General features: G+C 38.9%; 3 protein-coding genes across 3 annotated transcripts in view; all 3 read right to left on the bottom strand.

Moving 5' to 3' along the window:
• The window catches only part of LOC135604748 (probable polygalacturonase), a 7,368-nt gene extending 306 nt beyond the window's left edge, over positions 1–7,062 (bottom strand). Inside the window, exons 1-6 of the mRNA XM_065094401.1 lie at positions 6,988–7,062; positions 6,805–6,894; positions 1,297–1,795; positions 659–833; positions 488–558; positions 1–398 (exon numbers count right to left, since the gene is read on the bottom strand). The exon at positions 1–398 is cut by the window's left edge and continues 306 nt beyond it. Of these exons, the coding sequence (XP_064950473.1) occupies positions 1–398; positions 488–558; positions 659–833; positions 1,297–1,795; positions 6,805–6,894; positions 6,988–7,062 (1,308 nt within the window). The remainder of the gene's footprint in view (positions 399–487; positions 559–658; positions 834–1,296; positions 1,796–6,804; positions 6,895–6,987) is intronic.
• Positions 7,063–22,406: 15,344 nt separating this feature from the next.
• On the bottom strand, positions 22,407–45,200 carry LOC135604747 (probable polygalacturonase). Its single transcript, XM_065094400.1, has 9 exons — positions 45,174–45,200; positions 44,718–45,080; positions 30,349–30,711; positions 29,107–29,227; positions 28,786–28,816; positions 23,371–23,514; positions 23,200–23,270; positions 23,008–23,110; positions 22,407–22,863 (listed from the first exon to the last, which is right to left on the bottom strand). Exons 1-9 carry the CDS (start codon positions 45,198–45,200, stop codon positions 22,407–22,409), a joined length of 1,680 nt encoding a protein of 559 aa, XP_064950472.1.
• A 21,079-nt stretch (positions 45,201–66,279) lies between these two features.
• Positions 66,280–70,423, bottom strand: LOC135604746 (probable polygalacturonase). The gene is made up of 5 exons (XM_065094399.1): positions 70,184–70,423; positions 69,303–69,423; positions 67,244–67,418; positions 67,073–67,143; positions 66,280–66,983 (listed from the first exon to the last, which is right to left on the bottom strand). Exons 1-5 carry the CDS (start codon positions 70,283–70,285, stop codon positions 66,280–66,282), a joined length of 1,173 nt encoding a protein of 390 aa, XP_064950471.1. The 5' UTR covers positions 70,286–70,423.
• Between the last annotated feature and the right edge of the window lie 1,666 nt (positions 70,424–72,089).

Raw genomic sequence — 72,089 nt, 5'->3', positions numbered from 1 at the left:
CACCACCGGAATGGCTTTCGGATCAAATTTGTCGTCCGGGTGCTGCCCGTAGGTGCCCGTCATCCAGAAGACCCACTTCATTGTGTGCAGATTCATTCTTCTCACGAATATGTCCTTCACGTAAGCTCCCCTTCCGATGGTCGTCTTGATCCTGACGCCGGATTCGGAGTGGATGGCCGTGATGTCTTCGGCCCGGACATCTTGGATTCCTCCCGACATCTCGCTTCCCAGGGCGATGACAGCGCTCGTGGGGGAGATGCAGGTGAGCCGTCTGATCACTATGTGTTTGCTTGACATGTTGAATGCAATCCCGTACTCATCCCAACCGCTTTTAATGGCGATGCAGTCATCGCCTGAGACTATGTAGCAGTCCTCAATGCGGACATTGGAGGATGAGTCTGCGAAGAAGAGAGAAACCACCAAAAAGAATCAATCGAAACAGCAACATAGAATCTACAACCCAAGTAAATGTAGGTACGATATCCACCTGGATCGATCCCATCAGTGTTGGGAGAGTTGACCGGTGCAAGAATTGTGATGCCTGAGACGATTACGTGGCTGCACAGTGCATTCATTCACGTTAACATCAGATTGTAACAATAGAATGGAAAGCAAAAGAAGCCTTCAAGTGTTCTGAAAGTAGATTATTAATATAAACCTGCTGTACACTGGATGGACATTCCACGATGGAGAGTTAACCAATGTAATGTTGGAAATCAGCACTTGTTTGCAGTACATCAATTCAATGAGGTATCCACGAGTGTAATTGAGTTCTTTATTACGGAACATTTTCCACCAGGTTTCACCTTGTCCATCGATAGTTCCATTATTCCCTAAAAATAACAATAAAACTTGCAATTCATAAGCAATGTTATCCAAGTTGCAGTGTGAGAAGCCATAAAATGGGATTGCAGAATAGAAATTTATGTTATATAAGCTGCATTAATAGAGTTTAACAAGTTTGTAGCATTAATAGAGTTTTGCTGCCTTCACGAAACCCAATTAGCTACACAGATCTACAAGGTTTAGTCAAAAAGAAAACACTGAGAGATTGGATGACAGTACTCTTTCCTACAAAATATCAAAGAGAGAGTTTGTGTTTTGAGAGTCTAAATAGCAGTTTTGTGTTAGAAAGTCATCCGCCTAACTTTTAGACTGATGGTGGAGCCTAAAATTAATGTAAGGGTACTGATGGTGGGGTCACTAGTGACGAATCTATTCTTCATCGTCACCGTTCATCTGGCGAGAGCTGTCAGATGAACGGAGTTGATGGGAAGGGCTACTAGCCATAATCACCACCGAGGATGAAGGCAACGCAGATGATAGAGGCGATGGTAATGGCAAACAAGCCATGAACGATTATGAACATGCACTCTACAACGAAATAGATGGAGGAGAAGGTGGGGGAAGGGGGCGGAGGAGGGAGGCGGACCTGAGTGGCGAGGATGACGGCGTCGTGGTCGAGGAAGAGGGTGAAGTGGTCGGCGAGGTTGAAGGGCCCGGTGAGCCACCGGCCGGCCGGCACCACCAGCATCGCGCCGCCATCGTACGCCACCTTACTGAGGTTGGTCACGGCCGCCGCAAAGGCCGCCGTGTTGGAGGTCACCCCGTCGCCCACCCCGTCGAAGTCCGTCAGGCTGGCCACGTGGGCCCGGCATCCTCTTGCCCCTGCCGCCGCATAGTGGAAGGCTTCTAGCTCCGTCGCACCACCTGCCCGCCGGTGGTGGCGATGGCCCTCAGCGATCCCTATGAACGCCGCTGTTACCAACGTCCACAGCACTAAAATCATCAACACCTGCACGTAACCGAGAAAAGTTGGAGTTTGAAGGATTAAAGCTTTGAGATAGGATTACTGGGAAAAAGAAAAGAAAAGAAAAGGAGAAGAGGTGTTACACGGAATATTGGTGGCGAGTGCTCCATTGTCAGAGAGATGTGTCGGAAACAGAATGCTTCCACGACTCAGCTCTTGTTCTATATATAGAGAGAGATGAAGAGAGAGAGAGAGAGAGAGAGAGAGAGTAAGGCTAATTATAAATTATGTTATGTAATTAGTTAATTTCAGTATGTTGATTCGAGCTAATTATAGATTATTTATACTATGCATAACTTTAGATAGTTATATTGTCCTTGGTTGAAAATAACATGTTTGTTGAGCTGGTCTCTCCTTTAAAATGTGATTTGTCCTACTCCAATGATATATTTTAGTTGACATATTATTGAGCAACACATAAGTCTTTTGTTACCACAATAATAAAATCGTAAAGTCTTAACCATTTGTACTTGACAAAAGCTATCATGAATTAATGTCTCTTTGCTCTAATAAACTTAAATGGATTGATTATCATCATATTAAGATTAATTTATTTCAAGTTGGCCCTTATAGGCTTGTACAATGGTTGCTACATTCTTACTCATGACACCAGACATATTTGTTATCATTATAATATTTTCAGCCCTATTTGTTATCATTATAATGTTTTGGCTTGACCCTTTGGCATATTTTTTTTCTGAAATTATTATTACTCTAACAATACGTTGAACCATATCGTAGGAATTTGTTTTTTAATTGGTTCTTACATTATTTGATATAGTAGTCTTGTAACTAGTATCACATCCAACTAGGGTAAATTGTAAGATTATACCTTTTTAATACTTATTTTGTTTTATTGAACTTCCGAATCTAAGTCGTCATATGAAAAAAAAATATAAAGAGTGAAAAAAGAGAATCTAGTTCTCTTTTTAGATTGATATATAGTGGGTTTTAGATCCGAAGATGGTATCCCTGTAGATTTCATAAACTTCTTTCCAGATGACATCGAAAGATATGCAATGTAGATCCGATATATTATTATTTAATTTTAATTCTTAATTAATTTTTTTTCATATTACATATAGCATATTACAGATTTTATGTATAAAATTGATATCCGAAACTAAGTTCATGAGATTAAATACCTTAGATCTTTTATTTTCTAATTTATGATGCATAAATTATTCATGTATATTATCGATTTAAATTCTTATCTAAATGTGAAACAAAAAATTTCATTGGTGCTCACATCATCTGATACAGTAGCCTTGTATAATATAGCGTCTTTCCATAACTCGCAGGTCTTACATCAGATTGCACCCTTTTAACACTTTCATTTTTTGTTGGACTTCTATAATGTTTTATGTAGGATATATTTTAATGGCGAGACTGTCTTGCATGTTGATCCTTTTACTTAGCTTGTGATTAGATTGGATCTCTCAAGTTCTTATTCCATGATAGGCATTCTTTTCTTCTTTCTTTTTGGCAATATCACTTTCGTTGAGAAGTTATGACATGGTTCATTTTTATGTTTTAGTTTAAATTTATTTTTATTTCTTACCTATGTCATGATTCTTACCTGGCTTTCTTGACTAACATTATTTGCCCCTACAGTACTTCTTATATCATGACATTATAGTTTATAACATTAAGGCATAAACTATAATGTGATGATATAATGATTAGTGGCAAATGCTAGTCATATTACGAGCCATTTGTAGAAGTGGTATATAATTAAGTTTTGTACGTGATGTAACAAATGATTTCAAGAAAAATAAATGATTCAATGATATAATTAAATAATAGTATTAGTATAGTATGATTCGAGAGGAAGTAGCAGGATCCACTATTAACTACACTAGAAAATAATCCACCCACTACTGACTTGCTCATCGAAGGGGCCAAAGTCGAAGATCACCCGACTAAAGAGCTGCTAATCCACCCACTACCTAACTAAAAAGCTGCTAATCAAAAAGACTATTGTAGCTATTGGATGATGAAATAGATTTTAAAATTTATTAATATTCTTAAAAAAAAGTGCTGTTAATAATCTCATTGGTATTGAAACCATTAAAAGAACACCTAATAACTTATTGGGCATTGTATGGAGTATTTATAATACGGGAACGAAGTACCATTTGGGTAATATTTTCAAAGCCTACATTACTAATGATGGTTCTAGAATTACCAAACCTACATTACATGCAATAGTACCTAGAATTACTACTGAATAAAATATAAAATATCATTGGGCCATGCGGGTTCTCCATAATAATTATGCCCCATCTCTTTAGCTATTTTAGCTCTTAATATAGTATTATTTGATACGACGTATTTTGGGCCCAAGACACGTCATAGCTGATGCCACACGTCAAGTCAGAAGCGTACCAAGAAGCTATTCCACATGTCCCATCTCGAGAGCACGGGGCGGTGCCGTCTGACACTGCTCCGTATGCCACCCAAGACGACGATCGATCAAAAGTGTCGTCCCATCCCTCAAGAATCAACGGCCACGCTAAACCGATGTGCTATCGACCCTCGTACTATAGTATAAAGCCTCTGGCCAGCATCTGACAAGAGGGGAGAGGAGGGAAGAAAAATAGAAAACAATCCACCCACTATTGACTTGCTCATCGAATGGGCCAAAGTCGAGGATCACCCGACTAAAGAGTTGCTAATCCACCCACTACCTAACTAAAGAGCTGCTAATCAAAAAGACTATTTTAGCTATTGGATGATGAAATAGATTTTAAAATTTATTAATATTCTTTAAAAAATGTGCTGTCAATAATCTCATTGGTATGGAAACCATTAAAAGAACACCTAATAACTTATTAGGCATTGTATGGAGTATTTATAATACGGGAATGAAGTACCATTTGGGTAATATTTTCAAAGCCTACATTACTAATGATGGTTCTAGAATTACCAAAACTACATTACATGCAATAGTACCTAGAATTACTACTGAAAAAATATAAAATATCATTGCCATGCGAGTTCTCCATAATAATTATGCCCCATCTCTTTAGTTATTTTAGCTCTTAATATAGTATTATTTGATACGACGTATTTTGGGCCCAAGACATGTCATAGCTGATGCCACACATCAAGTTAGAAGCGTACTAAGAAGCTGTTCCACATGTCCCATCCCGAGAGCTCAGGGCGGTGCCGTTTGACATTGCTTCGCATGCCACCCGAGACGACGACCGATCAAAAGTGTCATCCCATCCCTTAAGAATCAGCGGCCACACCAACCCGACGTGCTATCGACCCTCGTACAATAGTATAAATGCTAGCCATAGGTGCCCAACAAGCCAATCACGTGAGTGATGGCACGTGCAATTTGATACAGAATCTTTTTGCTTATTATATTTTAGCATATATCACTTTATATATATATATATATATATATATATATATATATATATATATATATATATTGTGATGTCCTTGGATTTGTGCAATGGGAATCGGATCGTGATGAGATCACGATAATGAGATCGATTCACCTTTAAACACATATCCTAAATAATCCCGGTCATAGGTTACTCGAGAGGGACATCGTAATAATCGGACAGACTGGTGTGCTGTATACCCGTCCATATGATGGATGCAGCTGGTCTCATAGCTGCTCATGTAGGGACATTAGGGATACAGTACAGGTGCTCATTGGAGAATGAGTTCACTGTTGATCCGCTTACGGAATGCTAGATGGCTGATGATGCCTTATTGTCAGACAGAAATTCCATAGTCCTAGTGGTGTATCTGGTCCTTAGACTTGAGTCACCAAGGATGTCCTGTATGAGTGCTCCACTCTTTGATACCAGACTTATAGGTTTGGCTGTCCCAGATCTAGTACAACTGGTCATTGGGAGTGGTAGTCTACCTTACGAGGGCTATTAAGTGTCAATAGAGGATCATCCATTCTCGGTGTCATGAGAAGAATATCCCATGTGTTCTTGCTCAAACAAATCCCTGGCCAAGGTCATTCTGGTTGAGAGAGAAAGAGTTCTCCGGGAGAATCCGATTAGAGTGAGACTCGAGTAGAAATCGTATGGGTCTGACAACACCATGCTCGATATACGGTCTCTAGGATATTAGATGGATGAGGGACTATAGATACATGGTAACTGAGGATAGACAGGTCCAATGGATTGGATTCCCCTGTATCATTTGGGGACTACGGCGTAGTGGCCTAGTACATCCGTAGTCGATGAGTTAAGTGAATTATTACAAAGATAATAATTCACTGAGTTAGAAGGAGTTCTGACAAGTATGACTCACAGCCAGTTCGATATTGGGCCGAGAGAGTCACACACATATGGTAGGCATTGCGATGAGTAGAGATTCGGATATAAGATATCTGACAGAGCCCTTGTCTTATTGGTTATCCAATAAGCCCTTGAATTATTGGATCCCATCGACGAGATCCAATAAGAGCCCTTGAAAGATTATTGGATAGAGATCCACTAATCTAAAAGGCTTAGGTTATTGGATGCAGATCCAATACCCACTAAGGGAGAATCCATTAGGGTTTGACAGGGGACCTCTATAAATAGGAGGGATTCAAAGTCTCATAGGCTAGAGTCTTTGCTTGCCTCTCCTATTCTCCTCCCCCTCTTCACCTCAGAGTAGGCCTGGAGTTTTGAGGAGCGTCGTCACAGCCCTACTGTGTGGATCACCACTAGAGAGGAGGACGCCTGACCTCCTTCACCCTCTCCTAAAGATCTATAAGGAAACAGGGATATACGATCTCCCTAGGTAACACAATATACTCTATACGTAGTTTTAAGTTTCACGGATTTTGCGCACCAATCTTCGCACGACGACGAACATCTCTTTGGGAATCAGGGATTTTGTTTTTTCTTGTTCTTCCACTACGCATGTGATGTCGCCCCATCAAGATTTCCCAACAATAAAGCCCCTGGCCAGCATCCGGCAAAATGGGAGAGGAGGGAAGAAAAATATAAAATAATCCACCCACTACTGACTTGCTCATCGAAGGGGCCAAAGTCGAGGATCACCCGACGAGGGCCATTTCTGTAGGCGAATGACCACTCGCGAGTCGCGAGCGTCTCAACCTAGGGGTTGCCATCCAATGCGCAAGGACGAGTCGTCAATCGGCCGGAGCCCAACCAATGCCAACAAGCATCCCTTCCCGAGGGCACGACCACCTTGTCATCTAGCTCACTCGACAGAAGGCTCCCGACATTGACCCGTGGACCAAACTGTGCTAACTCATCAGCCATGGTATACTTATTCACTAATATTTTGGCGCTAGAAGGAGGGTCATGTCGCAGAAGCATGTCGTAGAAGCTCTCCCCGAGGGAGAACCACTGACCGGTCTCCCCTCCGTCGAGCCCGAAAATCAGTCCCTCCCAACCCTCGGAGATGGGGGGATCCCGGCCTCGACGCTAGATCACTACTGGCACCTTTTCAATGACCCGGGGTTGTCACCCCTCGAACTAACCATGGGACCCTCGGTTGTGACACCCGAGGCATTCCTCAGCCTAACCAAACAAGTGCAAGCCATGGTGGGTATGATGCAGACACTCACTCCATTCATTCCTCAGATCGTGTGGCTAGCGGCTCCCCCAACTGACCCGACCCGATAGAGGCCGAGTGGGTAGCAAGTCGGGATGGGGGAAGCCCAAGAGCAAGCGACAAACCCGAGAGGTCCGCCCGAGTAGAGCATACCTGCACCCTGCTAAGTCACACTACCCCACTTCTGTTAGGATCGGAGCGGCACTAAGAGGGGGGGGTGAATTAGTGCAGCAGATTAAAATTTTGGTTTCGACAAATCTTTTGATACGATAAAAACCGAACTTGAAAAGCTTAACTTGAATGCATGTTCGTAAAGGTGTGCAGCAAAGATAATGAGGAAATAAATGTTAGAACCCTTACAGATTCTAAACTTGGGGTTGATCTCTTTAGGGGATTGGCCTCCTTGGAACTCTATAGGGGTTCCTCCCTCCAAGTTGCTGCTCAAAGGCTGCAGAAAAGATTCATCTATTGCCTAAGAAAAGAGAAGGAATATATGGCTATTTATAGGGCTTCTAAACCCTAACTCCTAATAGGACTCCTACTTAAGACTCTTACTTCTAACCAACTCCTAATAGGACTCCTACTCAAGACTCCTATTCCCTTACAACTCCTAATTCTTCTCTAAGAAAAAACCTCCTACATGAATGCCCCTCACAATTAGGACTCTCCTAGCTAGAGTCCTAACAGAATGTCCCTCTCAATTAGGACTCTCCAAGCTAGAGTCCTAACAGACCCGCCCTCTTCAAATCAGCCTTGTCCTCGAGGCTGATGATTCATGAATTCTGGGAATTTGATCTTCAAGTCGTCATAGTTCTCCCAAGTGGCATCTTCTTTTGGTAGGTTCGCCCACTGTATTAGCACTTTATTAGTGGGTCGTCGTCGTCGAGTCACGATCCGTCGATCAATAATGGCACTTGGCTGGGTCTGAAGTTCTCTTTAGGTAGTCTTATTTGGTGGGTGGCTTTGGGCTGTCTCCAAGCACTTGTTTAAAACTTCCGGTTGGCTGTTGGTTTGTGGGTGATATGTCGTACTCCTTTTCAATTTAGTACCCTGCATATAGAATAATTTTGTCCAAAATCTGCTATTGAAGATGCAAGTAGAATTTGTCACAAGCACAATGCGTCCCTTATAGTGTAATTCTTTTGAGTCCCAATTGTAATGAGCCATGGGGCTTGGTGCTTCCTCCAATTTTTTTATAATCTTACTAGTATCTGAATCTTCCTGCCATTCCATCTTAATATCCTCAAGGAAGTCGCTGGTCGGAAGTGAAACGGTCGAAACTTCAACTTGCTCGGGTAGCTGCGAAAGCGCATCTGCAAGAACATTCTCTTTCCCCTTTTTGTAAGTTATTTCAAAATCAAATCCAAGAAGTTTTGTTACCCATTTTTGCTGCTCGGGGGAATATATCTTCTGCTCCAAGAGATATTTTAGGCTTTTATGGTCGGTCTTGATTTGAAAGTATCGCCTGATCAAGTACAATCTCCACCTCGTTGCTGCGCGCACAATGGCGAGCATCTCCTTATCATATGTTGACATATTTTGATCGGAGGGAGATAATGCCTTGCTAGTGTATGCGAGTGGTCAACCATCTTGCATGAGAATGGCTCCAATTCTGACTCCAGATGTGTCGGCCTCAATAATGAAGGGTCGGTTGAAATCTGGTAGTGTTAGCACCGGCGTCGTCGTCATGGCTGCCTTAAGTTTGTCGAAGGCAGCGGAGGCTCTGTCCAACCATTGGAAGACATCTTTTTCTAGTAAGGAAGTAAGTGGTACACTAATCTTTCCATAGTTTTTCACGAACTTGCGGTAGTAGCCTGTTAAACCCAGAAAGCCATGTAGCAATTTTATGTTTCTCGAGGTCGGCCAGTTTTGCATGAAGGGGTCCACTACCACACCTTCCTCTGATATGATATGCCCAAGATATTCCACCTTTTGTTGAAGAAAGCAAAAATTCGTGGTTGTTGTGTGTTCAAAAGGTGGTTTTCCGTATGTCTTCTTCGCATGCTCGTATTTGATGATACCCGGATCAAAGGTCCAGCTTTGTAAAGATTTGTGCTCCCTTTCATCTAGCAATTCATCTACTATTGGAATAAAGTATTTGTCCTTGATGATTATGCCATTGAGAGCTCGGTAATCAACACATATTCGCCTTGTTCCGTCCTTCTTGCGTACAAGTAGCACCGGCGAAGAGTAGAGGTTGCAACTTGGCCAAATAACTCCTGTTTCGAGCATCTCTTTTATAATCCTTTCTATTTCATCCTTCTGGAGATGTGGATACTGATATGGCTGAGCATTTGCTGAAGATTTGCTTGGAAGAATCATTATACAATGATCATGCCGACAGGTAAGAGGTAGGTTGCACGGTTCGTCAAATATATTTGAAAATTCAGCAAGCAAAGGAAGTAGATTTGGATCTTCAAATTCTATTAGCTCTCCCTTAGTTTGCTGCTCAAGTTGTACCAAAAAGCCGCTGCATGCTTTATGCAAAACATTCTCCATTTGTTGTGTGCAAATCGTTGTTATGTCGCCCCCACGTTTCCCGTGCAATGTCACCAGTTTCTCCTTACTGTAAAATTTCATAATTAGTTTCATAAAATTCCAAGAAATATCACCTAATGTCGTCAACCATTTAATTCTGAGCATGGCCTCATGATTGTTAAGAGGGAGAAGGAAGAAATCTGCAATTATCTCTTGGTCCTGCAGCAATAGTTTCTCCTGCAAGCGCCTATGATCACAATTCAAAATCCGTCCGTCGGTGACCTTAACATCAAACCTGCAGCGATTCTCGATAGGTAATGATATCCGAACAGCAAGCTTACTAGTTAGGAAGTTAGTAGTACTGCCCGTGTCGATGAGAACAGTGATTGGTTGTTGTTTGAGAAGGCCTCCAATTTTCATCGTTTGCGGGTTTGAGTAGCTAGCTAGTGTATGTACCGTAACTTCGGTCGATTGTGGCTCTTCTTCTGCATCTTCTTCTTCATATTCAAGGCTCTCTTTTGGATGTTCAATGACCTCTTCTTCTATCGGTTCAATCATAAGAAGTCCCCCTTTACTACAGCGATGCTCACGGCTCCACGACTCGTCACAATGCCAACATAACCCCTTCGCATATCGCTCCCGAAGCTCTTCTCTTGTTAACCTCTTTAGTGTAGGGACTTGGTCGACAGTAGGGGGGGCTAAGGGCTTTAATATTACTGGTTGAGGAGAGACCCTAGTCCTCCGAGCTTCATGGTTCAATTGCTCCTCTTGATGTCGTGCGAAAGAGATGGCTGCCATAAGCGTATACGGTTGTCGCGCTTTAACTTCTCCTCGGATCTCCGGCTTCAAGCCCTCAATGAAGGTCCACAATAGCTGTTTTTGAGACCAATCATGAGTTTGATTAGATAACCTTTCAAACCTGGTTTGGTACTCCTGAATGGTGGAGGTTTGTTGGATCTTTGCTAGTTGTTCGTCAATATTCTCGTAATCGGTTGGTCTGAAGCGAATCAGCAGTCCTTCTTTGAATTGTCGCCATGAAAGGACTCCATAAGTATGTTCAAACCAGTCAAACCACTGTATATCATCCCCTTCAAGATGTATAGCTGCAATTTTCACCATAGATACATCCGCGGTTTTGTGGTACCGAAAATATCGCTCCGCGCGCGAGATCCAACCAATCGAGTCTCCTTCTTCCCATCTAGGGAAGTCCACTCTCATGCATGGATAGTTGGGGTTGGTCATAGAGCTTCGCCTCTCTTGGAAGTCATATCTTTGGGGTTGGTGTGATTGGGCAAAGCTCTCTCCTTGATGTGATTTCTTCGGGCTTAGTGGTCGGCCCAATCTGAGTTCAGTAAAGAGCATCCGAATCTTATCCTCCATTCGCGCCTCCAAGGCTTCGAATTTAGCATTGATTACCTCCTTAGATGCCATGATATATGCCTCCAAATCTATGATGTTAAGATCTCTCTTTTGTTGTTAGGTTAAAAGCATGTATAGGTTGAGAGAAGTGATGGTCAAAAGGGTTGGTGGATTGGTGGATGTAGGCTACGATTTAGGCTTGTTTTGTGGCAGTTTTGGGTGCAGTTTGAGGGTATGGTTTAGTAGAGTTTTAGGGCTGTGGTTGAAAGTTTTGGATCTGTGGTAGATGGTAGCAAAGGTTTGACAGAAATCCGTGGAAGTTGCAGCAAGTATGTGCTGTCTTGTAAGAGTAGAATTGTCGTCGAAGAAACAACGGTTTCTCGACGTAATTTCCACCAAAAACTTGAGAGAATTGAGGAGGGAATTGATAGAAAAATCATAGTTTATATGATAGCAAGGATATCTAATTTAATCAAGAAAATTTCAGCAGTATAACAGCAAGGAAATTGGTGCAAGTTGCAATTGCAGAATTATCATCGAAAAATTTCAACGGGTTACGATGAAAATTTGCAGCAACATAAAATCGTTTTTAGAGATGAATTTCTTAATAGATCAATCTTAGATGGAAGCCAAGATGATCTATGAAGTGTATAAGAAATTTCATTCAAAAAAGATTGCAAATAGATGGGTTAAGGCAACGATATGCAGCTGAAATTTTCTGCAGCATAGATTTTCAAGTGCAGCAGATTGGACATAAAAGATCAGTAGTTTATATTGAGAATTTTTCGATGAAACCAAAGGGAAATCTACTGTTAGGAAGTGTTAAAGATGTCATAAAAATTTCGTAAAAATTTGGATAGAAAAAGCACAGTAGCAAGATCAAACAGATGGTGCTATGCGGCTTGAATTCTGCAATTCAAGTGCAGCAGATTGGACATAAAAGATCAGTAGTTTATATTGAGAATTTTTTGATGAAACCAAAGGAAAATCCACTGTTAAGAAGCGTCAAAGATGTCATAAAAATTTCGTAGAAATTTGGATAGAAAAAGCACAGTAGCAAGATCAAACAGATGGTGCTATGCGGTTGGAATTCTGCAATGTATCTTTCGTCGTAGAGATGAAAACTTTGTGACGAAAAGTTTATGCAGCAATATAGGAACAATTTTTTTTTTTTTTTGGATTTTCGAATAAGGATAACTAAATTGCAGCAGCAGTAAGGTAGGAAACCAGAACCTGTTGCAATTCACGGGGAGATCAAAGGATGATCCGTGGTGGTGGAGATGATGGCGGAATTCGGTGACGATCTTTTAAGCAATTGTGGGAATTGCTTTGGGCGGTTGTGGAGGGTTGATGGATGGCTGTGGAAGGGCAGCGAGATGCCAAGAACGCTGCTCTGATACCAGGTGTTAGAACCCTTACAGATTCTAAACTTGGGGTTGATCTCTTTAGGGGATCGGCCTCCTTGGAACTCTATAGGGGTTCCTCCCTCCAAGTTGCTGCTCAAAGGCTACAGAAAAGATTCATCTATTGCTTAAGAAAAGAGAAGGAATACATGGCTATTTATAGGGCTTCTAAACCCTAACTCCTAATAGGACTCCTACTTAAGACTCTTACTTCTAACCAACTCCTAATAGGACTCCTACTCAAGACTCCTATTCCCTTACAACTCCTAATTCTTCTCTAAGAAAAAACCTCCTACATGAATGCCCCTCACAATTAGGACTCTCCTAGCTAGAGTCCTAACAGAATGTCCCTCTCAATTAGGACTCTCCAAGCTAGAGTCCTAACAATAAAGCACGTAAGAAGGTTTGCAGTAATGTAAATAGCAATAAGAAAATGCAAACCAGAGATCATGCCAATTTTAAAGTGGTTCGGTCAAATGACCTACATCCACTTGCGAGGCCCTCTTCGATGAGGCTCCCACCTTCCACTAGCAAATCTCTTGAAGGGGAAGGGCAAATACCCCTCTTACAACCTTTTACAAGTGGTTCACACTCTTACAAATTTTCAGCAAGAAAGAAGGAGGTGAACACTCTAGCAAATTGAAAGCAAGACTTACTAAGACTTTTCTAAGTCCTTTCTCTCAATCAATTGCTTCTCAAAAAGTTGTATTCTCGGTTGAGAATTGAGGGGTATTTATGGGCCTCAAGAGGATTCAAATTTGGGCTCCAAAATTTGAATTCTCTTTGGTTCCCGATGTTGGAGATGCCACCGCCTGTCAGTGTCTGACACTGACAGTGTACTGGCAGTGCCACCACCCAGCCAAGTGGTGCCACCGTCTGGCTCTCGGGTGCTGGGCAGTGCCACCACCTGGCTCTCGGGTGCTGGGCGGTGCCACCGCTAGACCCTTCGGTTCACTGGTTGGGCTTTAAATTTAGCCCAAACCAAGTCTAATTTTGGCCCAATTGGCCCCTAATGAGGATATAGGATTATCTTTTAATCCTAATCCTAATTACATGTGAACTACATAACTAAAAGCATCCCAAGCAAGTTTTCAACCGTGAACGTCGAGTCTTGTTCCTGCGAGAATTCCGACGAACTTCCGGCGGACTTTTGATATGCCCTCGGATTTCTTCCGACGGACTCCAGCAGGCTCCCGATCTTATGACGACTTCAACGAGTAGCCGAGCCTTCTCGGTGATCTCCATGAACCTCCGATGATCTCTTCGGTGAACTTCCAAAAATTCCGACAAGTTCCTGATTTCTTCTCGATTGGTTTCGGCAGCATCTCCGACGATTCTTCGGACTCTTAAACATCCATCGAACTTGACTCCGGTATTCTTGCTTTATGTTTTCTGGTTATCGTAGTTAATTCTGCACAGTTAACTCAATAATATGGATTAGATCAATTAACCCATCAATTGATTTTATCATCAAAATCCGAGATTCAACAACTTCGAGCTTGACACCGTATTGTTTAACTTGGCGGACGACTCGCTCAGGGCCAAGTTGTCCCGGGTCAACCAATGCCTGGACGAGTTCTAGCGCGAGTTCCAAAAATCACCGAGCGAGTCTACCGAAGGCGGCTCAGGCAGGTCCCCTTTCATATAGGAAGTACAGGACAAGTCGGTACCCCTCAACTTTAGGCTGTTGGCATTGGAGACATATGACGACGGCTCCGATGCTGCGAAGTATGTCTTCGCATTTCGGGCTCAGATGGCCCTCTATGGCACCTCCGATGCGTTGATGTGCCGGGCATTTCCGACCACCCTGAGGGACCGGTACGAGCGTGGTTCAACCGACTTCGCCAATCTTCGGTCTTGTCCTTTGACCAGCTCACCAGGGAGTTTGAGCAGAACTTCCTCACCAGCATACGACCTAGGCCTTCCATGGCCACCCTGCAAACTTCCTCTTAATATAGTATCGTTCTAGTCAAGTTTTTTTGTTATTGGGATAGGTGAATTCTTATGGATCCACCCCTTAAAGGAACCAAATATGATAATTTTTCATCATTTGACTCGAGCAAGAATGAAATGAATGGTAAAAATAGATCCGTATAAAATCTACTTTTCATACATATCTCCACGTATCATATATAATGACTCTATGTAAGAAAAGATTTTCTAAATTCTATTTTCCAAGGTTGCAACTAATTTAGTTCTTATAGGTAAATGCTCGATATCCAAGTCGGATTTACTAAATTCTATTTTCCAGGGTTGCAACTAATTTAGTTCTTATAGGTAAATGCTCGATATCCAAGTCGGCTTATAAATTTGATCATAATCAAGTGTTTTCTGGATTGTCTCATATTTTTTGATTGGTGTTTATCCCCCTAATATCTTGATTTTTTTACGTACAAAATATTTACTTATTACTAATAAAGTTCAACCTATGTTCTTCTTGTTGGGAAAAAACATGTTAAAGCGGAATATTCTTTTCCCTCTTTGTGTATTAAAATGGGTTCCTCATCAAAATACCAACTTGATATCCAAATGAAAATATCAACCAGCATAGCATAAACAATAGAGCAAATAATTAATCACACAATGAGACCAAATCTTTTAACGTGGAAAACCCAGTGTGGGAAAAACCACGGGACCGTAGTCCATTTTAAACTTCCACTATCAATAATAATGATAACAGGTTTACAATAGGTCTTCTCTGGAATAATTAGAGGATCACAATAACATCAAGACCATAGATCTTGGCTCTAGCATATCGGATGGATCTCCTCAAAAGAGAATTCTAGGTCTTACAAACTAGATATAGCAGGAAAGTAGAAAACTCAGAAACCTAATATTTCTCTCTTCTTCTCTCTCCTCTTTTCTCTCTCTGTGCCGTCGCTCGCTGCACGCTCATCTGCACACACGCACACTACACGCTCTCATTTTTTTTGCTACCCTCACCTTTTGCCCTTTCTTTCAATTAGTGATTTATGCTCAATAGGCCTAATTGTCCAAGCCCACATATGGGCTGGACCCAACAATTCTCCCCCTCCAACTCATATGATGGGCTGTACCAAGCCCGCTCTTTGCTTACATGCTTTAAGCTTCTCTTTAGGTAAAGACTTTGTCAACATATCTGAACCATTCTCATTGGTATGCACTTTTTCCAACTATAATTCTTTCAACTCAAGCACATCACGAATCTAGTGATATCTCACATCAATATGCTTGGATCAAGAATGGTATGTTTAATTCTTGGAGAGGTGAATGGCACTCTGACTGTCACAGTAAACAGTATATCCTTCCTGTTTCAAGCCCAATTCCTGTAGAAACTTTTTCATCCATAAAGCTTCTTTATAGGCTTCATTAATTGCTATGTATTTTGCTTTTGTGGTTGATAGAGCAATACACTTCTATAACTTAGACTGCCAAGAGACTGCTCCTCCTGTAAATGTTATCAAGAATCCCGAAGTAGACTTCCTAGAATCAATATCACTTGCCATGTCTGCATTTGTGTAACATTCTAACACAAGTTTATCACTGCCAAAATATAAACTTAACCTGGAAGTACCTCTTAGATATCTTAATATCCATTTCACTACTGCCCAATGTTCCTTTCTAGGATTAGAGAAAAATCGGCTGACAACTCCAATTGCATGAGCTATATCTGGCCTAGTACAAACCATAACATACATCAAACTACCTATTGCAGATGAGTAAGGCACTCTAGAGATTTCTTCTTTTTCTTTCTTACTTGTAGGACATTATTTCAAACTAAGCTTGAAATGACCTGCAAGTGGAGAACAAACTACTTTGGCTTTACTCAAGTTGAATCTTTCAAGAACCTTTTCAATGTAAGTCTCCTGAGATAGCCAAATCTTCCTTTTCTTCCTATCACGAAGAATCTTCATGTCAAGTATTTGTTTCACCGATCTCAAGTCTTTTATGGCAAAAGACTTACTTAGCTCTCTTTTAAGCTTTCTGATTTTTCCAATATCATGGCCAACAATCAGCATATCATCAATATATAGTAATAAAATAATAAAATCATCATCTGAAAATTTCTTCATAAACACACAATGATCAGATGTGGTTCTGTCATACCCTTAGCTCATCATAAAGAAATCAAACTTCTTATACCACTGTCTAGGTGCCTGTTTGAGTCCATATAAGCTTTTCCTAAGCTTACACACCATATTTTCTTTTCCCTTGACTTTGAAACCTTTTGGTTGCTCCATATAAATTTTTTCTTCTAAGTCACCATGAAGAAATGCTGTTTTTACATCAAGTTGCTCAACTTCTAAATTCAAGCGAGCGGTCAAACCAAGAACAACTCGGATAGAGGATATTTTCACAATTGGAGAAAATATTTCTTCAAAATCAATACCTTTCTTCTGACTGAATCCTTTCACAACTAGTCGTGCCTTGTGAGCTATTGTTTTCAGTCTTTAATTTATAAACCCACTTATTCTTAAGAGCTTTCTTCTCTTTAGGCAATTTTACCAAGTCATAGGTGTGGTTCTCAAGCAAGGATCTCATCTCTTCTTGCATGGCTTTAACCCACTCATTCTTATTCTCATGTAGAATAGCTTCTTGGTAAGTTTTTGGCTCTCCCTCATCAGTAAGCATAACATACTCATGTGGAGGATATCTGGTAGATGGTTGTCGCTCTCTAGTAGATCTTCTCAATGGAATCTCAACTAGTGGTGGAGGTGCTTGTTCAGTTAGTTCAGCATCATCAACTGTAGGTGTATCATCACTGGTATTCTCACTACAATCTTCTTGTTCATCTCCCCCATGATCATCATGAACTACAGGTGAAGGAACAGGACCCAGACTGAATATAAACAGAGGTTTTTGGCTTCTCAATATTATCACCATCATCAAACAATTGGTCTTCAAGAAACACAACATCTCTCCTTCTAATAATCTTCTTATTCACTGGATCCCATAATCTGTACTCAAACTCTTCATAACCATATCCCAAGAAGATACAAGCTTTTGCTTTACTATCAAGCTTGGACCTCTCATCTTTGGGAATATGAACAAATGCTTTACACCCAAAGACTCTTAAATGATTATAAGATATATCTTTTCCTCTCCATACTCTCTCTGAAACATCACCTTTCAGAGGAACTGATGGAGAAAGATTTATCAGATCAACTGTAGTTCTCATAGCCTCCCCCCAAAATGACTTTGGTAACTTGGCATGGAAAAGCATACACCTAATCCTTTCTTCAATGGTTTTGTTCATCCTTTCTACCACACTATTCTGTTGAGGAGTTTTACGAATTGTTTTCTCAAGCCTGATATCATGAAACCTGCAATAATTCTCAAAAGGACCCCTGTACTCGCCACCATTATCTGATCGAATACACTTTAGTTTTCTACCAGTTTCTCTTTCAACACTGACATGAAACTCTTTGAAAACATCGAGTACCTGATCTTTAGATTTCAAAGCAAAAGCCCACACTTTTCTAGAATGGTCATCAATAAAAGTAACAAAATAAAGAGCACCTCTAAGAGTTCTAGTTTGCATAGTACAAACATCAGTGTGAACTAAATCAATAACATCTGATCTTCTAGATGATGGATATGTCTGAAATGCAACTCTATGTATTTTTCCAACTAAGCAATGATCACAAGATTTAAGAGATGTACCTTGTAACTGTTAGAGCTAGCCCCAGGATATTTACCAAAGGGTAATTTTGGCAACACAACAAAGACAATAAAGCGGAAATAATAAAAGCGACAAGAACAAACAAAACACCAGAACACCAGATATATGTGGTTCGGTCAAATGACTTTGACCTACATCCACGGAAGAAAGAGGAGCAAATTACTATTATAAAAGAGGGACACTTACAAATGCCTTAGAAAATGTTCCTAGGCCATAAAACACCTTCAACTTCCTAAACAAGAAGACTTCAAACCATAAGCAGGTTTTCTTGTGATGCCTGCTGTACTTCTTGTGGTGTGTCTAACATCAAAGCTCAGGCCCTTATTTATAGTTCCAAGACGAGACAACAAGTCTGATTTTCCCGATGTGGGACTATGGGACTTGCCAAACTAACAGTAACTCTGGTAAGAACTGCTTTCTAGCAAGAGTTTGAAGTCCCTTCTCGCTGATATGTCCAAGCCTCTTATGCCAAAGATCTATACTTTCATATTTTTGAATTGCATTAATCTCTCCTTTGTGTAGCACAACTTCCATGACATAAAAGGGTTAAGTTTCTTTCCTCTTGCCACAATCAGAGAACCTTTAGTGAGTTTCCATTTGCTTTCACCAAAATAGTGTGCAAAGCCCTCATCATCAAGTCTACCTGTAGATATCAAGTTAAGACGAATATCTAGAACATGCCTTACATCTTTAAGTATCAATTTGCTCTCAATACTGGTCTCCAAGCAAATATCTCCGATACCCACATCTTAGATGTACCACTGTTTCCCATTTTGACATTACCAAAATCACCAGTAGTGTAAGATCTAAAGAAATCACCATGAGAAATAACATGAAATGAAGCGCCAGAGTCAATTATCCAATTACTGTCCTAAGCTATAAGACTAACACAACCTTCATCACAGACATTAGTGATATTACCTTCATTAGCAACTGTATTGGTCTCTTTCTCATTTTTCTTCATTTCATTTTGTTCTCGCTTCCAAAACCTACACTCTTTCTTCATATGACCTGGCCTGTTACAGTAAAAACATTTTATATCTCTTCTAGACTTAGATCTTCCTCTATATCCATGTGGGTTTCTACTATGACTTCTTCCATGTTTTTCTTATTTTTCAGTAACAAATGCCCCAGAAGAAGATTCATCCTGTTCTTTCCTTCTAGCATCTTCATTTAGCAAACTATCTTTAACCATATCTATAGTTAGAGTTCCCTCTAGCGTGGAGTTGCAAATAGTCACCACATACGTTTCCCAACTTTCTGGTAAAGAGCTGAGAAGTAGTAATCCTTGCTTCTCATCATCTATATTCATTTTCATAACAACCAACTTGTTTGTAAGACTCTGAAATAGGCTTATATGCTCAACAATGTTACCACCATCTTTATACTTTAAATTTACAAGCCTTCTGAGGAGAAAAATTCTATTTCCCACTGTCTTTTTCGCAAAGAGGTTTTCTAACCTTTGCCAAACAACATCAGCTCTGGTTTCATCAGAAATATGCTCATGCAAGTTTATATCCATCCATCTTCTAATATAGGCAATAGTTTTTCTATGTTGAACTTCCCATTCTTCATCGTCCATAGTAGAAGGTTTATCATTTACCTTAATAGGCTTATAGATCAACACATTAGGATTGTAGAGTTTGCTGCAAGGATTTTCTACATAAAATTTGGGCCAAAACTGACAACGTTTGGCTGCCGATCGTCAAGTAGAAAACTCAGAAACCTAATCTTTCTCTCTCCTTCTCTCTCTACACCGTCGCTCGCTGCACGCTCATCTGCACACATGCACGCTGCACACTCTCATTTTTTTTGCTACCCTCACCTTTTGCCCTTTCTTTCAATTAGTGTTTTGGGCTCAATAGGCCCAATTGTCCAAGCTCACATATGGGCTAGACCCAAAACTTCCTTAGATCTCTTATTTCACTCTGATAGTGTTATAGATTTGGATAGATGAAGAGGAAATGAATATGTTTCCATACTGTAAATAAGGAAGTGGAATAAATGCAATATTGAATCATCGGAGCATATCAATAACGAATGAAACATTAAGGAGCTTATCAACGGCGTATGAAATGTTTCAGAGCATATCAATGACAAATGAAACATTTCGGAACATATCAATGGCATACAGAATATTTCAAAGCATATCAATGGCGTAGGAACATTTCAGAGGCATAGGGAGCATTTCGGAACATATCAATAGCGTAGGAAATATTTCAGAACATATCAACGGCATATAAACCATTTCAGAGCATATCAAAAAACGAATAAATAGCACATATCGGAAGCACATGCAAAACAACAAAACGTACATACGCCTTTACGAGTCAATACGATGCAAGTATAATCTTTCACAAATATATTCAGATTTGAAAGGAAATGAAAGCAAGAGCATTCAAGAATTCCAAGCAATCACATATAACTCAATTCAAATAAGAAGGTTAGATAGAATTTAATGTCCAAAGGAATGAAACTGGAATAGGCACATATCGAAAGCAAATGCGGAACAATGGGATATACATGTGCCTATATGAGTTAATACGATATAGCATAAACGTTACACAATAGTTTTCAAGAATGCAAATAATTTTAAGGACAAGAGCACATAAGAATTCAAAGCAGTAATATAAAGCTCAATTGGACAAGAAAGCTAAATGAAATTAATTTCCAAATGAATGAAACCAGAATATGTGAAATCGAGCAAAGCTCGATTTCTAGCAGAATTCGAGAGGCACATTGAACAAATGATTCAAACTATCAATCGTGCTCCAATATACTCAAGAAAGCTATTGTGAAAGATATTTCAATCTTATTTCAAATAAAATAATTTTCGTATGAATCGAAGTTTTCAACAAAGAGTTACAAGAGATTTAGTTACCCAAGATCAAAGAACAAATCTCAATTTTATAGAATTCACAGGGTCAGGTTCAACAGAAAATTGGGTGGGCATTTGGACTCTAAATCTTTCAATATAAGTATCAAATGAAAGATTTACGTGTCTAATTTAAAATAAAAAAAGTTTGGAATAAATCAAAGTTTCCAACAGGGATTTATAGGCAGTTCAGTATCAAAAGGTCAGAAATTACGATCCCTGTTTTACAAAATTCGTAGGCTTATTTGAAATAGAAGTTTGGATAGGCAAACTTACTCCGAATTCTTAAAATAAGCTATAAAAAGAAAGGATTATTAGTCTATATTCAGATCAAATAAGTTTTGTCCAAATCAGAGGTCAGTGCATAAAGTTATAACCATAACAAGGTAGAAAGGTCAGAATCTCGAAAGTTTCACAAATTCAAATCGTTATCTAAACAGGAGATATCCAAGTCGGCTTATAAATCACACAAGAAAAACTAGCAACTAATTTATTTCTTATAGGTAAATGCTCGATATCCAAGTCGGCTTATAAATTTGATCATAATCAAGTGTATTTTGGATTGCCTCATATTTTTTGATTGGTGTTTATCCCCTTAATATCTTTATTTTTTTACGTACAAAATATTTACTTATTACTAATAAAGTCCAACCTATGTTCTTCCTTAGATCTCTTATTTCACTCTGATAGTGTTATAGATTTGGATCGATGAAGAGGAAATGAATATGTTTCCATACTGTAAATAAGGAAGTGGAATAAATAGAATATCGAATCATCCCACCTCACTTATTTTATTCTATAGGATCTAACGAAGCCTGTTCATGCATAACATGATTCAGATATGATCATAGAAAAAGTTCTCCTCAAATAAATCGACCTGTCCTCTACAACATAGGGTGCTTACGTGGTATTTAAAAGTGAAGATACATTGGGTTATGAATTCAAATGTTAGGGATAAAATCAATCGTTTTAGTGACAATCATAAGTCATCCTCTCTTTGAAAAATTCATTTCAACTATTGGTATCAAATAAAGAATATAACACTTCCAAGTTGAAGAAAAGTATTCAAATAAATAACATGTCTTATTTTTTCAATAATCCATATTTATAGCAATGAAATATTATTGGATATTTCATCTGCCTTTGTTCCTCCCAAGTATGATATATGATGAATTACATCTGCCTTTGTTCAAGGCAAACATTTTAATCTGCCAAGCTTCAGGACATCATAGTTTATGCCATTAAACCATGAGTTGTAGAAAGCATCTCAACTCATGGTTTGGCTCTCTGATAAGCACACTCCTCTAGCCCAACACCATTCACAGGTAGATCATCTTCAGGGAAGGGGCAATGCGTTATACGATCTGGATATTCCGGAATCTGCGCACAGGGAGTGGGCGTCACGTGACTCGATACGCCCTCCACGTCGGTGCAGTTCCAAATCGGCTTCTTCGACTTCACCACCTCCGCCGTCACATTGTAGATGCATATTCCGGTGAAGGGCGCGCCGGGAATCCCCTCCAGCTTCGCGGCCATGGTCACGTTCTCGGCCACCACGTTGCTGTAACTGATATTCTGCACCACCGGAATGGCTTTCGGATCAAATTTGTCGTCCGGGTGCTGCCCGTAGGTGCCCGTCATCCAGAAGACCCACTTCATTGTGTGCAGATTCATTCTTCTCACGAATATGTCCTTCACGTAAGCTCCCCTTCCGATGGTCGTCTTGATCCTGACGCCGGATTCGGAGTGGATGGCCGTGATGTCTTCGGCCCGGACATCTTGGATTCCTCCCGACATCTCGCTTCCCAGGGCGATGACAGCGCTCGTGGGGGAGATGCAGGTGAGCCGTCTGATCACTATGTGTTTGCTTGACATGTTGAATGCAATCCCGTACTCATCCCAACCGCTTTTAATGGCGATGCAGTCATCGCCTGAGACTATGTAGCAGTCCTCAATGCGGACATTGGAGGATGAGTCTGCGAAGAAGAGAGAAACCACCAAAAAGAATCAATCGAAACAGCAACATAGAATCTACAACCCAAGTAAATGTAGGTACGATATCCACCTGGATCGATCCCATCAGTGTTGGGAGAGTTGACCGGTGCAAGAATTGTGATGCCTGAGACGATTACGTGGCTGCACAGTGCATTCATTCACGTTAACATCAGATTGTAACAATAGAATGGAAAGCAAAAGAAGCCTTCAAGTGTTCTGAAAGTAGATTATTAATATAAACCTGCTGTACACTGGATGGACATTCCACGATGGAGAGTTAACCAATGTAATGTTGGAAATCAGCACTTGTTTGCAGTACATCAATTCAATGAGGTATCCACGAGTGTAATTGAGTTCTTTGTTACCGAACATTTTCCACCAGGATATAAACAGGAATAACCTTCGTATAGGAACAAATACTAGAAGACCAAAATACACAGCGGAATAAAATGGAAACACAATCAAACAGAACACCAAGATATACGTGGAAAACCCCTTCAATGTGAAGGGTAAAAACCACGGGGCAAACTAGAGATAATCCACTATGAGAATAATGAATGTACAAATCTCAATCTCTTGCCCAAAACCCTAGCAACAACCACAAGAGAATAACTGGGATACAAGGATCACGTCACTGCCCACAATATCTAAAACCTCCCCAAGTAATCACAGCAAGAGTCTATTGTAGATTTGATCTAACCTGAGATGAGAACACTGCTAGATGATTGTGAACAGTCTCTCTGCGTTGTCCTTGTCTTCTTCCCTTTCTTTCTCTTCCTCTTCTGCCTTGTTCTCCTTCTTCTCTTTGGAATCTCGTCGCTACAAAGATCTGCCTCGTTGCTGCCTTTTTATAGCTTTAATCTGCCTCTAAAACGCAGCCACCATACCCCCCTAATCTTAATTAGGGTTAGGTTAAGAGGGGGTGTGAGCTGTGGGCTGATAAAGCCCACATGGGCTGAATATGGGCCATCAGCCCAACAACCTCCCCCTTCAGCCCATAAGGGAGGCTGTCCCATGACTCCTCAATGTGAAGCCATACCGACCAACTATCGGCATATCTCCTGTCTTTCTTTTGGTAAGGTCTTCATCAACATGTCTGCTCCGTTGTCATCTGTATGAATTTTCTGAAGCTGCAACTGCTTCTCTTCAAATACATTTCGAATCCAATGGTATCTGATATCTATATGCTTTGACTTGGAATGAAACATTGGGTTCTTACACAAATGGATGACACTCTGGCTGTCACAATGCACCACATAATTTTCCTGTTTCAGCCCCAATTCTTGTAAGAATTCTTTCATCCATAACATTTCTTTGCATACCTCTATAGCAGCAATATATTCTGCTTCTGTGGTGGAGAGAGCAATACACCTTTGTAACCTGGATTGCCATGACACAGCTCCCCCTGCAAAAGTAAGTATATAACCTGAAGTAGACTTCCTCGTATCTATATCTCTTGCCATATCTGCATCTGTGTAACCTGTTAACACAGGTGGTCCAACTCCAAAGCTTAAACAAACCTTAGAGCTCCCTCTGAGATATCTAAAAATTCACTTCACTGCTGCCCAGTGCTCTTTGCCTGGATTTGCAAGAAATCTGCTAGTAACACCCACTGCATATGCGATGTCCGGCCTCGTACATACCATTGCATACATTAAACTTCCAACTGCTGAAGCATAAGGAACCTTTTGCATTTTCTCCTTCTCCTCATCACTTGACGGACTCTGTTCTGAGCACAACTTGAAGTGACCTACAAGAGGAGAACCAACTGGCTTAGCATTGCTCATACTGAATCTTTCCAATACCTTCTCGATGTATTTCTCCAGTGACAAACAAATCTTCTTGTTTTTCCTGTCACGAGAAATCTGCATGCCTAGTATTTGCTTTGCTGGCCCCAAGTCCTTCATTGCAAAAGACTCACTCAGTTCCTTCTTCAACCTGTCAATTTTAGACATATCTTTCCCAAGAATAAGCATGTCATCAACATAAAGTAAGAGAATAATAAAATCCTCACCAAACCATTTGATGTACACACAATGATCTGAAGCCGTTCTTTTGTATCCATTTTCTGTCATAAATGAATCAAACTTTCTGTACCACTGTCTTGGAGCTTGCTTTAGCCCATACAAGCTCTTCTTCAACTTGTAGACAAAATTATATTTACCTTTGACTTTGAAGCCTTCTGGTTGCTCCATATAAATTTCCTCCTCCAAATCACCATGAAGGAAAGCTGTCTTCACATCTAACTGCTCAACCTCCAAGTCCTGGCTAGCAGCAATACCAAGAGCAACATGAATAGAAGACATTTTAACAACAGGAGAAAATATCTCTTCAAAGTCAATACCTTTCTTTTGACCAAAGCCTTTCACAACCAATCTAGCTTTGTACTTTGGTTGAGAACAATATTCTTGAGTCTTCAACCTAAAAACCCACTTGTTCTTCAAGGCCTTCATTCCATTTGGTAGCAGCACCAAATCATAAGTGTGGTTCTTCTGAAGAGCATCCATCTCTTCCTGCATAGCAACTAACCACTTCTCTTTCTGCTCACTCTCAATTGCTTCCTGGTAACTCTCTGGTTCACCTGCATCAGTAAGCATCACATACTCATCTGTAGAGTATCTTCTGGAAGGTTGACGTTGTCTAGAAGATCTTCTCAACTGAGGTTCTGCGGGAACTTGCTCTCTTGCTTCTTCTTGCTCAACATGTCCTGCAGGTAGATCAACATCAGGCTCTACACTATTTTCCTGCACATCTCTCCCATCACCCTGATATATTGGAGGAATAACTGGGTCACAATCTGCTAATCCTTCTGCAGAAGTCTTGGCTGGTGCCTTCTTCTTCAAATCCTCAAAGGTTTGATCCTCAAAGAAGACCACATCTCTGCTCCTGAACACCTTCTGCTTTTCTGGATCCCAAAGCCTGTAACCAAACTGATCATGTGAGTAACCAAGAAAAATACATTCTTTAGACTTACCATCCAGCTTGGACCTCTCATTATCTGGAACATGTGCAAATGCACGACAACCAAATACTCTCAAATGCCTGTAGGAAACATCTTTCTCTGACCATACATGCTCTACAACATCACCATCTAGGGCTGTACATGGTGATAAGTTGATCACATCAACTGCAGTCCTCAAAGCTTTATCCCAAAACCTTTTGGGTAGCTTGGCCTGTGAAAGCATACATCTGATCTTTTTCATGATGGTGCGGTTCATCCTCTCTGTAATTGCATTATGTTGAGGTGTACCAGGAACTGTCATCTCATGTTGGATCCCATGTGACCTGCAATAGTCATTAAACAATCCTGTATACTCACCACCATTATCTGATCTTATGCATTTCAATTTCCTTTCTGTCTCCCTTTTAACCCTGGCATGAAACTCTTTGAAGACATTAATAACCTGATCTTTAGTCTTCAAAGCATAAGCCCAAACTTTCCTGGAAAAATCATCTATAAAAGTGACAAAATAAAGTGCACCACTTATACCAAGAACATCAATAGATCCATCAGGAGTTTTTGTCCTCAAAGGACCACATACATCTGTATAAACACGGTCTAAGGCATGCATTTTTCTAGATAAAGCAGTACTAGCAAATGAAACTCTATGTTGTTTACCAGCCAAACAATCAATACAAGGGTTCAGATGTATACCTCTGAGATCTGGTAATACCTCTCTCTTGGAAAGAGCTTGCAGCCCCTTCTCGCTCATGTGTCCCAATCGCCTATGCCACAACTCCATACTGAAGTCTTTCTCTGTAGCATTTAACTGCTCACCATAAGCTTTAGCCTGCAACCTGTATAAAGTATGACATTTCTATCCACTAGCTATAACAAGAGAACCCTTACTTAGCTTCCATGGACCTCTGTGAAATCTACTTTCATACTCTTCATCATCTAGTCTTCCAACTGAAATTAAATTCAGCCTCAAGTCAACCACATGCCTCACATCCTTAAGTACCAACTTGCAGCCAAGGTTGGTCTTTAAATGGATATCACCCATGCCAATGATGTCTGCTGTGCCATAGTTGCCCATCTTGACAACACCAAAGTTTCCAGACCTGTATGTAGCAAAAAACTCTCTCCGAGGTGTAGCATGATAAGAAGCACCTGTGTCAATTACCCACTCAAGATCCTATCACACACAAGAAAAAATATCATCAGAAGGAGACAAAATCAAATAATCACCACCTTGCACTGTAGTTGTAGTATTATCCTTTGACTCTGTAGACTCCACTTCTTTCCCCTTTTTCTTGTTCTTCTTAGGTTGCTTACATTGGTTCTTGTAATGTCCTTTCTCACCACAGTTATAGCAAACAATATCTTTTCTTGATCTTGACTTGCTCCTACCCATACGTGAACTGCTTCTAGACTTTGACCTTCCTCTGTTCTCTGAGATAAGTGCCTGTGAATCATTCTGAGATGTTGCTAAACTCTTTCTTCTCAACTCCTCATTCAACAAACTGCTTGTTACTTGACTCATAGTGACAATACCATCTGGTGCAGAATTACTGAGGGAAACCACTAGTGTCTCCCAACTTTCTGGTAATGAACTGAGAAGTAACAATGCCTGCAACTCATTATCAAGAGACATTTTCATAGAGGATAACTGGTTAGTAATACTCTGCATTTCATTCAAATGCTCAGCAATAGAAGCACCCTCTCTATATTTTAGGTTCACAAGTTTTCTGATCAAAAAAGCTTTGTTGCCAGCTGTTTTTCTTTCATAGAGACTTTCCAATTTTTTCCAAAGAGAATATGCAGAAATTTCAGTAGAAACATGGTGAAAGACACTATCATCAAGCCACTGTCTAATAAACCCTATTGTTTTTCGATCTAACCTCTTCCACTCATCATCTGTCATAATTGTAGGTTTTGCACTATCCCCTTGCAAAGGTCCATACAAATCTTTGCAATACAAGAGATCTTCCATTCTTGGTTTCCATATCATCCAATTATTTCCATTCAAACTAATCATACGAGAAATATTACTAACCTCCATGTTCAAATACAAAAATTAAATCACAAAAACCCCGCTCTGATACCAGTTGATGGGGATATAAACAGGAATAACCTTTGTATAGGAACAAATACTAGAAGACCAAAATACACAGCGGAATAAAATGGAAACACAATCAAATAGAATACCAAGATATACGTGGAAAACCCCTTCAATGTGAAGGGTAAAAACCACGGGGCAAACTAGAGATAATCCACTATGAGAATAATGAATGTACAAATCTCAATCTCTTGCCTAAAACCCTAGCAACAACCACAAGAGAATAACTGGGATACAAGGATCACGTCACTGCCCACAATATCTAAAACCTCCCCAAGTAATCACAGCAAGAGTCTCCTGTAGATTTGATCTAACCTGAGATGAGAACACTGCTAGATGATTGTGAACAGTCTCTCTGCATTGTCCTTGTCTTCTTCCCTTTCTTTCTCTTCCTTTTCTACCTTGTTCTCCTTCTTCTCTTTGGAATCTCGTCACTCTAAAGATCTGCCTCGTTGCTGCCTTTTTATAGCTTTAATCTGCCTCTAAAACGCAGCCACCACACCCCCCTAATCTTAATTAGGGTTAGGTTAAGAGGGGGTGTGGGCTGTGGGCTGATAAAGCCCACATGGGCTGAATATGAGCCATCAGCCCAACATTCACGTTGTCCATCGATAGTTCCATTATTCCCTAAAAATAACAATAAAACTTGTTAGCATCAGGACGTGGTATGTTGCAATCAAATTATATTATGTTCCCCATCTATGATGCAAACAAGTTAGATGATGATATATATGTGTCTTCTTGTCAATCAAAGCACGCCAAAACATCATAAACTGAATTAAATGTTATAGTTTTTGACTAAAAATAATTTTTTTTATCTAAATTTTAGGGGATCATGGAATGACAACACGACGCAGGCTTTATGAATTTAGAAGTAATGTGATAGAAGTACTGAAAATATGCAACGTATATACTACCTGTTATGACCACATCGGTTAGGTTATATCCCATGATGAGATTACTGTATCTACCCCCAGCCGCATCTCTTCCTCTACCGTAGGAGGGCAAAGGGTCAATGATCAGCCACTCGTTGATATCCTGCATAAGCATATCACCAATTATCTTAGTTGATGCAGATTGAACAAAAGAACATAGTATTAAAGCTTCTATTAGCTACCAATAAACAAAAAAAAAAAAGAGTATCCATGCAATTCATAAGCAATGCTGTCAAAGTTGCAGTGTGAGAAGCCATAAAATGGGATTGCAGAATAGAAATTTATGTTATATAAGCTGCAGTTGAAATCTAACTTGTTCTCCCAAGTTTGTAGCATTAATAGAGTTTTGCTGTCTTCAGGAAACCCAATTAGTTACACAGATCTACAAGGTTTAGTCAAAAAGAAAACACTGAGAGATTGGATGATGGTGGAGCCGAAAATTAATGTAAGGGTAAGGTCTACACTGCATTCCATTCTTATGTTGGTTTCCTCACATCCTTTCCTACCTTAAAGTTCTTACACTCGGAAAGTTCCGAATGTCATTCTCAATTAAAACTTATTAATTTTGGAGCGTTATCTTCAAGATCTTGAAATTTGAAAGGAAATTTTTTATGTGGATTCTAATCCAAGATTATTGATGTTCACATACAAGGATATGACATACAAGAGAAATAATAATAATAATAATAATAATAATAATAATGATAATAATAATAATAATAAAACAAAACAAATATTACTGTTTTCTTATTTTGAGACATCAAAGTAGAGATACTAAATAGTCAAAAATCTACCATACAAATTGCAAATATTTCAGAAATTAATATTATCAAGACAAATTTAGATTTGTAGTGGCTTAGTTCACTTCTTTTCCCTCATCAGTCCAAAGCGGTGACTATGCACATCGGATTAGACTTGTGAATTCTCCTTGGAGATGAGATGAAGGAAACGTTAGAATAGTATACACTCGCTATGTAACGTTCTGGTGGGGCTTACTAGTGATGAATCTATTCTTCATCGTCACCGTTCATCTGGCGAGAGCTGTCAGATGAACGGACTCGATGGGAAGGGCTACTAGCCATAATCAGCACCGAGGATGAAGGCAACGCAGATGATAGAGGCGATGGTAATGGCAAACATGCCGTGAACGATTATGAACATGCACTCTACATCGAAATAGATGGAGGAGAAGGTGGGGGAAGGGGGCGGAGGAGGGAGGCGGACCTGAGTGGCGAGGATGACGGCGTCGTGGTCGAGGAAGAGGGTGAAGTGGTCGGCGAGGTTGAAGGGCCCGGTGAGCCACTGACCGGCCGGCACCACCAGCATCGCGCCGCCGTCGTACGCCACCTTACTGAGGTTGGCCACGGCCGCCGCAAAGGCCGCCGTGTTGGAGGTCACCCCGTCGCCCACCCCGCCGAAGTCCGTTAGGCTGGCCACGTGGGCCCGGCATCCTCCTGCCCCCGCCGCCGCGTAGTGGAAGGCTTCTAGCTCCGCCGCACCACCTGCCCGCCGGTGGTGGTGATGGCCCTCAGCGATCCCTATGTACGCCGCTGTTACCACCGTCCACAGCACTAAAATCATCAACACCTGCACGTAACTAAGAAAAGTTGGAGTTTGAAGGATTAAAGCTTTGAGATAGTATTACTGGGAAAAAGAAAAGAAAAGGAGAAGAGGTGTTACACGGAATATTGGCTGCGGGTGCTCCATTGTCAGAGAGATGTGTCAGAAACAGAATGCTTCCACGGCTCGGCTCTTGTTCTATATATAGAGAGAGATGGAGAGAGAGAGAGAGAGAGAGAGAGAGGAAGGCTAATTATAAATTATGTTATGTAATTAGTTAATTTCAGTATGTTGATTCGAGCTAATTATAGATTATTTATACTGCAAACTAGAGTATGCATAACTTTAGATAGTTATATTATCCTTGGTTGCAAATAACATGTTTGTTGAGACAGTATGGTCTGGTCTCTCCTTTAAAATGTGATTTGTCCTACTCCAACGATATATTTTAGTTGACATATTATTGAGCAACACATAAGTCTTTTATTACCATAATAATAAAATCGTAAAGTCTTAACCATTTGTACTTGACAAAAGCTATCATAAATTAATCTGTCTCTCTGCTCTAATAAACTTAAATGGATTGATTATCATCATATTAAGATTAATTTATTTCAAGTTGGCCCTTATAGGCTTGTATGCTACTTTCTTAATCATGACACTAGACCTATTTGTTATCATTATGATATTTTCAGCCCTATTTTTTTTCCTGAAATTATTGTTATTCTAACAATACGTTGAACCATATCATGGGAATTTATTTTTTAATTGATTCTTACATTATCTGATATAGTAGCCTTGTAACTAGTATCACATCCAACGAGGGTAAATTGCAAGATTATACCTTTTTAATACTTATTTTTTTTTATTGAACTTCTGAATCTAAGTCGTCGTATGAAAAAAAATATATAAAGAGTGAAAAAAGAGAATAGTTCTCTTTTTAGATTGATATATAGTCGGTTTTAGATTCGAAGATGGTGTCCCTATAGATTTCATAAAGTTCTTTCCAGGTGACATCGAAAGATATGCATTGTAGTTCCGATATATTATTATTTAATTTTAATTCTGAATTAATTTTTTTTCATATTATATATAGCATATTACAGATTTTATGTTTACAATTGATATCAGAACCCAAGTTCTTGAGATTAAATACCTTAGATATTTTATTTTCTAATTTATGATGTATAAATTATTCATGTATATTATCAATTTAAATTCTTATCTAAATGTGAAAAAAAAATTTTCATTGGTGCTCACATCATCTGATACAGTAGCCTTGTATAATATAGCGTCTTTCCATAACTCACAGGTCTTACATCAGATTGCACCCTTTTAACACTTTCATTTTTTGTTGGACTTCTATAATGTTTTATGTAGGATATATTTTAATGGCGAGACTGCCTTGCATGTTGATCCTTTTACTTAGCTTGTGATTATATTGGATCACCCAAGTTCTTGCTCCATGATAGGCATTTTTTCTTCTTTCTTTGTGGCAATATCACTTTCGTTGAGAAGTTATGACATGGTTCATTTTTATGTTTTAGTTTAAATTTATTTTTCTTTCTTACCTGGCTTTCTTGACTAGCATTATTTGCCCCACTTCTTATACCATGACATTATAGTTTATACCATTAAGGCATGAACTATAATGTGATGATATAATGATTAGTGGCAATTGCTAGTCATATTATGAGCCATTTGTAGAAGTGGTATATAATTAAGTTTTGTACATGATATAACAAATGATTTCATGAGAAATAAATGATTCAATGATATGATTAAATAATAGTATTAGTATAATATGATTTGAGAGGAAGTAGTAGGATCCACTAGAACACTGCAGTAGAGGTATGTTGAATCAAGAGTAGACATAAATATTTTTATAATAGTCTTTTATTCTATCCTCGCTTACGAAAGGTCAAGCCAATACCATAGCTATTGCAATGCAAAGGGCTTTACTTGAGAATTAGAAGGAACATGTATCCCATGTGCAAACTCTGAAAAAGTATTGCATGAATATTCTACGATAATAAGTATTGAAAAATTGATACATAAAATTTTACTAAATTTGAAAGAAATTGTATCGAGAAGTAATATATATAGAGTTAGAGATGCATCCATTTGCATAAAGGGCCCTAAATATATAACTGCTCCAGATATCATCTCACCACCTTATGTGGATATAGTTGACACAACACAACATATAACTAACCTGACAGAATCAATTGATTTATATATTAGATTATACATTAGGGGAGATTGTGAATAACTCTCAAGATAGAAGTTATCTTAAAGATGATATATCTATGCCTATTCGAAATGCAAATCATAGTATTCATTCTTATGGGAATGGGAATAAAAAACAAGAGATGTAGATAAATGGAAGTTTAACTTCTATGGAAGCACTTCTCGTGATTTAATTGATTTATTTTATTCATTTCCGACGTGCAAATAAAGAGGACGTTAATTTCAAATAAAATAAAAATAGGTTTACTCTACCCATTTTTACCTTCCAAGATAGATTAACTAATCTAAAAAAATAAAAAAAATTATATTGACATGTATTTTTATTGACCAATTAGAATTACATTCTAAGACCAATAATTGTCTCAAAAGATCCAATATACACATATTAATGGACCATTTGAATAAGAGTCAAGAAGATCTTATGAGAACCTTAGTTTCTAAGGCTTTTCGTGTTTTCAACAAGAGAACCTTAGTTATAGAAGAGACTATTCATGTAGTTTTTAATGAAATTTTTTATTTAAAAAAAAATAATTTTGATGATGATTTTGGTTTTGATAATTTGGATTTAAATGAACCCCCCCTAAAAATGGCAACTTGGAGGCATCTTCTTCCGAAATTTCCTTACCCAAGGAATGGAAGTATATAGATGCTCATCCAAAGGAGCTAATTATAAGAGATACATTAAAAGGGTTCAAACTCGTTCTTCTTTTAAGAATTTTTGTGCTAACGCCGCCTTCCTTTCTCAAATCGAACCTAATTGCATTGACGAGGCCTTAAAAGATGATTTTTGGATCATAGCAATGCAAGAGGAATTGAACCAATTTGAGAGGAATGAGGTATGAAAACTTGTTCCTAGACCTAGTGACCATTTAGTCATTGGTACTAAATGGGTCTTTAGAAACAAGCAAGATGAATGCGGTATCGTGGTTAGAAACAAGGCTAGATTAGTGACCAAAGGTTTCAACCAAGAAGAAGGTATCGACTACGAAGAAACCTTCGCTCCTGTGGCAAGATTAGAAGCCATTAGGATGCTCCTTGCCTATGCTAGTAGTAATAATTTTAAAGTATTTCAAATGGATGTCAAAAGTGCCTTCTTGAATGGTTTTATTTCTAAAGAAGTATATGTTGAACAACCTCCCGGATTTGAAAACTCTCTTCTTCCTAATCATGTATTCAAATTGACTAAGGCTCTCTATGGCTTGAAACAAGCTCCTAGAGCTTGGTATGAAAGGCTTAGTTCCTTTCTTATTTTAAATAATTTTACCAAAGGCAAGGTTGATACTACATTATTTATCAAACACTTTAAAAATAATTTTCTTATTGTATAAATTTATGTTGACAATATTATTTTTGGTTCTTCGGATGAATCGCTATGTGAATCATTTGCCAAATGTATGAGTCATGAATTTGAAATGAGTTTAATGGGTGAATTAACCTTCTTTCTAGGATTACAAATCAAATAACTTAGTGATAGTATATTTCTTAACCAATCTAAATATACATTAGAATTGTTAAAATGATTTAACATGAATAATTCAAAAGCGATAAACACCCCTATAAGTACTTCGACTAAATTAGATATGGATGAAAATAGTGAAAATTTCGATAAAAAAATATATAGGGGAATGATAGGTAGTCTACTCTACCTCACCGCGACTAGACCAGAAATCATGTTTAGTGTAGGACTTTGCGCTAGATTTCAATCCAATCCTAAATTATCTCATCTTAAGAGTGTTAAAAGAATATTTAGATATCTTAAAGGAACTCCAAATTTAGGATTGTGGTATCCAAAATCTGAAAAATTCGATTTAATAGCTTATGCAGATGCCGATTTTGGCAAATGCAGGATAGATAGAAAAAGTACATCTGAAACGTGCCAATTCTTAGGACATGCACTTGTTTCTTGGACTTCCAAGAAACAAAATTCAGTTGTACTATCTACGATGGAAGTTGAATACATTGCTGCAAATGCATACTGTGCACAAGTTGTTTAGATGAAAAATACATTAGAAGACTATGGAATTCACTTGAAAAACATTCCCATAAAATGTGATAATACAAGTGTCATATGTCTTACCAAAAATCAAATTCAGCACTCTAGAACTAAGCATATCGATATTAGGCATCATTTCATATGCGATCATGTCCTTAACAATAATGTCGTTCTAGAATTTATTGACACAAAGCATCAATTAGCAGACATTTTTATAAAAGTCTTAAATGAAGACCAATTTGAATTCATTAGAAGGGAACTAGGCATGTTAAATTGTCCCTGAAAATAAGGTTGTTTGAATGTATTTTTCGAAAAATGTCTCATCCTTGTTCCGTTCTTTTGTGGAGTTGATTTCATCCTTCTCTTTTGATTTCAAATGATATATTAAAGTACAACCCAACATCTCAAGCTATCTTGAGTTGAACACCTCTGAAAAACAAAAGGAGGGAAGAAAGAATTTTTTCTTCTCTTCCGCGGCAAGCCAGTGGTGGCACCGCTAGAATCAGCGGTAGCACCGCCTAAGCGCTCAGGCACTAGGCGGTGGCACTGCTCTTTTTGGCGGTGGCACCGCCCGAGAGCCCCTTTATAAGCCGAGGGGTTAGGGCCGGCGGTGACACCACCCCCAACCCGTGAGAAACTGCCTCAAGCTCTCCCACAACCTCTCTAAACCTTCATTCCAACATTTAAAAGCCTTGGAGAGGGATTCTTGTTGGTCCAAGCTCTCCATCTTCCAAGAGATTCTCAATAAGGTAAAATCTGAAATCTTTCCTCTCTTCTCATTATTTTACCTACTCTTTACAGTTTCATCTATCTTGTCTAGATAATGGCTCCTAAGAGATCAAAAGGGAAAAGGGTTGAAGGAGATTTATATTACCAAGACCTTTTTAGATCCAAAGAAGTAGCTCTTAGGTTTCCAAACTTCGAAACAAGAGGTATCCATAAGGGTAAACACGTTGATCTCAATGAACTAGGAAACCTAGAACCCATTAGGTGGTTTGCACATCTAGATGCCCTACCTCTGCTACAAATAAATGAACCAATTTATCCTAGGTTAGTTAGGCTATTTTATGCAAACTTATATGTAGATAATGACAGCCTGAGTACTTACCTACTAGGAAAATAAATTAGAATTTTTGATAGTACTATTTGTGAACTAATTGGAATCACTGAAAAACATAGGGGTTGTTATTTTAGAGGTAAATGGGATGTCAATATAATCGGAGCAACTTACTCCGAAGCCGTCGAAACTATTTTTGCAAATCCAGACCTCGGCATAATACCCAAGAGTTGCGAGCACTTACTGCCCTTTAACTCTAAAATCCTTCATCATATCATAACAAGCATACTATTCCCTAAAAAATTTCATCTTGATGAAATGAGTCGAATAGAAATAAGCACCATGTATTAGATTATGACCGGTCAACATAACTGTTTTGGATATTCAATCCGGCAACACATGAAGGATATTATAGCTAAAGACACTATGTTGCCATATGGAGGGTTAATCACTCGATTCCTACTTGCTCATGACATTTGTATCCCACCCGATGAAGAAACAATTCAAAGTGATCGGTATAACATCATCAATAGAAATCTGCTGAAAAGACTTAGGTGCATATTTAGCAAGGGTATATGGGTTAGGCAACCTACAAGGATTGATCTAATTCTCCCACCAATAGAACACCCCGAAACACCAATTCTTAGGGGAAATGAATCTCCTCCTCCTAGTCCCTTTGGCGCAACACCTTCGACTCCTGTTTCATCCTCTGAAGAACTCATTATGGCAGAATTGTATCAGATCAAATCGCAGCAAGAACAAATTCAAATCCAGCAAATTGAAATTTTGAAGGAACTACGACAAATGAATCAAAAAATGGATGTCATATATCAGCACTATGGATTACCTCCTAAGATTAATCGATGTAGTTTCTTATTATGTTTTGATTACTCTTAATGTCAAGTTAGAAGTTTGTCGTCTTCTTTTGAACAAAAACTAAACCTTTGTTTGAGATGTATTGTTAAATTCTAGATAATTGCTGATTTGTTTTAGAATCTGGATAAATATTTCTTGCGAGATTAACTTTGTATGATGAATTCGAATTTTGTATGATATGATCACAAACTGTGTTTCAAGTCTCATCTCCTTATTTTTTGTGGATGACAAAAGGGGAGAAGTGATGACTTGTACGACTTATGCGTATCGATAGCATGACTTAAATGAATTGCAAAAGCTTGTCTTATATACCTTGCAAAATCTTTGAATATATCGCAAGATTGGTTGATCATATGAAATCATTCCTCACATTTATATCATGAAATTCATATTGAAAATCTTTATCATGTTGAAAATTTTTTATCTCTCGTCGAAGTGAAAATTGTCTCTTATAATTTAACTTGAAAATGATTTTCAATAGCTGAAAATTATGAGAAATACGAAGTTTCGTATTTGCTCATGCTTAATAAGACAACGATAAGTTCAACGGTTAGAACTTATTGATTTATGCTTGAATTCAAAGGGATGAAATTCAAGTAGTTTTATCTTCTCACAATATGACATATAGATAGGGGGAGCTATGTTTAACTCTATCATTAATTGATTGTCATCATAAAAAAGGGGGAGATTGTTGAATCTCGAATTTTGATTATGAAATTAATTGATGGGTTAATTGATCTAATCCAAATTATTAAAGTTAAGTGTGTAGGATTAACTACGATAGCCTAAAAAACATAAAGCAAGGATACCAGAGTCAAGTTCGATGGATGTTTGAGAGTCCGAAGATTCGTCAGAGATGCTGTCGGAACCAACCAAGAAAGATCGAAGACTTGTCAGAACTTTCGGAAGTCTGCCGAAGAGATCATCAGAGATTCGTAGAGATCACCGAGAAGGCTTAGCTACTCGTTAAATTCGTCACAAGATCGGGAGCCTGCTGGGAGTCCGCCGGAAGAAACCCGAGGGCGTATCGGAAGTCCACCGGAAGATCGTAGGAAAGCTCGCCAAAACAAAACTCGACGTTGGCCGGTTAAAAACTTGCTTAGGATTATGTTTTTAGGTATGTAGTTCACATGTAATTAGGGTTAGGATCAATTGGACAAGAAAGCTAAATGAAATCAATTTCCAAAGGAATGAAACCAGAATATGTGAAATCGACCAAAACTTGATTTCTAGCAGAATTCGAGAGGCACATTGAACAAATGATTCAAACTATCAATCGTGCTGCAATATACTCAAGAAAGCTATTGTGAAAGATATTTCAATCTTATTTCAAATAAAATAATTTTCGTATGAATCGAAGTTTTCAACAAAGAGTTACAATAGATTTAGTTACCCAAGATCAAAGAACAAATCTCAATTTTATAGAATTCATAGGGTCAGTTTCAATAGAAAACTGGGCGGGCATTTGGACTCTAAATCTTTCAATCTAACTATCAAATGAAAGATCTACGTGTCTAATTTAAAATAAAATAAGCTTGGAATAAATCAAAGTTTCGAACAGGGACTTATAGGCTGTTCATTATCAAAAGGTCAGAAATTACGATCCCTGTTTTGCAGAATTCGTAGGCTTATTTAAAATAGAAGTTTGGATAGGCAAACTTATTCTGAATTCTTAAAATAAGCTATCAAAAGAAAGGATGTAAGTCTATATTTAGATCAAATAAGTTTTGTCCAAATCAGAGGTCAGTGCATAAAGTTATAACCATAACAAGGTAGAAAGGTCAAAATCTCGAAAGTTTCACAAATTCAAATCGTTACATCTAAACAGGAGATATATCAAATACAAGGCTAGAATAATTTAAAGTATCTCATATTCAAAACAATGTAGAGATAAAATTACAGTAAGGAAAGGTTAGGACACTTGTAATAGGAAAGATTAGAAAGCTTATAATTGTTGAATCTCGTATTTTGATGATGAAACTACTTGATATATGTTTATGATTTAATCTGCGTTTTGAGTGACGCAGGATGCTTCGATCTGGATGAGACAATTAAAGCAGGAAAATCATGTTGTGCCGGAGGAACATGTCAGAAGATTGGACGTCAGGTCGGTGGATCGATCGACGTATTGACAGAAGGCTTCGGGTCGTGGACTCGGGCATCGGGCCAAGAAGAGCGGGTATTGTGCCAAGGATATCGGAGTTGCGGAGTCAACAGGCCGATTGGGCAATAGGCTGCAGGAAAGGACGATGCGCCGAAGAATCGGACGAAGCGTCGAGGGACCAATGACATGCCGGACAACTTAGTTAATTGCTTAGGATTAATTGTCTCGATCGAAGTTTTTGTTTTGAGTGTGCAGGATTAACTACAATGGAAGAAAGACATGCAGCAGGAGTTGCGCCGGAGTCATGACAATGATCACGTTGGGAGTTCAAGAGCTCGACGGAAGTTCGGACAGTCGTCGGAGGTTCTGCGGGAACAAATCCGAGAAGTCCAGAAGCTTGCCAAAGGAGCTCGTCGGAACCTGCCAAGTGGATCATCGCAAGTCCAGGAGTTTGCCGGAAGTCCGCAGGAGGATCACCGAGGGTTCGTCGGATGATCGACGGAAGTTCACCGAAAACTCGTCGGAAGAAGCGATTGACGCACCGGAGCAAGCTGCAGAATATGTCTTAGGAAATAATCGTAGTTAGCACATTGATTAAGTTAGAAATGGGAGGTGATCCCATTAGCTTAATCTTGGGGCAATTGGGCCCCTGAAAGAATCAAATTGGGCCGAATGGATTAACCCATTCGGACCCTGATTACTGTGGGAGGTGCAACCGCCCAAGCCAGGAGGTAGCACCGCCCAGGCTATGTCTCCCAGCGAGACTGGGTGGTGCAACCGCCCCAGCCAAGAGGTGGCACCGCCTCGGGCTCAGTCTCCAAGCGAGATTGGGCGGTGCAACCTCTTCTGTCAAGAGGTAGCACCGCTAGAGCTCAAGTTTCGAGCTCTGCCAGGCGGTGCAACCTCTCTAGTCAGGTGGTGCAACCGCCTGAGCTCGGTCTTCGAGCTCTGGTAGAGAGGTGCAACTGCCCCTGACAGAGGTGGCACCGCCCAGAGGCTCAGTCTTCGAGCTCTGCCAGGCGGTGCAACCGCCCCAGTCAGGAGGTGCAACCGCCTGATCCCGGAATTCCGGGAATTGACAGATTTGAGCTCCAAATTTGAACTGGGTTGGGGCCTATAAATACCCCACCCATTCAGCACTGAAAGCACAGAACACACACTCGAAATCTTGTTATCTTTCTGTGGTTCTTAGAGCTCAAAACTACTAGTTCTCCTCTTTCTGTTCTTCAAAGTTTGAGTTGTAAAGAGAGGAGAGAAAACTTCTGTAAGGGTTGTCTCCTAAGCCCGTCAAAAGGAGTGAATCTGTAAGAGGGTGGTTGGCCTTCGCCTATTGAAGGAAGGCCTCTAGTTGACGTCGGTAACCTCGTCGGTGGAGGAAGCCAAAAGTGGAGTAGGTCAAGATTGACCGAACCACTCTAAATCTCGGTTTGCATTTCCTTTGAGCATTTTACCTTCACTGCAAACTTCTCAATAGCTTACTACCCTCTGCGATTTTACGAACGAGTTTCAAGGTTCAGACGTAAATTTGCGTTTAGACGTAAATCTGCGTTTAGACGTAAATATGCTTTTTCGTATGATCATCATATTACAGATTGCGTTTACGTTTTGAGCTTTACCATAACTGCACACTGCCTTTATACTCCTGCTTAAACTACGTCTTATCTAATCAAGTGATTTACGAATCAGCATTTAGACGTAAATCAGTTTCTTCGTACGAACGCCGGATTTCAGTTTGCGCCGATATTCTGGTTTTCATCATAGCTGCAAACTACCTGCATAGTTTGACTTTAACCTTGCTTAGTATCAACTTTCATACAGAAGTTGTTTTTATCATTCGAACGCAGATTTCGATTTTAATGGCAGAAAGTTTTCCGCTGCACTAATTCACCCCCCCCCCCCCTCTTAGTGCTCTCGATCCTAACAATTGGTATCAGAGCAGGGTATTTCTCATTTCGGATTTACACCCGAGAGAAATGGCTCTTCAAGGCTTTCAAGAGGGTTTATCGGTCTTTCGTCCACCGTTGTTTAACGGATTGGACTACACTTATTGGAAAACTCGAATGAGAGTTTTCTTGATTTCTTTGAATTTGGATTTATGGAATATCGTTGAAAACGATTTTCAACTTCCCTCTAAACCGATGAACGAATGGTCGGATTTGGAGAAGAAGTATTTTTCTTTAAACGCAAAGGCTATGAATGCCTTATTTTGCGCTTTGGACAAAAATGAGTTCAATCGGATTTCTACGTGCGAAACGGCTTTTGACATTTGGCGAACACTTGAAATCATGCACGAGGGAACTAGTAGAGTCAAAGACTCGAAAGTTAACATTTTATTGCATGATTTTGAGCTTTTTCGAATGCAACCAAGCGAGACTATAGGCAACATGTACACCCGTTTCACGGATGTCGTCAATAGTTTAAGAGCTCTTGGAAAATATTTTTCGGATTTTGAACTCGTAAACAAGATTTTGCGCTCACTTTCTAAACCTTGGGATTCAAAAGTAACTGCTATTCAAGAATCGAAAAACTTGAACCAATTTCCACTTGAAGAACTAATTGGTTCCTTGATCACATATGAAATGACGTGCAATGCACGTGAAGAACTTGAGAACCACCTTCCAAAGAACAGGAAGGATTTGGGACATAGAACATTTGAAGACCACTCGAGCATAAGCTCAAGTGATGGTGAACTTAAACAACAAATGAAACAAAAATTAAAAAGTAAAAAGAACGGAACTACTTGCTTTGAACGAAAGAAGAAGAACAAAAAATGGGATGAATCGAGCTCCTCCGAAGACGAGGAGAAAATCAACAAAGGCGAGGTGGCAAACTACGCCTTTACGTATCGTTTGACTTGGTGGACGACTCGCTCAGGGCCTAGTTGTCCCGGGTCAACCAATGCCTAGACGAGTTCTAGCACGAGTTCCAAAAATCACCGAGCGGATCTAGCTCAGGTAGCTCAGGCAGGTCCTATTTCACACAGGAAGTACAGGACAAGTCGGTACCCCTCAACTTCAGGCTGTCGGTATTGGAGACATATGACGGCGGCTCCGATCCCACAGAGCATGTCTCCGAATTTCGGGCTCAGATGGCCCTCTATGGCACCTCCGATGCATTGATGTGCCGGGCATTTCTGACCACCCTGAGGGGACCGGTACGAGCGTGGTTCAACCGACTGTGCCAATTTTCGGTCTTGTCCTTTGACTAGCTCACCAGGGAGTTTGAGCAGAACTTCCTCACCAACGTGCGACCTAGGCCTTCCATGGCCACCCTACCTCTTAATATAGTATCATTCTAGTCAAGTTTTTTTATTATTGGGATAGGTGAATTCTTATGGATCCACCCCCTGAAGGAACCAAATATGATAATTTTTCATCATTCGGCTCGAGCAAGAATGAAATGAATGGCAAAAATAGATCCGTATAAAACCTACTTCTCATACATATCTTCACATATCATATATAATGACTCTATGTAAGAAAAGATTTACTAAATTCTAATTTCTAGGGTTGCAACTATTTATTGCAACTAATTTAGTTCTTATAGGTAAATGCTCGATATCCAAGTCGGCTTATAAATTTGATCACAATCAAGTGTTTTTTGGATTGCCTCATTTTTTTATTGGTGTTTATCCCCCTAATATCTTAATTTTTTTACATACAAAATATTTACTTGTTACTAATAAAGTCCAACCTATGTTCTTCCTTAGATCTCTTATTTCACTCTGATAGTGTTATAGATTTGGATAGATGAAGAGGAAATGAATATGTTTCCATACTGTAAATAAGGAAGTGGAGTAAATACAATATTGAATCATCGGAGCATATCAATAATGAATGAAACATTTCGGAGCTTATCAATGGCGTATGAAATGTTTCAGAGCATATCAATGACGAATGGAACATTTCGGAACATATCAATGGCATATGGAATATTTCAAAGCATATCAATGGCGTAGGAACGTTTCAGAGGCATAGGGAGCATTTCGGAACATATCAATAGTGTAGGAAATATTTCAGAATATATCAACGGCATATAAATCATTTCAGAGCATATCAATGAACGAATACAAAATAGAAGCTGAAACGTCGTATTTGACGTTGCATTCATATCTTTCTTATCTAAAGCACATACATAAATACATAACCAAAGCTCTGAATATCATATCAAACATACAGAAAGTGTAGTGGGACCACAGACAGAATGTGATTCATTCATTTCTAAATGATCACCAAACAGAAGTCTCCCACATTTTGGAGCTCCATCCACCCACATCTAGGTGAAGTCAGAGGGGGCCGGTAGAGCATCGCAGGCTCTATGCATAACTCCCTTTACCATTTCTGGCAAAGGTTTATAGTATCCCACAAACACTAAAGTACAAAAGGATAGTATGAACAATAAATAGCACATATTGGAAGCATATGCAAAACAACAAAATGTACATGCGCCTTTACGAGTCAATACGATACAAGTATAATCTTTCACAAATGTATTCATATTTGAAAGGAAATGAAAGCAAGAGCATTCAAGAATTCCTAGCAATCACATGTAACTCAATTCAAATAAGAAGGTTAGATAGAATTTAATGTCCAAAGGAATGAAAATGGAGGCACATATCGAAAGCAAATGTGGAACAATGGGATATACATGTGCCTATATGAGTTAATACGATATAGTATAAACGTTACACAATAGTTTTCAAGAATGCAAATAATTATAAGGACAAGAGCATACAAGAATTCAAAGCAGTAATATAAAGCTCAATTGGACAAGAAAGCTAAATGAAATCAATTTCCAAAGGAATAAAACCAGAATATGTGAAATTGACCAAAGCTCGATTTCTAGCAGAATTCGAGTGGCACATTGAACAAATGATTCAAACTATCAATCGTGCTCCAATATACTCAAGAAAGCTATTGTGAAAGATATTTCAATCTTATTTCAAATAAAATAATTTTTGTATGAATCGAAATTTTCAATAAAGAGTTACAATAGATTTAGTTACTCAAGATCAAAGAACAAATCTCAATTTTATAGAATTCACAGGGTCAGTTTCAACAGAAAACTGGGCGGGCATTTGGACTCTAAATCTTTCAATCTAAGTATCAAATGAAAGATCTACGTGTCTAATTTAAAATAAAATAAGTTTGGAATAAATCAAAGTTTCCAATAGGACTTATAGGCAGTTCATTATCAAAAGGTCAGAAATTACGATCCCTGTTTTGCAGAATTCATAGGCTTATTTGAAATAGAAGTTTGGATAGATAAACTTACTCCGAATTCTTAAATTAAGCTATCAAAAGAAAGAATTATGAGTCTATATTCAGATCAAATAAGTTTTGTCCAAATCAGAGGTCAGTGCATAAAATTATAACCATAACAAGGTAGAAAGGTCAGAATCTCGGAAGTTTCACAGATTCAAATCGTTTCATCTAAACAGGAGATATATCAAATACAAGGCTAGAACAATTTAAAGTTCCTAATATTCAAAGCAAATGTAGAGATAAAATTGCAGTAAGAAAAGGTTAGGACACTTGTAATAGGAAAGATTAGAAAGCTAGTAATAGGAAGAATCGGAACACTTGCAATAGAAAGGATCGTAATACTTGCAATATAAAAGATTAGAAACCTTGCAATAGGAAGGAGGAATGGGAATAAGAAACAAGAGAGCCATGAACGATTATGAACATGCACTCTACATCGAAATAGATGGAGGAGAAGGTGGGGGAAGGGGGCGGAGGAGGGAGGCGGACCTGAGTGGCGAGGATGACGGCGTCGTGGTCGAGGAAGAGGGTGAAGTGGTCGGCGAGGTTGAAGGGCCCGGTGAGCCACCGGCCGGCCGGCACCACCAGCATCGCGCCGTCGTCGTACACCACCTTACTGAGGTTGGCCACGGCCACCGCAAAGGCCGCCGTGTTGGAGGTCACCCCGTCGCCCACCCCGCCGAAGTCCGTCAGGCTGGCCACATGGGCCCGGCATCCTCTTGCCCCTGCCGCTGCGTAGTGGAAGGCTTCTAGCTCCGTCGCACCACCTGCCCGCCGGTGGTGGCGATGGCCCTCAGCGATCCCTATGAACGCTGCTGTTACCACCGTCCACAACACTAAAATCATCAACACCTGCACGTAACCGAGAAAAGTTGGAGTTTGAAGGATTAAAGCTTTAAGATAGGATTACTAGGAAAAAGAAAAGAAAAGGAGAAGAGGTGTTACACGGAATATTGGCTGTGAGTGCTCCATTGTCAGAGAGATGTGTCGGAAACAGAATGCTTCCACGGCTCGGCTCTTGTTCTATATATAGAGAGAGATGGAGAGAGAGAGAGAGAGAGAGAGAGAGAGAGAGAGGAAGGCTAATTATAAATTATGTTATGTAATTAGTTAATTTCAATATGTTGATTCGAGCTAATTATAGATTATTTATACTGCAAACTAGAGTATGCATAACTTTAGATAGTTATATTGTCCTTGGTTGAAAATAACATGTTTGTTGAGACAGTCTGATCTCTCCTTTAAAATGTGATTTGTCCTACTCCAATGATATATTTTAGTTGACATATTATTGAGTAACACATAAGTCTTTTGTTACCACAATAATAAAATCGTAAAGTCTTAACCATTTGTACTTGACAAAAGCTATCATGAATTAATTTGTCTCTCTGCTATAATAAACTTAAATGGATTGATTATCATCATATTAAGATTAATTTGTTTCAAGTTGGCCCTTATAGGCTTGTACAATAGTTGCTACTTTCTTAATCATGACACCAGACCTATTTGTTATCATTATAATATTTTCAGCCCTATTTGTTATCATTATAATGTTTTGGCTTGACCCTTTGGCATATTTTTTTCTGAAATAATTGTTACTCTAACAATACGTTGAACCATATCATGAGAATTTCTTTTTTAATTGTCTCTCACATTATCTGATGCAGTAGCCTTGTAACTAGTATCACATCCAACTAGGGTAAATTGCGGGATTACACCTTTTTAATACTTTTTTTGTTTTATTGAACTTTCGAATCTAAGTCGTCATATGAAAAAAAATATAAAGAGTGAAAAAAAGAGAATCTAGTTCTCTTTTTAGATTGACATATAGTGGATTTTAGATCCGAAGATGGTGTCCCTATAGATTTCATAAAGTTTTTTCTAAGATGACACCGAAAGATATGCATTGTAAATCCGATATATTATTATTTGATTTTAATTTTGAATTAAACTTTTTTCATATTACATATAACATATTACAGATTTTATGTTTATAATTGATATCAGACCTAAGTTCTTGAGATTAAATACCTTAGATCTTTTCTTTTCTGATTTATGATGCATAAATTATTCATGTATATTATCAATTTAAATTCTTATCTAAATGTGAAAAAAAAATTTTCATTGGTGCTCACATCATCTGATACAGTAGCCTTGTATAATATAGCATCTTTCCACAGGTCTTACTTACATCAGATTGCACCCTTTTAACACTTTCATTTTTTGTTGGACTTCTATAATGTTTTATGTAGGATATATTTTATTGGCGAGACTGCCTTGCATGTTGATCCTTTTACTTAGCTTGTGATTAGATTTGATCTACCAAGTTCGTGCTCCTTAATAGGCATTTTTTTCTTCTTTCTTTGTGGCAATATCACTTTCGTTGAGAAGTTAAGACATGGTTCATTTTTATGTTTTAGTTTAAATTTATTTTTCTTTCTTACATATGTCATGATTCTCATCTGGCTTTCTTGACTAACATTATTTGCCCCTACAGTACTTCTTATATCATGACAATATAGTTTATACCATTAAGGCATAAACTATAATGTGATGATATAATGATTAGTGGCAATTGTTAGTCATATTATGAGCCATTCGTAGAAGTGGTATATAATTAAGTTTTGTACGTGATGTAACAAATGATTTCAAGAGAAATAAATGATTCAATGATATGATTAAATAATAGTATTAGTATAGTATGATTTAAGAGGAAGTAGTAGGATCCACTAGAACACTACAGTAGAGGTATGTTGAATAAAGAGTAGACATAAATATTTTTATAATAGTCTTTTCGTTCTATCATCCCTTATGAAAGGTCAAGCCAATACCATAGCTATTGCAATGCAAAGGACTTTACTTGAGAATTAGAAGAAACATGAGATTGAGAATTAGAAGGAACATGTATCCCATGTGCAAACTCTGAGAAAGTGTTGCATGGATATTCTACGATAATAAGTATTGAAGAATCGATATATAAAATTTTACTAAATTTGATAGAAATTGTATTAAGAAGTAATATATATAGAGTTAGAGATGCATCCATTTGCATAAAGGGCCCTAAATACATAATTGTTCTAGATATCATCTCACTAACTTGACGGAATCAATTGATTTATATATTAGTGTTGAATCTCATATTTTGATGATGAAACCACTTGATATGTGTTTATGTTTTAATCTACATTTTGAGAGATGCAAGATGCTCCGATCAAGATGAGACAATTAAAGCAGAAAAAATCATGTTGTGCTGGAGGAACATGTCAGAAGATTGGACGTCGGGCCGGTGGATCGGTCGACGTATCGACAGAAGGCTTCGGGTCGTGGACTCGGGCATCGGGCCAGGAAGAGTGGGTATTGTGCCAAGGATATCGGAGTTGCGGAGTCAACTGGCCGATTGGGCAATAGGCCGCAGGAGAAGATGATGCGCCGAAGAATCGGACGAAGCGTCGATGGACCAATGATATGCTAGACAACTTGGTTAATTGCTTAGGATTAATTGTCTCGATCGAAGTTTTGTTTTACATGTGCAGGATTAACTACGATGAAAGTAAGACATGTAGCAGGAGTTGCGCCGGAGTCAAGACTATGATCACGTTGGGAGTTCGAGAATTCGACGGAAGTTCGGACGGTCGTCGGAAGTTCTGCAGGAACAAATCCGAGAAGTCCAGGAGCTTGCCAAAGAAGCTCATCGGAACTTGCCAAGTGGATCGTCGTAAGTCTAGGAGTTTGCTGGAAGTCCGCAGGAGCATCACTGAGGGTTCATCAGATGATCGACGGAAGCTCGTCGGAAGAAGCGATTGACGCACCGAAGCAAGTTGCAGTAAATGTCTTAAGAAATTCGTAGTTAGCACGATGATTAAGTTAGAAATGGGAGGTGATCCCATTAACTTAAGATTGGGGCAATTGGGCCCTTGACAGACCCAAATTGGGCCGAATGGATCAGCCCATTCAGACCCAGATTACTTGGCCAAAGGTGGCACCGCCTGGGTCGGTGGTGGCATCGCCCAGGGCTCAGTCTCTGAGCTCTGGCTGGGTTGTGCAACCGCCTTTGACAGAGATGCAACCAATTGCAACTGCCCCAGTTAGGCGGTGGCACCGCTTGAGCTCAGTCTCCGAGCTCTGGTAGGAGGTGCAACCACCCCTGACAAGAGTTGATACTGCCCAGAGGCTCAGTCTTCGAGCTCTGCTAGGCAGTGCAACCGCTAGACCCCAGAATTCCGGGAATTGATAGTTTTAAGCTCAAAATTCAAATTGGGTTGGGGCCTATAAATACCCCACCCTTTCAGCAATGAAAGGGTAACCCAAAGGCACCGAAAGCTTGATCTTACTCTGTGATTTTAGAGCTCAAAAGTATTGTAAAGTCTAGAAGTTCTCCTCCATCTTTTCTTCCAAGTTTTGATCTTTCAAGAGAGGAGAGAAAAGTTTGTAAGGGTTGTCTCCTAAGCCCGTCAAAAGGAGTGAAACTGTAAAAGTGTGGTTGGCCTTCGCCTATTGAAGGAAGGCCTCTAGTGGACATTGGTGATCTCGTCGGTGGAGGAAGACAAAAGTGGATGTAGGTCAAGATTGACTGAACCACTCTAAATCTCAGTTTGCAGTTACTTTGAGCATATTATCTTTACTGCAAACCTCCTCAATAGCTTACTGCCTTCTGTGCATTTATGATCGTGTTTCAAAGTTTAGTATTTTCCGAATTGGTGTTTAGACGTAAATCAGTTTTATCGTACGAACATCATATTTCAGTTTACGCTTACATTCTAATTTCCATCAAAACTGCAAATTGCCTTCATAGACTTGCTTTAACTGCATCTTGCTTGATCACAAGTTAAAGTGATTTACAAATCAGCTTTTCTACCGAAATCGCTCTTATCGTATGAACGCAGTTTTAATCGTCGAAAGTTTTCCGCTGCACTAATTCACCCCCCCCCCTCTTAGTGCTCTTGATCCTAACAATTGGTATCAGAGCCCGGTATTTCTCATTTCGGATTTACACCCGAGAGAAATGGCACTTCATGGATTTCAAGAGGGCTTATCGGTTGTTCGTCCATCATTGTTTAACGGATTGGACTACACTTACTGGAAAACTCGAATGAGAGTTTTCTTGATTTCTATGAATTTGGATTTATGGAATATTATTGAAAACAGTTTTCAACTTCCCTCTAAACTGATGAACGAATGGTCGGATTTGGAGAAGAAGTATTTTTTTTTAAACGCAAAGGCTATGAATGCCTTATTTTGCGCTTTGGACAAAAATGAGTTCAATCGGATTTCTATGTGCGAAACGGCTTTTGATATTTGGCGAACACTTGAAATCACGCACGAGGGAACTAGTAGAGTCAAAGACTCGAAAGTTAACATTTTATTACATAATTTTGAGCTTTTTCGAATGCAACCAAGTGAGACTATAGGCGACATGTACACCCGTTTCACGGATGTCATCAATAATCTAAGAGTTCTTGGTAAATCTTTTTCGACTTTTGATCTCGTAAGCAAGATCTTAAGATCCCTTTCAAAAAGGTAGGATCCTAAAATAACGGCAATACAAGAAACAAAAGATTTAAATATTTTTCCACTTGAAGAACTTATCGGTTCATTGATGACAAATGAAATGGTGCACAATGCACATGATGAACATAATGAACAAAACAACCTTCCAAAGAACAGGAAGGATTTTGGGCATAGAACATTTGAAGACCACTCGAGCATAAGCTCAAGTGATGGTGAACTTAAACTACAAATGAAACAAAAATTAAAAAGCAAAAAGAATGGAACTACTTACTTTGAACGCAAGAAAAAGAGCACAAAGTGGGATGAATCGAAGTCCTCCGAAGATGAGGAGAAAATCAAGAAAGGCGAGGTGGCAAACTACGCCTTAACAGCATTCAACGATGAGGTAATCGAAACCCCCTTAATTTGTTTCGAAATTACTTGATGTTTTTCATGATGGATTTTCTTTTTTTAGAATAATTGTTTTTCTTGAAAATTGCATATTAAAAAAATATTTGAAAATGCAAGAATATGATCATGCTCGTAATTTGAAAATAATAATGAAAATTACCTGTTTCATGTTAATGAAATAAAATGTTAGATTTAAATCTAATGATCATATGTATGTTTTTCTTAAGAAAAAAAAATGTGTATTTCGATTATTTCTGATTTTGATTAAAACCATGCTTAATGTCTTAATGAAAATATTAAGAAGTTTAATATCATGCTATATGTGGTTAAGAAGTAATAATGTGTATCATGTTGATTTCCATTATTATATCTCGATTTTGATTAAATAAAATCATGCTTGAAGAAATGCATAATGATGTAATATTAAATATTTTGATACTATGATTGATAATTTTACGCATGAAATTTTAAGTTATACATGATGATAAGCATGTGTTATTTTCAAGAGTGTATTTGAAAAACATAAGGCAAAAATGTGTCCGAATGCATGAACTTATTAAAATCATTTTTCGGACGTCCTTAATTCACTCACTAAATTACTATAATGAGAACTTTACACTATTACATGCCTTAATAATATGTTGGAAATTATGTGTTTTGGATACAAAAATTTCCATGATCATGAGCATGTTTTATCTTCATGATTGTGTTTGAAAATCTATAGCAAAACCATGTCCGAATGTATGAAAGTGTTAAATTTTATTTTTCTTGATCCTAACAATTGAAAATCCAAAAATATCATTGATTTTTGACATATAGAATCAACTAGCAAATGCATCTCTCATAGACTTATCTTGTGAAAAATATCTTTCGAGAAATGAATTTAATGATTCCTTCTTATATCTTTAGAGAAATAGTTTTACGTGCAAGGATTTGATTCACACACATATCTTGATCCTTGTAAAAATGAAGTGTGCTTTAATATCCTATCAATTTTAACTTCATTCAAGTAAGCTCACTAGTGACTTTCCTCCTTCATGCAAAAAAGATAATAATAAATAAAGAGGAAGAAGTAATGAAAGCTATCTCCATGTCATGTTTTCCTTAAGTATTTGTATAATTGATATCTTATCACTCATTGTTGAAAAATGACATAAACCTAGTTATGGCATTAATCATTACCGCACTTGCATTTAAAACTTGCTTATATCGTTCTCCTTTTTGTTGATGACAAAGGGGGAGAAAAATATGAATTGATACTATGAGTACTATATTTAAATGAGAAATAGATGAAATGCTATGATTGCTAAATACTTGAAAGGTTTGAATCATGTTAAGATATCAATAACTTGCATCGTAATTTTACTTGCTGATATCTTACCATGTGATGAAATGCTATGATTTGTTGCTAAAATGATGCATGCAATACTTATGCTTTTTATTATGATGTATGTGATGTATTGCATATGATGTAAATGATGATTAAAATTGCCTTAATTTGAATTCAAGGTTTATCGCAATTATGGAATTTTGAAATAAGAATGATTACTCACCTTTGTCATGATTTAGAAATTGACATAAAGGGTCTTCCTTTCTTTTTGACAATGACAAAGGGGGAGATAGCTGGCTTGCACAATTCAAGAAGAAAGCAAAAATTGCACTTCTCAAAAGAGAAGAAATTGCTATCTTGAACATCACCAAGAATTGCTAGATTGAAATCTCAAAAAAATGCAAAAATGTGCTATCTGGCCTATATCAAGATGCAAAACATGCTAACTTGCACTTTGCAATGGAAGCAAAATTGCTAGCTTAAACTTTGCAAAGGAAGCAAGAAATTGCTTTTCTCAAAAGAGAAGCAAAGATTGCTAACTTGCATATTTCTAGAAGCAAAAGTGCTATCTTACCTATCGCAAAGAAAAGCAAATATGCCAACTTACATATCTTTGAATTTGCTATCTTGTATGTTGTAAAATTTGCATATCTAAAACTTGATAGCTTGAATGTTCTAAGCATGATGTAACACTTGCTAAATTTTCTAGCTTCAAAACTGCATGATGATAAAACTTCATATTCTGTTTTTCATGCAATGAGTTAAACTTATATTCTAAACACAAGAATAATTGGAATTCTCCTTTTTGTTGATGACAAAGGGGGAGAAGTATGATGTTATTCATAAGTCTCTGCATAAGTTCATGATGAGTGTTGGAAGTATTCATGATGAACATTACAATGACTTGAATTCAGTTTGAATTCAAGGTTCTATCAATATGGCATATTGATAGGGGGAGTTTGTTTAAACTCCGGGAGTTAAGGATAACTCCGTCATCAAGTAGTTGTCATCATCAAAAAGGGGGAGATTGTTGAATCTCATATTTTGATAATGAAACCACTTGATATGTGTTCATGTTTTAATCTGCATTTTGAGTGACGCAGGATGCTCCGATCAGGATGAGACAATTAAAGTAGGAAAAATCATGTTGTACTGAAGGAACATGTCAGAAGATTGGACGTTGGGCCGGTGGATCGATCGACGTATCGACAGAAGGCTTCGGGTCGTAGACTCGGGTATTGGGCCAAGAAGAGTGGGTATTGTGCCAAGGATATCGGAGTTGCGGAGTCAACTGGCCGATTGGGCAATAGGCCACAGGAGAGGACGATGTGCGGAAGAATCGGACGAAGCGTCGAGGGACTAATGACATGCCGGACAACTTGGTTAATTGCTTAGGATTAATTATCTCGATCAAAGTTTTGTTTTACATGTGCAGGATTAACTACGATGAAAGTAAGACATGCAGTAGGAGTTACGCCTGAGTCAAGACTATGATCACATTGGGAGTTCGAGAATTCGACAGAAGTTCGAACGGTCGTTGGAGGTTCTGCGGGAAAAAATCCGAGAAGTCCAGGAGATTACCAAAGAAGCTCGTCGAAACTTGCCAAGTGGATCGTCGCAAGTCCAGGAGTTCGCCGGAAGTCCGTAGGAGCATCACCGAGAGTTCATCGGATGATCGACGGAAGCTCGTCGGAAGCTCGTCGGAAGAAGCGATTGATGCACCGAAGCAAGTTGTAGTAAATGTCTTAAGAAATTCGTAGTTAGCACGATGATTAAGTTAAAAATGGGAGGTGATCTCATTAACTTAATCTTGGAGCAATTGGGCCCTTGACAGACCCAAATTGGGCCAAATGGATCAGCCCATTCGGACCCAGATTACTTGGCCAGATGTGGCACCGCCTAGGTCGGCGGTGGCATCGCCTAGGGCTCAGTCTCTGAGCTCTGGCTGGGCGGTGCAATCGCCTCTAAGAGAGATGCAACCAATTGATCTCGATCTCCGAGTTTTGGCTAGGCGGTGCAACTGCCCCAGTCAGGCGGTGGCACCACCTAAGCTTAGTCTCCGAGCTCTGGCAGGAGGTGCAACCACCCCTGACAAGAGGTGATACCGCCCAAAGGCTCAGTCTTCAAGCTCTGCCAGGCGGTGCAACCGTCAGACCCCGGAGTTCCGGGAATTGATAGTTTTGAGCTCGAAATTCAAATTGGGTTGGGGCCTATAAATACCCCACCCTTTCAGCAATGAAAGGGTAACCCAAAGGCACCGAAAGCTTGATCTTACTCTATGATTTTAGAGCTCAAAAGTGTTGTAAAGACTAGAAGTTCTCCTCCCTCTTTTCTTCCAAGTTTTGATCTTTCTAGAGAAGAGGGAAAAGTTTGTAAGGGTTGTCTCATAAGCCTGTCAAAAGGAGTAAAATTGTAAAAGGGTGGTTGGTCTTCGCCTATTGAAAGAAGGCCTCTAGTGGACATCGGTGATCTCGTCGGTAGAGGAAGCCATAAGTGGATGTAGGTCAAGATTGACCGAACCACTCTAAATCTCAGTTTGCATTTACTTTGAGCATATTATCTTTACTGCAAACCTCCGCAATAGCTTACTGCCTTCTGCGCATAAACAATCGTGTTTCAAAGGTCAATATTTTCCGAATTGGTGTTTAGACATAAATCAGTTTTATCATACGAACATCATATTTCAGTTTACGCTTACATTCTAATTGCTATCATAACTGCAAACTGCCTTCATAGACTTGCTTTAACTGCATCTTGCTTGATCACAAGTTAAAGTGATTTACAAATCGGCTTTTCAACCAAAATCGCTCTTATCGTACGAACGCAGTTTTAATCGTCGAAAGTTTTCCGCTGCACTAATTCACCCCCCCCTCTTAGTGCTCTTGATCCTAACAATTGGTATCAGAGCCCGGTATTTCTCATTTCAGATTTACACCCGAGAGAAATGGCTCTTAATTGCTTTCAAGAGGGCTTATCGGTTGTTCGTCCATCGTTGTTTAACGGATTGGACTACACTTACTGAAAAACTCGAATGAGAGTTTTCTTGATTTCTATGAATTTGGATTTATGGAATATTATTGAAAACAGTTTTGAACTTCCCTCTAAATTGATGAACAAATAGTCGAATTTGGAGAAGTATTTTTCTTTAAACGCAAAGGCTATGAATGCCTTATTTTGCGCTTTGGACAAAAATGAGTTCAATCGGATTTCTATGTGTGAAACGGCTTTTGATATGTGGCAAACACTTGAAATCACGCACGAGGGAACTAATAGAGTCAAAGACTCGAAAGTTAACATTTTATTGCATGATTTTGAGCATTTTCGAATGCAACCAAGCGAGACTATAGGCGACATGTACACCCGTTTCACGGATGTCGTCAATAATCAAGAGTTCTTGGTAAATCTTTTTCGACTTTTGATTTCGTAAGCAAGATCTTAAGATCCCTTTCAAAATGGTGGGATCCTAAAATAACGGTAATACAAGAAACAAAAGATTTAAATATTTTTCCATTTGAAGAACTTATCAGTTCATTGATGACATATGAAATGGTGCACAATGCACGTGATGAACAAAATGAACAAAACAACCTGCCAAAGAACAGGAAGGATTTTGGATATAGAACATTTAAAGACCACTCGAGCATAAGCTCAAGTGATGGTGAACTTAAACTACAAATGAAACAAAAATTAAAAAGCAAAAAGAACGGAACTACTTACTTTGAACGTAAGAAGAAGAACACAAAGTGGGATGAATCAAGCTCCTCCGAAGACGAGGAGAAAATCAAGAAAGGCGAGGTGGCAAACTACGCCTTAACGGCATTGAACGATGAGGTAATCGAAACCCCCTTAATTTGTTTTGAAATTACTTGATGTTTTTCATGATGCATTTTCTTTTTTTAGAATAATTATTTTTCTTGAAAATCGTATATTAAAAAAATATTTGAAAATGCAAGAATATGATCATTCCCGTAATTTAAAAATAATAATAATAATTACATGTTTCATGTTAATGAAATAAAATGTTAGATTTAAATCTAATGATCCTATGTATGTTTTTCTTAAGAAGAAAAAATGTGTATTTTGATTATTTCTGATTTTGATTAAAGCCATGCTTAATGTCTTAATGAAAATATTAAGAAGTTTAATATCATGCTATATGTGGTTAAGAAAAAATAATGTGTATGATGTTGATTTCCATTGTTATTTCTCGATTTTGATTAAATAAAATCATGCTTGAAGAAATGCATAATGATGTAATATTAAATATTTTGATACTATGATTGATAATTTTATGCATGAAATTTTAAGTTATACATGATGATAAACATGTATTATTTTCATGAGTGTATTTAAAAAACATATGGCAAAAATGTGTCCGAATGCATGAACTTATTAAAATCATTTTTCGGGCGTCCTTAATTCACTCACTAAATTGCTATAATGAGAACTTTACACTATTACATGCCTTAATAATATGTTGGAAATTATATGTTTTGGAAACAAAAATTTCCATGATCATGAGCATGTTTTATCTTCATGATTGTGTTTGAAAATCTATAGCAAAACCATGTCCGAACGCATGAAAGTGTTAAATTTTATTTTTCTTGATCCAAACAATTGAAAATCCAAAAATATCATTTATTTTTGACATATGGAATCAACTAGCAAATGCATCTCTCATAGACTTATCTTATGAAAAATATCATTCGAGAAATGGATTTGATGATTCCATCTTATATCTTTAGAGAAATAGTTTTACGTGCAAGGCTTTGATTCACACACATATCTTGATCCTTGTAAAAATGAAGTATGCTTTAATATCCTATCAATTTTAACTTCATTCAAGTAAGTTCACTAGTGACTTTCCTCCTTCATGCAAAAAAGATAATAACAAATAAAGAGGAAGAAGTAATGAAAGCTATCTCTAAGTCATGTTTTCCTTAAGTTATTTGTAAAATTGATATCTTATCACTTGTTGTTGAAAAATGACATAAACCTAGTTGTAGCATGAATCATTACCGCACTTACATTTAAAACTTGTTTATATCGTTCTCCTTTTTGTTGATAACAAAGGGAGAGAAAAATATGAATTGATACTATGAGTACTATATTTGAATGAGAAATAGATGAAATGCTATGATTGCTAAATACTTGAAATGTTTGAATCATGTTAAGATATCAATAACTTGCATCGTAATTTTATTTGCTGATATCTTGCCATGTGATAAAATGCTATGATTTGTTGCTAAAATGATGCATGTAATATTTATGCTCTTTATTATGATGTATGTGATGTATTGCATATGGTGTCAATGATGATTAAAATTGCCTTAATTTGAATTCAAGGTTTATCTTAATTATGAAATTTTGAAATAAGAATGATTACTCACCTTTGTCATGATTTAGAAATTGACATAAAGGGTCTTCCCTTCTTTTTGACAATGACAAAGGGGGAGATAGCTGGCTTGCACAATTCAAGAAGAAAGCAAAAATTGCACTTCTCAAAAGAGAAGAAATTGCTATCTTGAACATCACCGAGAATTGCTAGATTGAAATCTCAAGAAAATGCAAAAATATGCTATCTTGCCTATCTCAAGTTGCAAAACATGCTAACTTGCACTTTGCAATGGAAGCAAAATTGCTATCTCAAACTTTGCAAGGGAAGCAAGAAATTGCTCATCTCAAAAAAGAAGCAAAGATTGCTAACTTGCATATTTCTAGAAGCAAAAGTGCTATCTTATCTATCGCAAAGAAAAGCAAATATGTCAACTTGCATATCTTTGAATTTGCTATCTTGTATGTTGTAAAACTTGCATATCTAAAACATGATAGCTTGAATGTTCTAAGCATGATGTAACATTTGCTAATTTTTTTAGCTTCAAAACTGCATGATGATAAAACTTGATATTCTATTTTTCATGCAATGAGTTAAGCTTATATTCCAAACACAAGAATAGTTGGACTTCTCCTTTTTGTTGATGACAAAGGGGGAGAAGTATGATGTTATGCATAAGTCTATGCATAACTTCATGATGACGTGTTGCAAGTATTCATGATGAACATTGCAATGACGTGAATTCAGTTTGAATTCAAGGTTCTATCAATATGACATATTGATAGAGGGAGTTTGTTTAAACTCCTAGAGTTAAGGATAACTTCGTCATCAAGTAGTTGTCATAATCAAAAAGGGGGAGATTGTTAAATCTCGTATTTTGATGATGAAACCACTTGATATGTGTTTATATTTTAATCTGTGTTTTGAGTGATTCAGGATGCTCCGATCAGGATGAGACAATTAAAGCAGTAAAAATCATGTTGTGCTGGAGGAACATGTCAGAAGATTGGACGTCGGGCCGGTGGATCGGTCGTCGTATCGACAAAAGGCTTCGGGTCGTGGACTCGGGCATCGGGCCAAGAAGAGCGGGTATTGTGCCAAGGATATCGGAGTTGTAGAGTCAACTGGCCGATTGGGCAATACGCCGTAGGAGAGGACGATGCGTCGAAGAATCGGACGAAGCGTCGAGGGACCAATGACATGCCGGACAACTTGGTTAATTGCTTAGGATTAATTGTCTCCATCGAAGTTTTGTTTTACATGTGCAGGATTAACTACGATGAAAGTAAGACATGCAGCAGGAGTTGCGCCGGAGTCAACACTATGATCACGTTGGGAGTTCGAGAATTCAACGGAAGTTCGGACGGTCATCGGAGGTTCTACGGGAACAAATCCGAGAAGTCCAGGAGCTTGCCAAAGAAGCTCGTTGGAACTTGCCAAGTGGATCATCGCAAGTCTAGGAGTTTGCCGGAAGTCCGCAGAAGCATCACCGAGGGTTCATCGGATGATCGACGGAAGCTCGCCGGAAGAAGCGATTGACGCACCGAAGCAAGTTGCAGTAAATGTCTTAAGATTACTTGGTCCGAATGGATTAGCCCATTCGGACCCAGATTACTTGGCTAGAGGTGGCACTGCCTGGGTCGGCGGTGGCACCGCCCAAGGCTCAGTCTCCGAGCTCTGGTTGGGCGGTGCAACCTCCCCAGTCAAGCGGTGGCACCGCCTGAGCTCGGTCTCCGAGCTCTGGCAGGAGGTGCAACCACCCCTGACAAGAGGTGATACCGCCCAAAGGCTCAGTCTTCGAGTTCTGCCAGGCGGTGCAACCGCTAGACCCCGGAATTCCAGGAATTGACAGTTTTGAGCTCGAAATTCAAATTGGGTTGGGGCCTATAAATACCCCACCCTTTCAGCAATGAATGGGTAACCCAAAGGCACCAGAAGCTTGATCTTACTCTGTGATTTTAGAGCTCAATAGTGTTGTAAATTCTAGAAGTTCTCTTCCCTCTTTTCTTCCAAGTTTTGATCTTTCAAGAGAGGAGAGAAAAGTTTGTAAGGGTTGTCTCCTAAGCCCGTCAAAAGGAGTGAAACTGTAAAAGGGTGGTTGGCCTTCACCTATTGAAGGAAGGCCTCTAGTGGACGTTAATGATCTCGTCGGTGGAGGAAGCCAAAAGTGGATGTAGGTAAAGATTGACCGAACCCTCTAAATCTCGGTTTGCATTTACTTTGAGCATATTATCTTTATTGCAAACCTCCTCAATAGCTTACTGCCTTTTGCGCATTTACAATCGTGTTTCAAAGTTTAGTATTTTCCGAATCGACGTTTAGACGTAAATCAGTTTTATCGTACGAACATCATATTTTAAGTTTACGCTTACATTCCAATTTCTATCATGACTGCTAACTGCCTTCATAGACTTGCTTTAACTGCATCTTGCTTGATCACAAGTTAACGTGATTTACGAATCGGCTTTTCCACCGAAATCGCTCTTATCATACGAACGACGGGGGTCTTAGTGCTCTTGATCCTAACAATTAGATTATACATTAGGGGAGATTGTGAATAACTCTCAAGATAGAAGTTATCTTAAAGATGATATATCTATGCCTATTCGAAATGTGAATATTAGTATTCATTCCTATGGGAATGGGAATAAAAAACAAGAGATGTAGATGAATGGAAGTTTAACTTCTATGGAAGCACTTCTCGTGATTTAATTGATTTATTTTATTCATTTCCTACATGCAGAGGAAGAGGACATTAATTTCAAATAAAATAAAAATAGGTTTACTCTACCCATTTTTACCTTCCAAGATAGATTAACTAATCTAAAAAAAATAAAAAAAATTATATTGACATGTATTTTTATTGGCCAATCAGAATTACATTCTAAAACCAATAATTGTCTCAAAAGATCCAATATACATATATTATTGGACCCTTTAAATAAGAGTCAAGAAGATCCTATGAGAATTGAATATGTTCACATAAAAGATGTAAAAGAGATATTGGACACTCTACAAAAGCATTTCACAATTGATTTACCTAAGAATAAGTTTTCATTTTAAATCCATTACAATTATTTCATCTTCTTTTTCTAAGAAAAATAGAAAGAAAAATTTGTAAAGAAAGAAGAAATTTATTTTTAATCTTTTTGGCACAATATGTATTTTCATGAAATAATCATAATCAAATTAATGTATCAAAGAATAGTAACTTTGAAGTCACTATTCTTAGATACTTATATCCAGGTATTTCACAGTTGAATTAAGTTAAAAAATACTTAAAGTTAGCGATTTATCAATAGATAATGTTGCCCCAATACCTAACCAAAGAGCTGCTAATCAAAAAGTCTATTGTAGCTATTGGATGATGAAATAGATTTTAAAATTTATTAATATTCTTAAAAAAAAAGTGCTGTCAATAATCTCATTGGTATTGAAACCATTAAAAAAAACACCTAATAACTTATTGGGCATTGTATGGAGTATTTATAATATGGAACGAAGTACCATTTGGGTAATATTTTCAAAGCCTACATTAATGGTTCTAGAATTACCAAGCCTATGCAATAGTACCTAGAATTGCTACTGAAATATCATTGGGCCATGCGGGTTCTGCATAATAATTATGCCCTATCTCTTTAGCCTTTTTACGTCTTAATATAGTATTATTTGATACGACGTATTTTGGGCCCAAGATACGTCACAGCTGAAGCCACACGTGAATTCAGAACTGTACCAAGAAGCTGTTCCACGTGTCCCATCCCGAGAGCTCGGTCATAAGTGTCGTCCCATCCCTCGAGAGTCAGCGGCCATGCCGAACCGACGTGCTATTAACCCTCGTACAATAGTATAAAGCCCTTGGCCAACATCCGGCCAGAGGTGAGAGGAGGGAAGTAAAATAGAAAACAATCCACCCACTACTGACTTGCTCATCGAAGGGGCCAAAGTCGGGGATCACCCGACGAGGGCCATTTCTGCAGGCGAATGACCACTCGCGAGCTGCGAGCGTCTCAACCTAGGGGTCGCCATCCAACGCGCAAGGACGAGCCGTCAATCGGTCGGAGCCCGACCAACACTAACAAGCATCCCTTCCCGAGGGCACGACCACCTCGTCACCCAGCTCACTCGATCGAAGGCTCCCGACATTGACCCGTGGACCAAACCGTGCTAACTCATCAGCCATGGTATACTTGTTCACTAATATTTTGGCGCTAGAAGAAGGGCCATGTCGTAGAAGCATGTAGTAGAAGCTCTCCCCGAGGGAGAACCACCGACCTTTCTCCCCTCCATCGAGCCCGGAAATCAGTCCCTCCCCACCCTCGGAGATGGGGGGATCCCGGCCTCGATGCCAGATCGCTACTGGCACCTTTTCAATGACCCGCGGTTGTCACCCCTCGAACTAACCACGAGACCCTCGGCTGTGACACTCAAGGCATTCCTCAGCCTGACCAAACAAGTTCAAGCCATGGTTGGCATGATGCAGATGCTCGCTCCGTTCATTCCTCAGATCATGTGGGTAGCGGCTCCCCCAACTGACCCGACCCGACCTAGGCCGAGTGGGTAGCAAGTCGAGATGGGGGAAGCCCGAAAGCAAGCGACGGACCCGAGAGGTCCGCCCGAGTAGAGCATACCCGCACCCTGCTAAGTCACACTACCCCACTTCGAGTTTGACACCATATCGTTTGACTTGGCGGATGACTCGCTCAGGGCCTAGCTGTCCCGAGTCAACCAATGCCTGGACAAGTTCTAGCGCGAGTTCCAAAAATCACCGAGCGAGTCTAGCAAAGGCGGCTCAGGCAAGTCCCCTTTCACAAAGGAAGTACAGGACAAGTCGGTACCCCTCAACTTTAGGCTGTCGGCATTGGAGACATATTACGGTGGCTCCGATGCTGCGGAGCATGTCGCCACATTTCAGGTTCAGATGGCCCTCTATGGCACCTCCGATGCATTGATGTGCCGGGCATTTCCAACCACCCTGAGGGGACCGGTACGAACGTGGTTCAGCCGATTGCGCCAATCTTCGGTCTTGTCCTTTGACCAGCTCACCAGGGAGTTCGAGTAGAACTTCCTCACCAGCGTGCGACCTAGGCCTTTAACGGCCACCCTGCGAACTTCCTCTTAATATAGTATTGTTCTAGTCAAGTTTTTTTGTTATTAGGATAGGTGAATTCTTATTGATCAACCCCCTGAAGGAACCAAATATGATAATTTTTCATCATTCGACTCGAGCAAGAATGAAATGAATGGTAAAAATAGATCCGTATAAAATCTACTTTTCATACATATCTCCACATATCATATTTAATGACTCTATGTAAGAAAAGATTTACTAAATTCTATTTTCCAGGGTTGCAACTAATTTAGTTCTCATAGGTAAATGCTCGATATCCAAGTCGGCTTATAAATTTGATCATAATAAAGTGTTTTTTGGATTGTCTCATATTTTTTGATTGGTGTTTATCCCCCTAATATCTTGATTTTTTTACGTACAAAATATTTACTTATTACTAATAAAGTCCAACCTATGTTTTTCCTTAGATCTCTTATTTCACTCTCATAGTGTTATAGATTTGGATAGATGAAGAGGAAATGAATATGTTTCCATACTGTAAATAAGTAAGTGGAATAAATACAATATTTAATCATCGGAGCATATCAATAATGAATGAAACATTTTAGAGCTTATTAACGGTGTATGAAATGTTTCGGAGCATATTAATGACAAATGAAACATTTTGGAACATATCAATGGCATATGGAATATTTCAAAGCATATCAATGGCGTAGGAACATTTCAGGGAGCATCTCAGAACATATCAATAGCATAGGAAATATTTCAGAACATATCAACGACATATGAACCATTTCAGAGCATATCAAAGAATGAATATGAAACAAAAGCTGAAACGTCGTATTTGACGTTGCATTCTTATCTTTCTTATCCAAAGCGCATACATAAATACATAACCAAAGCTCTGGATATCATATCAAACATACAGAAAGTGTAGTGGGACCACAGACAGAATGTGATTCATCCATTTCTGAATGACCACCAGACAAAAGTCTCTCACGTTTGGGAGCTCCATCCAACCACGTCTAAGTGAAGTCAGAGGGGGCCGGTAAAACATCACAGGCTCTATGCATAACTCTCTTTACCATTTCTGGCAAAGGTTCACAGTATCTCATAAACCCCAAAGTACAAAAGGACAGTATAAACAATAAATAGCACATATCGGAAGCACACGCGGAACAACAAAACATACATGCGCCTTTATGAGTCAATACGATGTAAGCATAATCTTTCACAAATATATTCAGATTTAAAAGGAAATGAAAGCAAGAGCATTCAAGGATTCCAAGCAATCACATATAACTGAATTCAAATAAGAAGGTTAGATAAAATTCAATATCCAAAGGAATGAAACTGGAATAGGTACATATCGAAAGCAAATGCGGAACAATGGGATATACATGTGCCTATATGAGTTAATACGATATAGCATAAACGTTACACAATAGATTTCAAGAATGCAAATAATTTTAAGGACAAGAGCATACAAGAATTCAAAGCAGTAATATAAAGCTCAATTGGATAAGAAAGCTAAATGAAATCAATTTTCAATGGAATGAAACTAGAATATGTGAAATCGACCAAAGCTCGATTTCTAACAGAATTTGAGAGGCACATTGAACAAATGATTCAAACTTTCAATCATGCTCCAATATACTCAAGAAAGCTATTATGAAAGATATTTCAATTTTATTTTAAATAAAATAATTTTCGTATGAATCGAAGTTTTCAATAAAGAGTTACAATAGATTTAGTAACCCATGATCAAAGAACAAATCTTAATTTTATAGAATTCACAGGGTCAGTTCAACAGAAAATTGGGCAGGCATTTGGACTCTAAATCTTTCAATCTAGGTATTAAATGAAAGATCTACGTCTCTAGTTTAAAATGAAATAAGTTTGGAATAAATTAAAGTATCCAACAGGGACTTATAGGCAGTTCAGTATCAAAAGGTCAGAAATTATGATCCCTATTTTACAGAATTTGTAGGCTTATTTGAAACAGAAGTTTGGAAAGGCAAACTTACTCTGAATTCTTAAAATAAGCTAACGAAAGAAAGGTTTATGAGTCTATATTCAGATCAAATAAGTTTTGTCCAAATCAGAGGTTAGTGCATAAATTTATAACCATAACAAGGTAGAAAGGTCAGAATCTCAGAAGTTTCATAGATTCAAATCGTTGTCTAAACAGGAGATATATCAAATGCAAGGCTAGAACAATTCAAAGTTCCTCATATTTAAAGCAAATGTAGAGATAAAATTGCAGTAAGGAAAGGTTAGGACACTTGCAATAGGAAAGATTAGAAAGCGTGCAATAGGAAGGATCGGAACACTTGCAATAGAAAGGATCGGAACACTTGCAATAAAAAATATTAGAAAGCATGCAAAAGGGAGGAGGAATGGGAATAAGAAACAAGAGATGTAGATGAATGGAAGTTTAACTTCTATTGAAGCACTTCTCGTGATTTAATTGATTTATTTTATTCATTTCCTACATGCAGAGGAAGAGGACATTAATTTCAAATAAAATAAAAATAGAGTTACTCTACCCATTTTTGCCTTCCAAGATAGATTAACTAATCTAAAAAAAAAATTATATTGACATGTATTTTTATTGACCGATCAGAATTACATTCTAAGACCAATAATTGTCTCAAAAGATCCAATATACACATCTTATTGGGACCCTAGGACGTGACACCCGAGGCATTCGTCAGCCTGACCAAACAAGTGCAAGCCATGGTGGGCATGATGTAGACGCTCGCTCCGCTCATTCCTCAAATCGTGTGGCTAGCGATTCCCCCAACTGACTCAACCCGACAGAGGCCGAGTGGGTTCCAAGTCGGGATGGGGGAAGCCCGAGAGTAAGCTTGGACCCGAGAGGTTCGCCCGAACAGAGCATACCTGTACCCTGCTAAGTCACACTACCCTACTTCGAGCCTGATACCGTATCGTTTGACTTGGTGGACGACTCGCTCAGGGCCCAATTGTCCTGGGTCAACCAACGCCTGGACGAGTTCTAGCGTGAGTTCCAAAAATCACCGAGCGAGTCTAGCGAAGGCGGCTCAGGTAGGTCCTATTTCACACAGGAAGTACAGGACAAGTCGGTACCCCTCAACTTCAGGCTGTCGGTATAGGAGACATATGACGGCGGTTCCGATCCCGCGGAGCATATCTCCGCATTTCGGGCTCAGATGGCCCTCCATGACACCTCCGATGCATTGATGTGCCGGGCATTTCCGACCACCCTGAGGGGACTGGTACGAGCGTGGTTCAACTGACTGCGCTAATCTTTGGTCTTGTCCTTTGACCAGCTCTCCAGGGAGTTCGAGCAGAACTTTCTCACCAACATGCGACCTAGGCCTTCCATGGTCACCCTGCGAACTTCCTCTTAATATAGTATCGTTCTAGTCAAGTTTTTTTGTTATTGGGATAGGTGAATTCTTATGGATCCACCCCTTGAAGGAACCAAATATGATAATTTTTCATCATTCGGCTCGAGCAAGAATGAAATGAATGGCAAAAATAGATCCATATAAAATCTACTTTTCATACATATCTTCACATATCATATATAATGACTCTATGTAAAAAAAGATTTACTAAATTCTATTTTCTAGGGTTGCAACTATTTATTGAAACTAATTTAGTTCTTATAGGTAAATGCTCGATATCCAAGTCGGCTTATAAATTTGATCATAATCAAGTGTTTTTTGGATTGCCTCATTTTTTTTATTGGTGTTTATCCCCCTAATATCTTAATTTTTTTACGTACAAAATATTTACTTGTTACTAATAAAGTCCAACCAATGTTCTTCCTTAGATCTCTTATTTCACTCTGATAGTGTTATAGATTTAGATCGATGAAGAGGAAATGAATATGTTTCCATACTGTAAATAAGGAAGTGGAATAAATAGAATATTGAATCATCCCACGTCACTTATTTTATTCTATAGGATCTAACGAAGCCTGTTCATGCATAACATGATTCAGATATGATCATAGAAAAAGTTCTCCTCAAATAAATCGACCTGTCCTCTACAACATAGGGAGCTTACGTGGTATTTGAAAGTGAAGATACATTTGGTTATGAATTCAATATTAGGGATAAAATCAATCGTGTTAGTGACAATCATAAGTCATCAAAAATTCATTTCAACTATTGGTATCAAATAAAGAATATAACACTTCCAAGTTGAAGAAAAGTATTCAAATAAATAACATGTCTTATTTTTTCAATAATCCATATTTATAGCAATGAAATATTATTGGATATTTCATCTGCCTTTGTTCCTCCCAAGTATGATATATGATGAATTACATCTGCCTTTGTTCAAGGCAAACATTTTAATCTGCCAAGCTTCAGGACATCATAGGTTATGCCATTAAACCATGAGTTGTAGAAAGCATCTCAACTCATGGTTTGGCTCTCTGATAAGCACACTCCTCTAGCCCAACACCATTCACAGGTAGATCATCTTCAGGGAAGGGGCAATGCGTTATACGATCTGGATATTCCGGAATCTGCGCACAGGGAGTGGGCGTCACGTGACTCGATACGCCCTCCACGTCGGTGCAGTTCCAAATCGGCTTCTTCGACTTCACCACCTCCGCCGTCACATTGTAGATGCATATTCCGGTGAAGGGCGCGCCGGGAATCCCCTCCAGCTTCGCGGCCATGGTCACGTTCTCGGCCACCACGTTGCTGTAACTGATATTCTGCACCACCGGAATGGCTTTCGGATCAAATTTGTCGTCCGGGTGCTGCCCGTAGGTGCCCGTCATCCAGAAGACCCACTTCATTGTGTGCAGATTCATTCTTCTCACGAATATGTCCTTCACGTAAGCTCCCCTTCCGATGGTCGTCTTGATCCTGACGCCGGATTCGGAGTGGATGGCCGTGATGTCTTCGGCCCGGACATCTTGGATTCCTCCCGACATCTCGCTTCCCAGGGCGATGACAGCGCTCGTGGGGGAGATGCAGGTGAGCCGTCTGATCACTATGTGTTTGCTTGACATGTTGAATGCAATCCCGTACTCATCCCAACCGCTTTTAATGGCGATGCAGTCATCGCCTGAGACTATGTAGCAGTCCTCAATGCGGACATTGGAGGATGAGTCTGCGAAGAAGAGAGAAACCACCAAAAAGAATCAATCGAAACAGCAACATAGAATCTACAACCCAAGTAAATGTAGGTACGATATCCACCTGGATCGATCCCATCAGTGTTGGGAGAGTTGACCGGTGCAAGAATTGTGATGCCTGAGACGATTACGTGGCTGCACAGTGCATTCATTCACGTTAACATCAGATTGTAACAATAGAATGGAAAGCAAAAGAAGCCTTCAAGTGTTCTGAAAGTAGATTATTAATATAAACCTGCTGTACACTGGATGGACATTCCACGATGGAGAGTTAACCAATGTAATGTTGGAAATCAGCACTTGTTTGCAGTACATCAATTCAATGAGGTATCCACGAGTGTAATTGAGTTCTTTGTTACGGAACATTTTCCACCAGGTTTCACCTTGTCCATCGATAGTTCCATTATTCCCTAAAAATAACAATAAAACTTGTTAGCATCAGGACGTGGTATGTTGCAATCAAATTATATTCTGTTCCCCATCTACGATGCAAACAAGTTAGATGTGTTAGGATCGAAGCGGCACTAAGAGGGGGGGGTGAAGTAGTGCAGCGGCTTAAAATGTTGGTTTCGACAAATCTTTCGTACGATAAAAATCGGAATTGGAAGTGCTTAACTTGAAAGCGTATTCGCAAAGTTGTGCAGTAAATGTAATGAGGAAATAAAGCAAGTAAGAGGGTTTGCAGTAATGTAAATAGCAGTAATGAAATGCAAACCAGAGATTACGTCGTTTTTAAAGTGGTTCGGTCAAGTGACCTACATCCACTTGCGAGGCCCCTCTTCGATGAGGCTCCCACCTTCCACTAGCAAATCTCTTGAAAGGGAAGGGTAAATACCCCTCTTACAACTTTTACAAGCGGTTCACTCTCTTACAGATTTTCAGCAAGAAAGAAGGAGGTGAACACTAGCAAATTGAAAACAAGAAAGGCAAAGACTCTTCTAAGACTTTTCTCTCAATCACTTGCTGCTCAAAAGTTGTATTCTTAGCTGAGACTTGAGGGGTATTTATAGGCCTCAAGAGGATTCAAATTTGGGCTCCAAAAATTTGAATTCTCTTATGTTCCCGATGCTGGCGGTGCCACCGCCCAGCCAAGTGGTGCCACCGCCCGGCGCTCGGGTGCTGGGCGGTGCAACCGCCCAGCCCAGGAGGTGTCACCGCCCAGCTCTCGGGTGCTGGGCGGTGCCACCGCCTAGGCCAATTCAGCTCACTGATTGGGCTCCAAACTTGGCCCAAACCAGTCCGAACTCAGGCCCAATTGGCCCCTAGTTGGGTTATAAGATTAACACCTAATCCTAACCCTAATTAACGTGCTAACTACTAATTTAAAGATATTTTCTAAGCTATTACAAAGTCCGTAAGTCAAGACTTTTTCCGGCGAGCTTCCGGTGAACTTCCGACGGTTTTCCGATAAACTCTCGGAAACCATTCTGCGGACTCCCGGCAAGCTCCTAGACTTCACGATTTGATCTTGGCGAGTTCCGGTGAGCTTTTTCGGCAAGCTCCGATCTTTCTCAGCGAGCTCCGCGAACTTCCAACGAACCTTCTGGTGAGCTTCCGAAAAACCCTTCGGCAAGCTCCCTACTCATTCTTGGCTAGTTCCGGCAGCATTCCCGATGAACCTTCGGACTTCCGTCGAACTCTCGAACTCGCAATGAATCCTCGTGCTTGACTCCGACACTTTGTTTTGCTTTATGTCTTCGTCGTTATCGTAGTTAATCCTGCACACACAAGCAAAAACTCTACTCCGATCTAGACAATTATTATAAAGTGAATTGATATTCTGTTGCCCGGCACGTCATTGGTTGACGCTTCGTCTGATTCTTCGGCGCATCGTCCTCTCTTGCGGCTTGTTGCCCAATCGGCGGTTGACCTCCGCAACGCCGATATCCTTGGCGCAATTCCGCTCTTGGCCCGATGCCCGACGTCCAAAGCCTTCTGCCATCCAATATCCTAACGTGATCTCCTCCGGCGCAACGTCAATTCCTCCTGCCTTAATTGTCTAATCCTGATCGAGTAGACCTGCATCACTCAAAATGCAGTTAAACATAAACATAATTATCAATTGGTTTCATCATCAAAATACGAGATTCAACAAGATGATGATATATATGTGTCTTCTTGTCAATCAAAGCACGCCAAAACATCATAAACTGAATTAAATGTTATAGTTTTTGACTAAAAATATTTTTTTTTATCTAAATTTTAGGGGATCATGGAATGACAACACGACGCAGGCTTTATGAATTTAGAAGTAATGTGATAGAAGTACGGGAAATATGCAACGTATATACTACCTGTTATGACCACATCGGTTAGGTTATATCCCATGATGAGATTACTGTATCTACCCCCAGCCGCATCTCTTCCTCTACTGTAGGAGGGCAAAGGGTCAATGATCGGCCACTCGTTGATATCCTGCACAAGCATATCACCATGATATGAATTGTCTTAGTTGATGCAGATTGAACAAAAGAATGTCATTCTCAATTAAAACTTATTAATTTTGGAGTGTAATATTCAAGATCTTGAAATTTGAAAGGAAATTTTTTTATGTGGATTCTAATCCAAGATTATTGATGTTCACATACAAGGATATGACATACAAGAGAAATAATAATAATAATAATAATAATAATAATAATAACAATAATAATAATAATAACAATAATAATAAAACAAAACAAATATTACTGTTTTCTTATTTTGAGAGATCAAAGTAGAGATACTAAATAGTCAAAAATCTACCATACAAATTGTAAATATTTCAGAAATTAATATTATCAAGACAAATTGAGATTATTAGTGGCTTAGTTCACTTCTTTTCCCTCATCAGTCCAAAGCGGTGACTATCCACATTGGATTAAACTTGTGAATTATCCCTGGAGATGAGATGAAGGAAACGTTAGAATAGTATACACTCGCTATGTAACGTTCTGGTGGGGCTCACCAATGACGAATCTATTCTTCATCGTCATCGTTCATCTGGCGAGAGCTGTCAGATGAACGGACTCGATGGGAAGGGCTACTAGCCATAATCACCACCGAGGATGAAGGCAACGCGGATGATAGAGGCGATGGAAATAGCAAACAAGCCGTGAACGATTATGAACATGCACTCTACATCGAAATAGATGGAGGAGAAGGTGGGGGAAGGGGGTGGAGGAGGGAGGCCGACCTGAGTGGCGAGGATGACGGTGTCGTGGTCGAGGAAGAGGGTGAAGTGGTCGGCGAGGTTGAAGGGCCCGGTGAGCCACCGGCCGGTCGGCACCACCAGCATCGCGCCGCCGTCGTACGCCACCTTACTGAGGTTGGCCACGGCCACCGCAAAGGCCGCCGTGTTGGAGGTTACCCCGTCGCCCACCCCGCCGAAGTCCGTTAGGCTGGCCACATGGGCCCGGCATCCTCCTGCCCCCGTCGCCGCGTAGTGGAAGGCTTCTAGCTCCGTCGCACCACCTGCCCGCCGGTGGTGGCGATGGCCCTCAGCGATCCCTATGAACGCTGCTGTTACCACCGTCCACAGCATTAAAATCATCAACACCTGCACGTAACCGAGAAAAGTTGGAGTTTGAAGGATTAAAGCTTTGAGATAGGATTACTAGGAAAAAGAAAAGAAAAGGAGAAGAGGTGTTACATGGAATATTGGCGGCGAGTTCTCCATTGTTAGAGAGATGTGTCGGAAACAGAATGCTTCCACGGCTCGGCTCTTGTTCTATATATAGAGAGAGATGAAGAGAGAGAGAGAGAGGAAGGCTCATTATAAATTATGTTATGTAATTAGTTAATTTCAATATGTTGATTCGAGCTAATTATAGATTATTTATGCTGCAAACTAGAGTATGCATAACTTTAGATAGTTATATTGTCCTTGGTTGAAAATAACATGTTTGTTGAGATAGTCTGGTCTCTCCTTTAAAATGTGATTTGTCCTACTCCAATGATATATTTTAGTTGACATATTATTGAGCAACACATAAGTCTTTTGTTACTACAATAATAAAATCGTAAAGTCTTAACCATTTGTACTTGACATAAGCTATTCATGAATTAATCTGTCTCTCTGCTCTAATAAACTTAAATGGATTGATTATCATCATATTAAGATTAATTTGTTTCAAGTTGACCCTATTTGTTAATCATGACAAATAGGCTTGTACAATGGTTGCTACTTTCTTAATCATGACACCAGACCTATTTGTTATCATTATAATATTTTCAACCCTATTTGTTATCATTATAATATTTTGGCTTCACCCTTTGGCATATTTTTTTTCTGAAATTATTGTTATTCTAATAATACGTTGAACCATATCATGGGAATTTCTTTTTTAATTGGTTCTTACATTATTTGATATAGTAGCCTTGTAACTAGTATCACATCCAACTAGGGTAAATTGCAAGATTATACCTTTTTAATACTTATTTTGTTTTATTGAACTTCCGAATCTAAGTCGTCATATGAAAAAAAAATATAAAGAGTGAAAAAAGAGAATCTAGTTCTCTTTTTAGATTGATATATAGTGGATTTTAGATTCGAAGATGGTGTCCCTATAAATTTCATAAAGTTCTTTCCGGATGACATCGAAAGATATGCATTGTAGATCCGATATATTATTATTTAATTTTAATTCTGAATTAAATTTTTTTCATATTACACATAGCATATTACAGATTTTATGTTTACAATTGATATCAGAACCTAAGTTCTTGAGATTAAATACCTTAGATATTTTATTTTTTGATTTATGATGCATAAATTATTCATATATATTATCGATTTAAATTCTTATCTAAATGTGAAAAAAAAATTTTCATTGATGCTCACATCATCTGATACTGTAGCCTTGTATAATATAGCATCTTTCCACAAGTCTTACTTCAGATTGTACCCTTTTAACACTTTCATTTTTTGTTGGACTTCTATAAAGTTTTATGTAGGATATATTTTATTGGCGAGACTGCCTTGCATGTTGATCCTTTTACTTAGCTTGTGATTAGATTGGATCTACCAAGTTCGTGCTCCTTGATAGGCATTTTTTCTTCTTTTTTTGTGGCAATATCACTTTCGTTGAGAAGTTATGACA

Source organism: Musa acuminata, chromosome BXJ2-2 (assembly GCF_036884655.1).
Source record: "Musa acuminata AAA Group cultivar baxijiao chromosome BXJ2-2, Cavendish_Baxijiao_AAA, whole genome shotgun sequence".
In the NCBI taxonomy this organism is placed as follows: Eukaryota; Viridiplantae; Streptophyta; class Magnoliopsida; order Zingiberales; family Musaceae; genus Musa; species Musa acuminata.
This window is presented reverse-complemented; position numbering and strand designations above follow the sequence as displayed.

What these genes read in the sequence shown, in the direction of transcription:
- LOC135604747 (XM_065094400.1), bottom strand. Translation starts at nt 45,200, where the DNA reads ATGGAGCACTCACAGCCAATATTCCGT. An exon ending in CCGTCATCCTCGCCACTCAG is followed by an intron (nt 29,228 to 30,348) that starts GTCCGCCTCCCT and finishes ATGCTTATGCAG; the next exon opens with GATATCAACGAGTGGCTGAT. An exon ending in AACCGATGTGGTCATAACAG is followed by an intron (nt 28,817 to 29,106) that starts GTAGTATATACG and finishes TGTTATTTTTAG; the next exon opens with GGAATAATGGAACTATCGAT.
- LOC135604746 (XM_065094399.1), bottom strand. Translation starts at nt 70,285, where the DNA reads ATGCTGGTGGTGCCGACCGGCCGGTGGCTCACCGGGCCCTTCAACCTC. An exon ending in CCGTCATCCTCGCCACTCAG is followed by an intron (nt 69,424 to 70,183) that starts GTCGGCCTCCCT and finishes ATGCTTGTGCAG; the next exon opens with GATATCAACGAGTGGCCGAT. An exon ending in AACCGATGTGGTCATAACAG is followed by an intron (nt 67,419 to 69,302) that starts GTAGTATATACG and finishes TGTTATTTTTAG; the next exon opens with GGAATAATGGAACTATCGAT.